This window comes from Punica granatum, chromosome 1, assembly GCF_007655135.1.
Source record: "Punica granatum isolate Tunisia-2019 chromosome 1, ASM765513v2, whole genome shotgun sequence".
NCBI lineage: Eukaryota > Viridiplantae > Streptophyta > Magnoliopsida > Myrtales > Lythraceae > Punica > Punica granatum.
In genome coordinates this window covers 8,860,268-8,931,866 of record NC_045127.1, presented here as the reverse complement: position 1 = coordinate 8,931,866, position 71,599 = coordinate 8,860,268, and the positions used below count along the sequence as shown (strand labels likewise).

At 40.8% G+C, this 71,599-nt stretch overlaps 6 protein-coding genes, 1 long non-coding RNA gene and 4 pseudogenes across 7 annotated transcripts in view; 8 read left to right on the top strand and 3 right to left on the bottom strand.

Annotated features, from left to right (window-relative positions):
* The window catches only part of LOC116196830 (metal transporter Nramp2-like), a 2,251-nt gene extending 560 nt beyond the window's left edge, over positions 1-1,691 (top strand). Inside the window, exons 1-4 of the mRNA XM_031526736.1 lie at positions 1-29; positions 380-516; positions 627-1,279; positions 1,381-1,691. The exon at positions 1-29 is cut by the window's left edge and continues 560 nt beyond it. Of these exons, the coding sequence (XP_031382596.1) occupies positions 1-29; positions 380-516; positions 627-1,279; positions 1,381-1,602 (1,041 nt within the window). The 3' untranslated portion in view covers positions 1,603-1,691. The remainder of the gene's footprint in view (positions 30-379; positions 517-626; positions 1,280-1,380) is intronic.
* Positions 1,692-19,451: 17,760 nt separating this feature from the next.
* On the bottom strand, positions 19,452-22,318 carry LOC116196715 (annotated as a pseudogene).
* A 1,314-nt stretch (positions 22,319-23,632) lies between these two features.
* LOC116202889 (probable inactive leucine-rich repeat receptor kinase XIAO) lies at positions 23,633-25,206 on the top strand. Its single transcript, XM_031534528.1, has 4 exons — positions 23,633-24,032; positions 24,083-24,218; positions 24,431-24,600; positions 25,058-25,206. The coding sequence occupies exons 1-4, from the start codon at positions 23,633-23,635 to the stop codon at positions 25,204-25,206; spliced, it is 855 nt and encodes a 284-aa protein (XP_031390388.1).
* A 1,352-nt stretch (positions 25,207-26,558) lies between these two features.
* Positions 26,559-29,358, top strand: LOC116192342 (annotated as a pseudogene).
* A 28-nt stretch (positions 29,359-29,386) lies between these two features.
* Positions 29,387-30,349, top strand: LOC116202880 (cytochrome P450 81C13-like). The gene is made up of 4 exons (XM_031534518.1): positions 29,387-29,439; positions 29,533-29,791; positions 29,882-29,963; positions 30,093-30,349. Exons 1-4 carry the CDS (start codon positions 29,387-29,389, stop codon positions 30,347-30,349), a joined length of 651 nt encoding a protein of 216 aa, XP_031390378.1.
* A 2,490-nt stretch (positions 30,350-32,839) lies between these two features.
* LOC116202869 lies at positions 32,840-33,238 on the top strand (annotated as a pseudogene).
* An 11-nt stretch (positions 33,239-33,249) lies between these two features.
* On the top strand, positions 33,250-34,718 carry LOC116192343. The gene is made up of 2 exons (XR_004154050.1): positions 33,250-33,382; positions 34,314-34,718. It is a non-coding gene; the product is annotated as an uncharacterized LOC116192343 (long non-coding RNA).
* A 5,514-nt stretch (positions 34,719-40,232) lies between these two features.
* LOC116202862 lies at positions 40,233-42,593 on the bottom strand (annotated as a pseudogene).
* Positions 42,594-48,512: 5,919 nt separating this feature from the next.
* On the top strand, positions 48,513-48,899 carry LOC116202854 (PTI1-like tyrosine-protein kinase 2). The gene has a single exon (XM_031534487.1). The coding sequence runs from the start codon at positions 48,513-48,515 to the stop codon at positions 48,897-48,899; it is 387 nt and encodes a 128-aa protein (XP_031390347.1).
* A 5,427-nt stretch (positions 48,900-54,326) lies between these two features.
* Positions 54,327-56,801, top strand: LOC116202845 (putative receptor protein kinase ZmPK1). The gene is made up of 2 exons (XM_031534476.1): positions 54,327-55,129; positions 55,574-56,801. Exons 1-2 carry the CDS (start codon positions 54,327-54,329, stop codon positions 56,799-56,801), a joined length of 2,031 nt encoding a protein of 676 aa, XP_031390336.1.
* Positions 56,802-68,451: 11,650 nt separating this feature from the next.
* Positions 68,452-69,304, bottom strand: LOC116202836 (F-box protein At1g47056-like; the record flags this gene model as incomplete). Its single annotated transcript, XM_031534465.1, has 1 exon — positions 68,452-69,304. A coding segment is annotated over one exon (852 nt), but the record flags the coding sequence as incomplete, so codon positions are not given.
* Between the last annotated feature and the right edge of the window lie 2,295 nt (positions 69,305-71,599).

The window sequence follows — 71,599 nt, the reverse complement described above, 5'->3', positions numbered from 1 at the left end:
GCCGGGGTGGTGATCACCGCTTTTGATTGGTAAGTGCACGTGGCTATCTCTCTAATGATTCTCCCAGTTTGATCCTTCCATTAGATAAAATCTGGCCCGATTAGATTCGGATCGAACTGCATGGCGTGAATTTCATTTCCAAGTCTTACTTGCGGTGAATCTGGCCAATGCAAACAAACATATCAGAACCATGAGATCAATCGATCTGATTATTCAAGTTAAGGATACTTTCGAGATACTTGTATGTCGAAGAATCTCTAGCATTGTAGATTTTTTCACCTCATAGTGAATGCAGTTCTTGTTTATGATGAAGTCATGCATTTTTTGTGGTTTCATTTGATCCGAAAACTAGCTTATTGGTTCCTCTTTTAGTGAATAGTTTCATGTTTTTATTCCTAGAGAACTATGGAGTGAGAAAGTTGGAAGCCGTGTTCGCCGTCCTCATCTCTACCATGGCATTAACCTTTGCTGGTATGTTCGCGGACACAAAGCCCAGTGGAACAGAGCTGCTAACGGGTACATATAATAATAGCAACTCCGCTTACTCAATCTTCTACTTTCAGAATAGTACATTAAATCTTCAAGGCAATTCTCCTTGATGGAATGGATAAAACTCTATGCCACAGGACTTCTCATCCCTCGACTGAGCTCAAAGACGATTCGTCAAGCCGTGGGAGTTGTGGGCTGCGTCATAACCCCACACAATGTGTTCCTCCACTCGGCTCTTGTACAGTCCCGAGAGGTCGATCACCAGAGCAAGGGCCGTATCCAGGAGGCCTTGAACTACTACAACATTGATTCTTCCATTGCCCTTGTGGTCATGTTCACCATCAATCTCCTTGTCACATCAGTCTTTGCCAAGGGCTTCTATGGTTCCGAGGAGGCCCAGAGCATTGGCCTTGCAAATGCAGGACATTACCTTCAGAAGAAGTATGGGGGAGGATTCTTTCCAATACTCTATATCTGGGGGGTCGGATTATTAGCAGCGGGTCAGAGTAGTACGATCACGGGCACATATGCAGGACAGTTTATAATGGGAGGGTTTCTCAATCTCCGTATCAAGAAGTGGCTCAGGTCGACCATTTCAAGGAGTCTAGCAATCGTGCCAACTATAATCGTTGCAGTCGTTTTCAATACTTCCGAGGCTTCGCTGGATATATTGAATGAGTGGCTTAATTTGCTTCAGTGTATACAGATCCCGTTTGCCCTCATACCTCTTCTTACCATGGTATCCAAGGAACAGCTTATGGGGTCCTTCACGATTGGTCCTCTTCTTCAGGTAAGCGGTTTCCATTCATCGTTGAATGCCTGTCACTCTTAATCTCAAAACATCTTGCATTTTTTCATATTGAAGTTTTCTTCTGGACTACCGTGATGCAGAGGGTGGCATGGACTGTAGCTGCAATACTGATCATGATCAACGGCTATCTACTGCTTGATTTCTTCATCTCCGAAGTGAAGGGGCTGCTTGTTGGGTTTATCGTGTGCGCGTTCACAACTGCCTATGTGGCGTTCATCGTCTATCTGCTCCAATACGGCAATGTCCTCTATTCCAAATGGATAAATTCGGTATCATCCAAGTTCTCTCGCTCTCGATCCTGAGTTCCAATGCAGGAGAGGATAAATATACCCTAGAGCCCGGTTTATGTATTTGGATAATTCATTTTATGGCAATAAAGTTTATTCTATTATTCGTATATTGTCTATGTTTATTAGAATAAAACCCTTAAAATATTTTGAATGCTTCATTCTTAAGAGTTAAGAATATGAGTGATAAACTAATTCGGTAAGAATATCTTTAAACTGTTCACGATCGTAGGAGACTTAACTGGACATTATTTTTCCAGATAGATCGTCACCTCTGTCTGTTTCCATGATTAGTATACAAATACTAATGAAGATAGAGTAATGAGTCTCATGCTATCTGATAACTGTTATCATGACAGATATGTGGATACTTATATGATAAGTAGTCGAACGTGACGTGCAGATAATATTCATACAGTAATTTACTAATGTCAATGAATGTTATCTGGATCGTATTAGTGCATATAGTCCTTAGACCTGAGATGAAACGCTATCTCAATTATAGGTGATTAGGATTTGATACTGCTAATATATTTGTGCTTAGAATGAGTATTCGGCAGATAGTGGTCCTAGTTAGTTATAGTTGGAGTTAGGTGTCCGATCAAGACGGGATTCACTAACCTGAGTAAATAGGAAAAATGTCTTATGGATATGAGTTTTATTCTGGATCGAGAAATCTACGGCCGAGGTATATACACTCGAATAGAAAAGAGTTTTTGTTCGAGTACTACAGATCTAAAAATGAAATTAGAGAGTCCATATAATCGGCTATAGAGTTTGGCATTTACCGTTGCTCTGGCTAAATCGGGATCTTGAAGTGAAGGGATTCAATACATGGCATATACGATCAGAGGTTCATCATAATGTTTCAATTATACATTCCTCATCATTTGGATTGTCATGATATGCTGTTAGATGTCACTCGTAAATTTTGGGAACCAATGGCATTTTGGGAATTATGCTTTTGGTTACATAAAGAGTTTCTGGTAGTGTCAAATGAGTTGATACTATAATCCCATTGCCATTTGATGATGAACATAGTTAGTCACACACATTGAGCGTGTTTAAACAGAGAAAAGATTTAATTATAATTAAGGAAATTAATTAGGAATTAATTATCGAACGAGACTTGCAATGTGGTTGCAAGGGTGCTAGCGCATCATGAAGCCGAGTTCAATATCAATGATAAATCTAATTAAGGAAATACGATAGTTTCCTTATTTGGAGAGTTTCTATAAATATATTGTCTATTGTTGGAAACTCGTGTCAATGACTTGTTTGATCTTTCTTTCTTACAACAAGGGCAAGTCATTGGATGACTTAAGTGTGAGGATTCATTTGTGATTTATTAATTAATATGGATTAATTAATAATTGCATTTTAGTCCCTAGGGTAAAGATATATATAGATATGTTCTTATAGATAACCCTAGAACGCAATCGATCATCAACCGATATTAAAGAGAAAGAGAGAAGGTTTCGACTGAGGCAATAACAGCAACTCAGCCACACAAATCCCCAGGTTGATCGGAGTTCTTTTCGATTATGGTTTGGCATTTCGGTGTTGTCCTTAACGTCCTTGAAGAGATCCTTTCATTCCGTGACGATTCCGTTCGAGATCGATGGCCTCGATCAGAGTGTACGGGTCGAGAGGAGTCTAATCTTGGTGGAGACATGCTCGTGTGGACGAACTAGAGACCGGACACTTAGACGGTTAGTTTAATCGACTCGAATCAACAAGGTTAGTATAAAAGTTTAAAATTTTCTTGTAGATTCGATATGTGATGTTGTCTATTAATTTAGAATGCGATTCTTAGGTCAATATATGATCTTGAAGTTTTCGATTAAACGAGCACGTGATAAAAATTTTATTTTTACTGTAATTAACTTTTCCGCTGTGCACGTGCTCGGTTTTCTAATAGTGGTATCAGAGCCACCCTTCCAATCGATTAGATGCACGTTTTGTACCTAATTTGGTGGTTGATTGTGATTTATTAAAGTGTTTGATAAATCGGTATCGGATCGGGTACCAGAAATCGTTTCTTGTAACCGGTTTTAGATCACCGAACTAGTGATCTCTCTCGGCTGAAAAGTCAGCCGCGAGATGGCCTTTACGTGGCCAGGAACAGCCACAGCAAGTGGCTACTGGACGGCCACAGCAAGTGGCCGCAAACGTTGCAGTAATCGCTGATGTCTTGGCGCGACTAGATGCGACTAGTAGCGACTGTTCGTGACTGGATGCGATTGGTCACAACTGGGGGCCACTGGGCGCGGCTGTGAAGCGCGAGACTGGACGTGGCTATCAAGAACCGGCGCTCGTGGCGTAACGAGTAAATTTCGATATTTTCGGAAATAAGATTTTCAAAACAATTAACTACCAAAATTTCTTTTTGTAAAATTTGATTTTATGAAATTGGATATTTGATATCCTATTCTAATGAGATTAGAGATTTGATATTTGATATCAAAAGAGATTTTGGAAGATACACTAGATATACGATATCTTATATATTTTTCAAAATTGAAAATTTCCTAATATTTGATATTTGGATATTTTGTAAAGAGTTACAAAATTGGCACGATTTATTTTCCTTTTATGCTATTAGTTTCCTTTCATAAATTTCGAGCATGGTGTGTGATTATGGATTTTAGGAAATTTTGCTTAATTCTTGTGGCTCTAGGATTAGGCTAATAGTAAGTTCATGATCATGCTTTTATCGATTCCAAATATATATTTATGCATATGATGCGTGAATACGGATAATGTGCAAAGTGAAACTAAATAGTAATTACGTCACCAATATAGAAAATTTTCCAAATTAAAATATTAAGTCGGGAATGGCACGAGGTTGCGAACCTCTGTCATGGCTCTCCACCAAAGCGTTCTCTAAGAGAGTTTTAGTTCATTTCGTTGTCGGTCGTGGACACACGGGGGCATGAGACACACTAAGAGATCTTTTTGCATGAATGATGAAGCATGTGATGTTTTAGATTGTCGGTTGCCAATAACGGCAGACACCTAAGGTAGCTGACATCTAGGGCTTGGTGGGTCAGACTTAACTATGTATGATGGATCAATAACGGCAGGCACCTGAGGTCTAGAGTACTAGGAGCCGAATTGATTGAGCCGTACATAGAAGATGTACTGAACAAAGAGTTGTTCGCTTGTAGAGTGCTTGTTTCCAATAACGGCAGGTGTCTGAAGGAATTAGCATTTTATGAGAATTCAATCACCCGCTAGGAAGCTTTCCCGATTAAGATTCATGTTTCCTATTTTAGAAGTGTAGGTTTCGAAAGGATAGTGGGAGACTATTTTGATTGAAAGTCCATGGTCATTATGGTGATATATACATAAATTCATTAATTTAATCTTGTTATTTTCTGCAGTCATGATAAATATGAAATTTATGAATCCTCTCTCGTGCATACTAAGTGATAATAGGCTCACTGGGCCTAACTTTTGGGACTAACTCCGTAACCTGAACATTGTCCTGAACATGGAGGCTCTGGGATACATCTTGGAGACTCAGGAGATTGAACTCCCTGGCGGGGATGCTACGAGTGATCAGCATGACGCATATGATCAGTGGTCTGTTGATGACATGAAGGTCCGTTGCTATATGCTTGCTTCCATGAGCAATGAGTTACAAAAGCAGCATGAGAACATGAAGAGTTCTCGTGAGATCTTAAAGAATCTCAGGAAGCTATATGGGAATAATAGCAGGACCGCACAATATGAGATATTGAAGGAATTGTTCCGTGCGAGAATGCAGGAGGGAATTGAAGTCGCAGCTTATATGCAGAAGATGATCAGGCTGATTCAGCAGCTTGACAAACTTGAGTTCCAAATGGATGTGGATTTAGTTCTTTGGTCTCTCCCAGATTCTTTCTCAGGGTTCATTGTGAATTTTCACATGAACAAATTATCCTGTTCGTTGTTTGAGCTGCTGAACATGTTGGTCACTGCACAAAATGCAATGAACAACAAAAGGAAGGATAAGGAATTCATTCTTGTGGCTGGTACTTCTTCCAATAAGACTGGGAAGAAGAAAAAAAAGTCCAAGAAAGGCTCTGTTCCTCAGCAGTTAGTAGGGGTGACCAAGAAAAAGGGCAAGGCAAAGGTTACTGCGGATAAGGGAACTTGTTTCCACTGCGGTAAGGATGGACATTGGAAGAGGAACTGTTCTCAGTACCTCGCCTCGTTGAAGGCAAACAAGGGAAAGAAACCTTCAGAAGGTATGTCTATCTCTTATTATGTTAGTTCTAATGGTTCATATAGTTCATCTACAACTTTGGTTCTTGATACCGGTGCGAGCTCACACGTTTATACCTCTATGCAGGAACTAGCAAATAGTATAGTCCTTGGAAGGAACGAGGTTTGCTTGAGGATCGACAATGGAGCAAGTGTTGCGGCCAAAACTGTGGGGTCGACTTCGTTACATCTAGATGGACATGTTTTATTTCTAGATTGTGTTTTAGTTTTACCAAACGCCTATTGGAATATTATTTCTGTTTCTAGTTTGACTAGGAGTGGATATTTGTTTGATTTCAAGCATGATGTTTGTGACATTTATTGTGGTAATAAACTTACTGGCGTTGGTTATTTACACGATGACCTTTATTATCTCAGAGCTAGAAATGAAACGCTTCCGAATATGATTGAGATTAATACCGTGTCCGAATCTACTCCAAGTCTAAAGCAACTTTGGCACCTAGACTAAGGCATGTTGCAGATGATAAGATAAGTAAGTTGGAGAAGATGGGACTTATAGTTCCATTGGGTTCAGAACCCAATCCGACTTGCAAGTTTTGTCTTCAAGGCAAAATGACTAGGACTCCATTTATAGGACAAATGAAGAAGGCTGAAGAAGTTTTAGAACTCATACATAGTGATGTATGTGGTCCATTTAATGAAGTGGCTCGGGGTGGATATTCCTACTTCATCACCTTTACCGATGATTATTCTCGTTTTGGGTATGTTTATCTTATGAAGTATAAACATGAATCTTTTGAAAAGTTCAAGAAATTCAAAGCTAAAGCAGAAAAGTAGAAAGGGAAAAGCATAAAGACTCTTCGATCAGATCGATGAGGAGAGTACATGAGTACATGAGAACTGAATTTGGTGATTTCCTAAAAGAACACGGTATTGTTTCTCAATTTACTTCACCAGGAACACCACAGTTGAATGGAGTTTCTGAGAGGAGGAACTGTACCCTATTGGACATGGTTCGATTGATGATGTGCTATACGGATCTCCTCATTTCAATGTGGGGATATGTGCTGCAGACCGCATGTAACTTGTTTAATAGGATTCCGAGCAAATCAGTCTCTACCACTCCATATGAGATGGAATGGTAGGACACCTAGTCTTAAGCACGTTAACATTTGGGGTTGTCCTGCATTCATTAAGAAGCAGAAGACCGATAAGCTGGAAATCCGGTCCGAGAAAGGCAGTTTTGTTGGTTATCCAAATGATAGCTTTGGATACTATTTTTATTTCTCTGCTGAGCAAAGGGTTGTTATCAGTAGAGATGCGATCTTTCTGGAGAAACAGTTTGTCTAGGATGGTGGTATAGGAAGACATATAGTACTTGATGAGGAGTTATCAATGCCACAGACCAATCAGGCGCTCATTTCGATGGATACTGATAAACCAGTTGAGACACCCACTCAGGTTGAAAATGTCACAGAACCTTGAAGGTCTGGTAGGGTAACTCGTACACCCGCGAGATACCTTAATTTTTATGAGAACGTACAAGAGTTGTTTGTTCATGGAGATAATGATCATAGGGATGATCCTTCCACTTATGAAGAAGCTATATCAGATATAGATTCTTTTCAATGGCTAGAGGCCATGAAGTCCGAGATAGACTCCATGAGTGAGAACCCAGTATGGGATCTTGTTAACCCTCCTGAAGGTATAGTACCAATAGGGAACAAGTGGGTTTTCAAGAGGAAGATTGGTGCTAATGGGAAGGTAGAAACTTATAAAGCTAGGCTAGTGGCGAAGGGTTATCGCTAGAGGCAGGGAGTAGATTATGAGGAGACTTTCTCGCCTGTAGTTATGCTGAAGTCCATTAGGATAATGCTAGCCATTGCCGCGCACTATGATTATGAGGTTTGGCATATGGAGGTCAAGACCACCTTCCTTAATGGATACATTGAGGAAGGCATATTCATGGACCAACCTAGGGGTTTTGAATCCAAGGATAAGTCCAAGGTGTGCAAACTTAAGAGATCCATTTATGGTCTTAAGCAGGCTTCGAGGAGTTGGAATCGACGTTTTGATGAGGTTGTAAAGTCCTTTAGTTTTATCAAGAATGAAGATGAGCCATGTGTGTAGAAGAAGGCTAGTGGGAGCATGATTGCCTTTCTTGTATTATACGTGGATGACATTCTACTAATAGGTAATGATGTTGGTATGCTCACTTCCGTAAAGGTCTGGTTGTCTAATATTTTCTCCACGAAGGATTTGGGAAAAGCCACATATATTCTGGGTATTCGGATCTATAGAGATAGACATAAAAGATTAATAGGTCTGTCCCAAGCCTTGTATCTCGATAAGGTGTTGAGGAGGTTCAACATGCAAGATTCTAAAAGATGATTGCTCCCTGTGAGACACGGTATCCATCTCTCTAAAGGGATGTCTCCTAAGACTCTTGAGGACATTGAGAAGATGGCACAAGTGCCTTATACTTCGGCCATAGGTAGCCTAATGTGTGCTATCCTGTGTACTAGGCCGGATATCGCGTATGCTGTTAGTGTGACTAGCAGGTATCAATCCAACCCAGGACTTGATCATTGGACTGCTGTCAAAAACATCCTTAAGTACTTAAGAATGACTAAGGATATGGTTCTGGTATATGGAAGAGGTGAGTTGAGACTAGACGGGTTTACAGATTTTGATTTTCAATCAAATGTAGATGATAGAAAGTCTATCTCCGGTTATATATTCACTTGTAATGGGGGTGCAATTAGCTGGAAGAGTTCTAAGCAAGAGACGATTGCAGATTCCACTACAGAGGCAGAATATATTGCTGCATTTGATGCAGCGAAAGAGGCAGTTTGGATTTAGAAGTTTGTGACAAAACTTGGTGTTGTTCCCTCCATATCGTCACCAGTAGAGCTGTACTGTGACAATACTGGAGCGATTGCTCAGGCAAAGGAATCGAGATCACATCAGAAGTCCAAACACATTGAGAAGAGATATCATATTATCAGGGAGATTATTAGGAGAGGCGATGTAACTGTGCAGAAAGTAGCTTCAGCGGACAATATCGCTGATCCACTCACGAAGGCCATGATGCAGCAACAACTAGAGAAACATCTTGAGAAGATGGGTCTTAGATACTGTACTGAGTGGCTCTAGTGTAAGTGGGAGATTGTTAGTGATATGCCATAGAGCCTGATTTATGTATTTAGATAATTCCTTTTATGACAATAAAGTTTATTCTATTATTCGTATATTGTCTATGTTTATTAGAATAAAGTCCTTAAGATATTTTGAAGGCTTCATTCTTAAGAGTTAAGAATATGAGTGACAAAGTAATTCGGTAAGAATATCTTTAAACTATTCACAATCGTAAGAGACTTAACTGGACATTATTCCTCTAGATAGATCGTCATCTCTGTCTGTTTCTATGATTAGTATACATGTACTAATGAAGATGGAGTAGTGAGTCTCATGCTATCTGATAACTGTTATCATGACAGATATGTGGATACTTATATGATAAATAGTCGAACGTGACGTGCAGATAATATTCATACGGTAATTTAATAATGTCAATGAATGTTATCTGGATCGTATTAGTACATATAGTCCTTAGACCTGAGATGAAACGCTATCTCAAGTATAAATGATTAAGATTTACTACTGCTAATATATTTGTGCTTAAGATGAGTATTCGGCAGATAGTGGTCCTAGTTAGTTATAGTTGGAGTTAGGTGTCCGATCAAGACGGGATTCACTAACCTGAGTAAACATGAAAAATGTTCTATGGATATGAGTTTTGTTATGGATCGAGAAATCCTCGGCCAGGATAGATAGACTCGAATAGAAAAGAGTTTATGTTCAAGTACTAAAGATCTAAGAATGAAATTAGAGAGTCCATATAATCAGGTATAGAGTTTGACATTTACCGTAGTTCTGGTTAGATCGAGATCTTGTAGTGAAAGGATTCAATGCATGGCATATACGATCAGAGGTTCATCAGAATGTTTCAATTATACATTCCTCATCATTTGGATTGTCACGATATGCTGTTAGGTGTCACTCGTGAACTTTGGGAACCAAGAACATTTTGGGAATTATGCTTTTGGTTACAGAAAGAGTTTCTGGTAGTGTCAAATGAGTTGATATTATAATCTCATTGCCATTTGATGATGAACCTAGTTAGTCACACACATTGAGCGTGTTTAAATCAAGAAAAGAATTAATTCTAATTAAGGAAGTTAATTAGGAATTAATTATCGAACAAGACTTGCAATGTGGTTGCAAGGGTGCTAGAGCATCCTGAAGCCGAGTTCAATATCAATAATAAATCTAATGAAGGAAATACGATAGTTTCCTTATTTTGAGAGTTTCTATAAATATATTGTCTATTGATGGAAACTCGTGTCAATGACTTGTTTGATCTTTCTTTCTTACAACAAGGGCAAGTCATTGGATGAATTAAGTGTGAGGACTCATTTGTGATTTATTAGTTAATGTGGATTAATTAATAATTACATTTTAATCCATAGGGTAAAGATATATATAGATATGTTCTTACAGATAATCCTAGAACGCAATCGATTATCAACCGATATTAGAGAGAAAGAGAGAAGGTTTCGACTAAGGCAATAACAGCAACTCAGCCGCACAAATCCCAAGGTTGATCGGAGTTCTTTTCGGTTCTGGTTCGGCGTTTCGGTGTTGCCCTTGACGTCCTTGAAGAGATCCTTTCATTCCGTGACGATTCCGTTCGAGATCGGTGACCTAGATCGGAGTGTACGGGTCAGGAGGAGTCTAATCTCGGTGGAGATGTGCTCGTGTGGACGAACTAGAGACCGAACACTTGGATGGTTAGTTTGATAAACTCGAATCAACAATATTAGTATAAAAGTCTAAATTTTTCTTGTAAATTTGATATGTGATGTTGTCTATTCGTTTAGAAGGCGATTCTTATGTTAAGATATGATCTTGAAGTTTTCGATTAAACGAGCACGTGATAAAAATTTGATTTTTACCGTAATTAACTTTTCCGTTACGCACGTGCTCGGTTTTTTAATAAGGAAAACATATCATCTATACCCTCTGGTTTCTCTAGGTTACTAGCTGCTGTCGGGTAAGCAATGGCTTGGTGCTTTGTGTACATAGGAGGCACTAGGAAAAAGAGTCGAGATTAGCGAATAGTTTGTATACGTTTTCATCGGAACTGCTTGCGAGAAGCGAAATTCAATTATGAAGTTATCCAATCAATGATAGTAGCAACGTTCATTGTAAATTCGACTATAATGCGGAATGAGGCATCATCACTGCCCGAGGTTCTCTACACTGAGGCTTGCAATATTTCCAGGAATCCTGAAGGAGTTACGAAAAAGTGATATGCAGTATATTCATAAAGACCTTTTTTTTTTTTGGGTCATCAGCTTATTAGAAAGTTCAGTGAAGAGATTTGAGTTGGGTAAAACTCATTTATTCGTGAATTTTTTTCTATTTATAAGAATCTGGCTAAATCAACTGAACAATACACGTTTGTGAAGTTCATTTATTTAAATTCCTTAATTTATAATGTCAATTATAGAGGTTAAATTGATGAGGCATATAATTCATTGTTAATGAGAAATTCAGCTTGCTATCATGAAATTATGGGCAATCGTCGTGGGCTTGAGATTCCAATCGAGCCGAATTGATTGTAAAATTTGAATTGTTGTGATCATGACTAATCAATTTGGGTTGGGCCCAATTAATTAAAATGGCCTGAGATGTGATGATTAAACATCAAAGTAGATTGACTTAGGCCCGGGATAAAAATGGAAAGTCAGGAAATGTGGGGACCAAATCGCAAATTATTGAAATGATTTGCATTTGGGGAAAGTGTGAGGAATGAAGGAATACATGCATGGAAGGATCAAATAGATGAGTTGGATAATTATCATCTCAGAAGATAATTATTGGGAATTATCCCATGTGATGATTTGCAAGGCTTGAGAGAAAAGTTAAGGACAATTAAAAGAGGATAGAGATCATATCTCAAATTTCTAAGAGGGGAGAAGTTTACTTGAAAATTACTTTTACTTAGAGGTTAATGGTTTGTTTGGTTTACTAATGTGATTTTAACCTAATTCTACCAATAACAAAATAAAATAACTCATACAAAATCAAAAAGTGGATCCCATTTATATCACTTTTTTTCACAATAAAATAAAATAATTCATACAAAGTCAAAGGGTGAACCTCATTTATACCACTCTTTTTCAAAATCAAAATTTAATTTTAAAATATTATTTTGAAACCAAACGCACCAAAAGAATTTGGAGCCTATAAATAGCTCACAAGTTTTTAGCTAGGGGCAGCAACACACACCCCAGCCAAACTACCAGCACAATGCTAGCTTTTCAATCAGTAGTCTTGTAGTTTTTCAATAAATCTAGTCCAATCAATTTTTTCTTTTTCCAGCAATTGTACTCGACTACGGTCGATGTTCAGTCTCATTCAATAAAATTTCCCTTCCCTATTCGAATTCCAATCAAGTAATTTCGAATCCCGAGTTGGTTAAGCCATTTATTATTCATTTCAAGGCATCCAACTTTAGAATTCCCCGATTATAGGAATCGTCTGATTTAGAAGTTAGTAATTTCAAACACACCGTAACTCATTATTTGGGGTGTTGTGAGAAATTTCCTTAGGAGACCGTATCCTTGGCACGCCTGCATTATTTTACACGTGTTTCGGAAATTAACCGCAACACTTGTCCATGCGTTTGTTTTTTTCAATTACAAATGGGCCTAAAACTTAGTATAATGAAAGAGAAATCCTGGTCGTTTTCGTATTCATTGAAACGTTTTTTATTGAAAGAACTGTCGTGTTATGATCATCTTACAATGGCTTTTTTTTTTCTTTTTTCTATATTAACGTTATTGGTATTTCGAAGTTGTCCCTCGCCGGCACCTTGTAAAAAAATATGTCTATGAATTTAATTAATGAACGAAAAGGGGAAAACAAAATCTTTAATGAGTAAGATTTATATAATCCAAGACACAATTACACAGGTTCTTGTTTGATTTTTATTTTCACAAAATTTCAAGAATTGGAAAAAGAAAAAAAAAGATATTGATTAGCTAGCCTAAACACATTGTATCAAACTGTATAGGAAGTGTCAAGTTTGCAACAAGTACGCATGAGAACTATCTGCTATAGGACACTGGCGTTTCTCATTTGAACGATAATTTACACTAATATGAAAGATTTGGAGTAGACAAACTCAACTCAAATTGTATTACGGTAGTGAGCCAAGTAAATAGGTTGTACAATGTGATGCAAAAAGGAAATTCAATAATATTCTAAGGCTAAATCTACGACTTCCTAATATATCGAGTAATTAATGTATATTACAGTTATAATATCGGGAATATCCTTAATACTCCCCCTTAAGTTGGAGCATGAGGGTCACGAATGCCCAACTTGGAGAGAATGAAGCGGAAGCGATCTCTACCAAGTGCTTTCGTGAAGATGTCTGCTAATTGGAGCCTTGTAGGTAAATGCTTGGTAGTCACGATACCCAATTTAAGATAGTCACGAACGAAATGGCAGTCTATCTCAATGTGCTTTGTTCGTTCATGAAAGACGGGATTGGCCGCAATATGTAATGCTGCCTGATTATCGCAAAATAGGCGAGTGGGTGTGGCCATCTGTACTCCAAGGGAGGAAAGAAGATTGCGTAACGAAATGATTTCACTAACAGCTGCCGCCATTGCTCGATATTCTGCTTCAGCAGATGAGCGAGATACTGTGGTCTGCTTCTTCGTCTTCCACGAAACTGGACATCTGCCAAGCGTGATAAAATAACCCGTAATGGAGCGTCGAGTCAATGGACAGCTTGCCTAGTCCGAATCACAAAATGCTTCAAGCTCGAGAGAAGTAGGCCGCAGAAAAATCTCTTGTCGGGGAGATTGTTTCAAGTAACGTAACACTCACATGGCGCGTGGTTCTTGCATAAACTGGGCCAAAACATGAAGAGAGTGGCTAATTTCTGGCCTAGTGATAGTCAGATAAATGAGTTTCCCAACGAGGCGCCTGTACTTGGCCGAATCCGATAATAAGTCACTGGAACTCATGGACAATCGATGATGTTGTTCCATGGGAAAAGGCGACGGTCGCGATGCCAACATGCAACACTCATTTAGGATGTCCATGGCATACTTTCGTTGACAGAGAAACAGTCCAGAGCTCATTTTAGTGACTTCAATACCAAGAAAATACTTCAGTAGTCCCAAGTCCTTTATACGAAAGCACTTATCCAGATAAGCCTTAAAGGTGTCACAGTAGTCAGGGTTTCCAACGACGATCAGATCATCCACATAAACCAATATGCCAAGAAATATTTTCCCCCGATGAAAAGTAAAAAGGGAATGGTCTGCACCTGCTTGAACGAATCCATATTGTCGCAATGCATCAGCGAACTTAGAAAACCAGTTTCTCGACGATTGGCAAAGTCCATACAAGGACTTACGTAATCGGCAACGTTGTCGTTCTTGGAAGTAGAGAAACCCGGAGGTAATTCCATGTAAACCTCTTCGTCTAGATCTCCATGCAAAAAGGCATTATTGACGGCCATCTGGTGTATTTGCCACTCCTTGGCTATTGCTATCGTCAACAGACACCGCACAGTCACCAACTTGGCCACTGGCGCAAAAGTCTCATGGTAGTCGATGCCCTCCACATGAGTGAATCCATTTGCAACTAGTCGAGCTTTATGACGTTCTATGCTCCCATCAGCTTGACATTTGACCTTATATATCCATATGCAGCCGATAGGTTGCTTCCTGGGAGGGAGTTGTTTAACCGTCCATGTCTTATTTAACTCAAGAGCATGAATTTCTTCTTCCATCGCAATTCGCCATCTTCGATCCCGAATGGCTTCTCGATAGGACGTGGTCTCCTTGTCGGAATCAATTGCTGCTAGGAATGCTTTGTAGTGATTTGAAATATTTGAATAATCAACAAATTTCTCTACAGGATAGGACATACCTGAGGAGTTCAAAGAGGTGGGTAAAGCAGAAGAGGGGGTCTCATAACGAGCAGTGTGAACGATAAAATCCTTGAAGCGGTCGGGAATTTTAGAAACTCGACTAGACCTGCACAATGTCGATGGTTGCTCATTCTGCCCAGAACTCTCCCCACTTAATTGAGGCAAGCTGTCATTCAGCCTAGAAACATCCCCTTGATTTGCTGAGTGCTTTGGGCTCCCACTTACTTCGGAATTTCGATCTCGACCCAGGCTCTCCCCTTCTGAATTTCGGTCCAGATTTCCTTGTGCTGCCGAATTTATTCCACCCCCTTTACATTCGTGGGCCTCATCCTAGTTCCTTGTTGCTGCCGACCCACTTTTATTTCTTTCGATCCTGCCGATTGGACTGACTCACATATATTGGGCTCTGTCTCTTCATACTCATCCAATGAAGAAATTGACTTATGCCCTTCCAAAAACAATGGGCTCCCTCTTCGTTCTTGTTTGAATTCTTCATTCCCTGCGACAAAAGGAAATATCGTCTCGCAAAATCGAACGTCCCTTGACACGAATATGTGCTGATCCTTTAGATCATAAAGTCGCTAACCCTTTTTCCCTTGGGGATAACCGATAAAAACACATTTGCGAGACCTTGGTGCAAATTTATCCTTGGTTCGTATGTGTGCATAGCATAACGACCCGAAAACTCGCAAATTCGAGTAATTAGGTGGTTTTCTGAAAAGTACCTCATGTGGACTCTTGTTCCCAAGTAAAGGCGTTGGCGTGACATTTGTTAGATGCACCGCTGTCGAGATGCATTCCCCCCAAAAACGTGTTGGTAATGAAGCCTGGAACATGAGCGCCCGTGCCACATTTAGGATATGTCGATGTTTCCTCTCGACCCTGCCATTTTGCTGTGGCGTATTCGTACACGATGTCTGATGTATAATACCATGTGTAGAGAAGAAATCCAGTAGCTCCCTTGATAAAAACTCCATCCCATTATCACTTCTCAGGGTTTTAATCATGCAATCAAATTGATTCTTGATTAAATTAAAAATCAATGATGAATCGCCGGGCTTCAGATTTTTCTCGCAACAAATATAACCACACACCTCGACTGTAATCGTCCACGATAGTTAAGAAATAAGCCCCACAGGTAGCCTTCACTTTATACGGACCCCACAAGTCACAATATATCAATTGAAATGGATACTCAACTTTATTCATACTCAAATCAAATTGTGAGCGTGTCTGTTTTGATCTAAGACATACGTCACATTCCTTATTACTTCTATATGCAAAATTCAAATTGATACCATTAAATTTTATTGTGCGAGATGGATGACCAAGTCTTCGATGCCAGACGTCAGTAGATTCCTCTATGACGGCTTGACATGTCTGCGGTGCGATCCTTACTCGCCTCAGATAATAGACCCCCCCTCGAAGATCACCCACTCCAAGCATCCTTCTTGAGGTGTGGTCCTGAATCACACACAAATTGGAGCAAAAATTCACAAAGCAATTGATTTCCCTTGATAATTGAGCAATAGAGATTAAATTGCAATTAAAAGTGAGCACATAAAGCACGTTAGTTAATTCGACCGAATTAACAATCTTCACGGATCATATTTGGGTGGCCTGTATTATGCCTCTATTAGGAATATAAACCGGTGTCCTCCCTTCAATTGGACGAGACGTTGAGAAATTCTCAAGACATTCGGTCATATGTCGTGAAGCTCTTGTATCCAAAATCCACTCGCTCTGCAAATTTATAAAATCAGATTCATTACCAATAAGTCGGTTAGAATCCATGTTGTCCTGGGTGAGCATATCAAGCAATTTCTGGAATTGTTCGTCGGGTAGGGCTGGCTCAGCCCGTGAGGCCCTCCCCTGCACGATTTGGGCCACTTCCAGCCGCTCAGCCCGTGAGGCCCTTCCCTGCACGATTTGGGCAAGGGTCGTCTCTGTTCGGGCCCCTGTCCAGGCCCCTTTGCAACATTAGTCTTGGCCTTTGAATGCCAAGATGGGTATCCAATTAAGGCCCAACATGTATTTTTTGAGTGGCCCAATTTGCCACAATTGGCACAGACCGACCTGCCTTCCATGTTCTGCTGGAAGTCCCGAAATTCCCCGAGACTTTGTCTTCCTCCTCCATACCCTGTTTCCCCTTTCGCCATGAACGCCACTTCAGAGGTTCCTTCTCGATTTTGAGTCACGATTCTCTGCCTCTCTTCATTCGCCACCATCTTATACACTTTGTTCAAGTTGGGCATCGGCTCAATACTCAAGATGGTCGATCGAATCATGTTAAAATCCGAGGTGAGTCCCATGAGAAATTGAAAACACTTCTCTGTTTCCCATTGTGTTGCAATCGCGGTCCCTGCCCCACATACGCAACTCGGGTATTCTAGATAGAATTCTAGCTCATCCCAGAGTAGTTTCAGCTTTCCATAATAATCTCGGACACTCAATCCGTCTTGTTTGAGGAGGCAAATTTCGATTTTTATCTGAAAAACCCTAGATTGATTTCCCTCGAAGTATCTCTCCTTGAGATCGTCCCACAAGTTCTTGGCGTCTTCGGCATTCGTAACTGTAGCCTGAAGATTGCCTTTCATGGTGTTGAACATCCACGCCAAAATCGTGGAGTTACACCGTTACCATCTTTCTCTGATGGGGCTGTCCTCTCCCGGTTTCTCGAGAGACCTGTCGATGAAGGGCAATTTGTTCCTTGCCCGAAGTGCAATTACCATAACCCGTGAACACGTCAAATAGTTGTCACCGTTGAGGATGCACCCGATTACTTGGGCTCCCATACTGTCCGATGACGTAAGGCGGTATACCGGTGGGACATCCACACTCCTCCAGGTGCTGTCCCCTGCCCCTTTGCCTTTGGATGGGCTCGAATCCATTCGCAGACCCTTCTCACCGTCACTAACATCCGACATATTGAAAGTGGAATATCGTGACCGGTTCAGGAGCGATATCGCTCTGATACCATGAAAGATTGGGAGTAGACAAACTCAACTCAAATTGTATTACGGTAGTGAGCCAAGTAAATAGGTTGTATAATGTGATGCAAAAAGGAAATTCGATAATATTCTAAGGCTAAATCTACGACTTCCTAATATATCGAGTAATTAATGTATATTACAGTTATAATATCGGGAATATCCTTAATATAATACGTGGAAAGAAACGATAGATTTACAATTTTTTTTAATAAATGATCATTTCTAACTTAAATGTGCCATAAGTTGCTAAAGGTAAACAAATTTGAGACGCGTAAGTTCAATCACATACGGGTCTAACCATAGGCTTAACATAAATTCACAAGACAATGCCTCGTCATTCATTCACAATTTATCATTCCGTTTCCACCTCAAATCAAATTAGTATGGTAATTACTAATAAATAATAAATAATACGATAAATTACATGCTCTACACGGATACCTATTATGTGGTATAATTTTGCCTTAGACAAGGTGGGACAGCATTTTGCTGTGGCATAAATGGGCAGGCTCTATCTAGATCATTAACCAAGCTAATGGGTCGTATCAAGCCGAACAATCTCTACACCGACAAGGCATATCGATCAATTCTGCCAAATGTTAACCTTAGGCGCTTCTATAATTCGACACAACACGACTACATCCAGCCCAAATGCGGTAAATTTATCAACTCTACGATAAATAAGGTGTACGTTCACCATACCAACCCCGATCTCAGTGCACTTGCATCAAATCTATATATATATATATATATATATATATATATGATAACAAAGTTCCGAGCTCACGCTGCTACGACATTAAATATATAATTGAAATTCTCTCGCGATACCACGTCATCATCATTTATACAGTAAGAAAAATTTTATATCCTTCTATAAAGAAATGTTTATCCACTGAGAAAATATATTTATAATATTTTTTATTTAATACATGTATAGTAGAATATATGGATTATATCCACATATAACTCAACATAATATATAACTTGGCACGTCAAAATCAGGTCGTCACTTCAATTATGTAAATATTATATTGTGAAATATTCGATATACAATGAAATATATAGTAAAATATTGATATACAATTACAAGATAACATACAAATCTTATATTATAGGAATATAAATATTTTTATATATATCTTTTGATACAAGTGTAATATATTTACATTAGAGTAATCTATATAATAAAGTTGTAACCAATGCATTAAATAAGGTAAAGTGATAAAATCCTTACTAATTTATATGTTAATATACTGTACATTATAAAGAAAATATTCATAAATAGATGAAAATTTATTTCAATCACTTATTATCATTTCGTTAACAAATAAACTTTCTTGTGAATTAGACATATGATGTTATCTATTTGTCAGAATGTGATTCTTATGTCAAGATTTGATCTTGCAGTTTTTATTAAATAAACATTCGGTAAAAATTTTAGTTTTATCTAAACTCGAATCTCTTCACTGGACTTTCTAATACCAGCCGATGACCAAAAGAAAAAAAAGGGGTCTTTATGAATATATTGCACTTTTTCGTAACTCCTTCAGGATTCCTGGAAATATCGCAAGCCTCAGAGTGGAGAACCTCTGGCAGTGATGATGCCTCGTTCTGCATTATAGTCGAATTTACGATGAACGTTGCTACTATCATTGATTGGATAACTTCATAATTGAATTTCGCTTCTCGCAAGCAGTTCCGATGAAAATGTATACAAACTATTCGCTAATCTCGACTCTTCTTCCTAGTGCCTCCTATGTACATAAAGCACCAAGCCACTGGTTACCCGACAGCAGCTAGTAACCTGGAGAAACCAGAGGGTCTAGATGATCTGTTTTCCTCTCCTGCATTGGAACTCAGGATCGAGAGCGAGAGAACTTGGATGATACCGAATTTATCCATTTGGAAGAGAGGACACTGCCGTATTGGAGCAGATAGACGATGAACGCCACATAGGCAGTTGTGAACGCGCACACGATAAACCCAACAAGCAGCCCCTTCACTTCGGAGATGAAGAAATCAAGCAGTAGATATCCGTTGATCATGATCAGTATTGCAGCTACAGTCCATGCCACCCTCTGCATCACGGTAGTCCAGAAGAAAACTTCAATAATGAAAAAATGCAAGATGTTTTGAGATTAAGAGTGACAGGCATTCAACGATGAATGGAAACCGCTTACCTGAAGAAGAGGACCAATCGTGAAGGACCCCATAAGCTGTTCCTTGGATACCATGGTAAGAAGAGGTATGAGGGCAAACGGGATCTGTATACACTGAAGCACATTAAGCCACTCATTCAATATATCCAGCGAAGCCTCAGAAGTATTGAAAACGACTGCAACGATTATAGTTGGCACGATTGCTAGACTCCTTGAAATGGTCGACCTGAGCCACTTCTTGATACGGAGATTGAGAAACCCTCCCATTATAAACTGTCCTGCATATGTGCCCGTGATCGTACTACTCTGACCTGCAGCTAATAATCCGACACCCCAGATATAGAGTATTGGAAAGAATCCTCCCCCATACTTCTTCTGAAGGTAATGTCCTGCATTCGCAAGGCCAATGCTCTGGGCCTCCTCGGAACCATAGAAGCCCTTGGCAAAGACTGATGTGACAAGGAGATTGATGGTGAACATGACCACAAGGGCAATGGAAGACTCAATGCTGTAGTAGTTCAAGGCCTCCTGGATACGGCCCTTGCTCTGGTGATCGACCTCTCGGGACTGTACAAGAGCCGAGTGGAGGAACACATTGTGTGGGGTTATGACGCAGCCCACAACTCCCACGGCTTGACGAATCGTCTTTGAGCTCAGTCGAGGGATGAGAAGTCCTGTGGCATAGAGTTTTATCCATTCCATCATGGAGAATTGCCTTGAAGATTTAATGTACTATTCTGAAAGTAGAGGATTGATTAAGCGGAGTTGCTATTATTATATGTACCCGTTAGCAGCTCTGTTCCACTGGGCTTTGTGTCCGCGAACATACCAGCAAAGGTTAATGCCATGGTAGAGATGAGGACTGCGAACACGGCTTCCAACTTTCTCACTCCATAGTTCTCTAGGAATAAAAACATGAAACTATTCACGAAAAGAGGAACCAATAAGCTAGTTTTCGGATCAAAAGAAACCACAAAAAATGCATATGACTTCATCACAAACAAGAACTGCATTCACTATGAGGTGAACAAATCTACAATGCTAGAGATTCTTCAACATACAAGTATCTCGAAAGTATCCTTAACTTGAATAATCAGATCGATTGATCTCATGGTTCTGATATGTTTGTTTGCATTGGCCAGATTCACCGCAAGTAAGACTTGGAATGAAATTCACGCCATGCAGTTCGATCCGAATCTAATCGGGCCAGATTTTATCTAATGGAAGGATCAAACTGGGAGAATCATTAGAGAGATAGCCACGTGCACTTACCAATCAGAGCGGTGATCACCACCCGGCCCAGAGCGGGACCGCCCCATGGCTGAGGACCCAGATGCCGATTGCGCTCCCGATCACCTCCTGTATGTCGGCGGCAATGAGGGTCACCTCCGCCATTGCCCACAGCACGAGGCGGGCCCAGTTGGGATACTCCTCCCTGCACAGCTCGGCAAGGTGGTGGCCCGTCACGACCCCGAGCCTCGCCGAAAGCATCTGCAGCAGCAGCCCCATGAGGGTAGCCCACATAAGGAGCCACAGCAGCGAGAGTAGCCCGCGATGGCGCCCGCCTGCAGGTCCCCTTCCAGGTTCCCCGGGTCGAGGAACGCGATGCTCATGAGGAAACCGGGGCCAGTGAACAGCCACAGCTTCTTCCACGAGAAGGGCGGGGCGACGTCGGGGTCAATGGGCCCGACGGACTCCATGTCGAAGATCAAAATCTTCTCCCGGGACTCGAATGCAGGCTCAGGGTCGAGGTCCGGGTCCCGCCTTGGGGAAGAGGAAGCTGGCGATGAGGGGAGGAGCTGGTTGGCTTCATCTTCCTCATTCCTCTTGCGGGGTTTCTTGATATCGTCGCCCTCTGCGATCGGTAAAGGAACAGAACTCATTGCGGAATTTGAGAAAGGCACGAGTTTTTCTTGTTTGATGCAAGGCAATGTGGCTGCTTTCGAGGATTCCGATCAGACAAATGGAGGGATGATAGCGGACGCTCTGCGAAACCCGCAACCCATTTCCTTCATTGTCTCCAATTAGCTGAAATCACAGGGCAGCTCCGTGACAGAGATTCACGAGGGGACGGTGGGGGACGACGAGGCGGCAGAGCAATGCGAGTCGATTGAATGTCGATACGTACAATGACGTCCGCGTGGGATCAGAGAAGAAGGGGACGCTTTCATTGGTAGAGCGGGTTTTGCCGGATGTGTGGCTTCAGACATGGATCTTTTAGTAGGGAATTGCGAACGCGATCGGCAATGAGAATGGGGAGGCCGAGATATCAGAGCTCTGCTGCATGTCGGATTCCGATTTTATGAGGTCAACGGACAAATGAATTGGCGCCTGTTTGAATGTCGTTCATTACAATTTATGTCTCATTCATCTATATATATGATCAGTTATTCAGTATTGATGAGCTTCCTTTCGAAGTCATGTCAGTCTCATCGACAACTTTGATATTCCGTCGCAATAATTTATTGTTCTTAGTAGTTTAGAAATAGAATTGTTATGCCAAAAAAAAAGAGTCGCGTAATTCGCTCATCTTAAACTTTCTTTGTAACCGAAAAAAAATAATTGTTATGCCGAAAATGGATCCTTTGGTCATGCCTAGAGACAAAAATAGTCCCATGATTTTGGCTCGAATTACAAGTGCTGCCCCGTTTTCTTTTTAGAGTGAAGTTTATGGTTGCGTTTGGTTTCATAGTAGGATTTTAAAATCAGATTTTGATTTTGATTTTGAGTGGTATAAATGGGGTCCACCCTTTGACTTTGTATGAGTTATGTTGTTTTGTTGTGGAAAAAAGTGGTATAAATGGGGTCCACTCTTTAACTTTGTATGAGTTATTTTTGTTTTGTAGTGGGTAGTAGAGTTAAGTTAGAATTGTGATTCTAAAATAATATTGGGAAACCAAACAGGCCCTATACATTTGTGGAAATATTTAATTAAGTATACCTTAATCGCCTTTGACTAGAAAAAGGAGGGAATCACGTGTTTCGGAGTTTTTTTTAACGGAAGCCGAGAGCGTAATGAAGAATAGTCTCCTCATCAACGTGTGTTGGTTCAAGCAGTTAGGTGCTTATTTTTCTTAATCAAGATTCTTGATTTGAGTTTTCCGAATGAAAAAACTTCATGATTGTGAAAGTTTTACCCCGACCAAAGAACAAGCTACTGACCGTTTTAATCTTCTATTGTATTATTATTGAATTTCGACTTCATTAGACTTAATAAAACATGCTATTCACTAAACGAATCAAGGCAGGTAAAGAATTTTGATTGCAGTTTCGTCATTCTTAGTTACTGATTTGATTTCTATACATCGTAAGTCTCCCATTACAGCTTACTAACTCAAAGTCCTCAACTAATGACTCATAGTTATATATCATCTGCATATATATCAAATTTCCGATTCATCAAAGCGGAGGATTGAAGAACCTCCATTGATTCTCTCAGTCTTGATGGCGTCTTCAAAGATGTTTCTCATTTACAGCTGCATCAACTTGCAGTCCTCTTTCTTTCGGTTTCTTGTTCAAGTGTTCCCACGGACAAGGAGGCTCTGCTTTCTTTCAAGTCCCGAATCACCACCGATGCTTTGGATGCCCTTTCTTCATGGATAGGGGCTTGAGAGCCATGTAACTGGACTGGTGTTTCTTGTGACAAATCTGTGAGTATGGTCACGGTTCTGCATCTCTCCGGGCTCAAGCTAGCCGGCACCATCAGCCGGATCTTGGGAACGTTTCCTTCCTTCAGTTTCTTTACATCGACAAGAACAAGTTTGTTGGACCACTTCCTGACCAAATCAGTAGTCTCCTATAACTTCAGTGCCCTCAACACGAGCTTTATTGGCATCAATGTTGTGATCCCTGTAAATTTGTCAATGTGTTCGGGACTAGAATATATTGACTCAATGGGGAATGACATAACAGGTCAGATTCCTGAGGATCTCAGCATCTTGTCCAGATTGGAAATCCTCAATTTGGGACGAAACCGACTTATCGGCTCGATCCCCATCTCCATGGCAAGCATTTCCTCCCTCAGGATTGTAAACCTGGCCAGGAACTCACTTTCCGGTGTGATACCAGCCAACGTCTTGGCTTCTTAAAACGGCTTGATCTATCAGGTAATAGTGTTAGAGGTGATGTTCCTTCATCTCCATATAACATCTCTTTGACTCATTTCATGATCGAGGCAAACATTTTGTCCGGTCCTATTCCAGTGGAAATTGGGAACACTCCTCCAAATCTCGAAGTTTCTACGTCTGTTTCAGTGAGATATTGGGCAAAATTCCCCGATCTTTGCCTTACCTCTCGAACTTACAGATCATCTGCAGGGCCAATAACCTTCTGACCGGCCCAATCCCACTCGGACTAAGAAATCTTCGAAACCTAGAGGTGTACAATATCGGATTTTACCACATTACAAGCTCGGTCAATTTTATTTCATCTTTAATAAATTGCATCCGTCTAAGATTTCTTCAAGTTGATGCAAATCATCTAGAGGGCGAAATTCCTGAATCAATCGGAAACCTCTCAGTTGGTTTAGAAACTTTATACATGGGAGGGAATCTGTATTTCCGGCGGTATACCAGTCTCTTTGTGCAGTCTCAGCAACTCGAGTTTGCTCAGTCTGAGCAACAATGTAATTTCCGGTGTAATACCTCTGGAATTCGGTAAGCTCCAGAGGATTCAAGCGTTGGATTTGGCTGGAAATTTTATCTCGGGCACGATCCAGGACTCTCTCAGGAACCTACAACAGTTGGAGGAAAATCGACTTGTCAAATGACCACTTAAGTGGGAGCATCCAAAGCGCTTCCACCTTCCACAAACTTCTCTCAGTGGATTTATCAAACGACTTGCTTAGCGGAAGCATACCGGGAGAAGTTTTAAGTCTCTCAAGCCTGATTACTCGACTGAACCTCTCGCCGAACACTCTCAGCTGTCCCTTACCTCAAGAAATTGGGGAGCTCCATCGTGCATTCATAATTGGTTTATCCCACAATCATCTCTCCGGTAGCATTTCCATTTCGATTGGGAACTGTGCGAGAGCTTACAAATATTGTCCATGGCCAATAATGGCTTCACTGGCATATTGCCAGATTCTATTGCAGAACTCAATGGGATCGAAGAGCTTGTCCTCTCTTCAAATCATTTGGCTAGTGGTCACGACAAATCGAAGGTCCTCCGATTTTTGAACCTCTCTTTCAACAATTCGGAACGAGAGGTCCCCAGAGATGGGAGTCTTTAAGAACTTCTCGCAGGTCGTCTTAGGAGGCAGCCCAAAGCTTTGCTTGCCGGGTGGGCTATGTACAAGAAGTCATCGACAGAAGAGAGCAAATAAGGCATTTGTTTTCATACTAGGGATAGGCGCAATAGTGTCATGTTTACCGATCTCCTTCTCCTTCTTCTTCTGCGCAAGAAAAGGCGATATTAGTATATTGTGAAAATTTGAAAAATAATAAGTTTATTACTAACGGGGAGACTCGAAAAGACGGTTAACCATGAGCTGAGGAGCAGGAACTGAAAAATGTCGTGAGTCTAATATGCTTACGTGGAAAACTCTGATCGCATGCATGGAAGTATTTCATGAGAGTAGATTAAATTTATATATAGATATGTTCGTAAATTCATGGAAGTGATAACCAAATTGCATAGATTACACATTCATTAGGTGTCTCAAAAGAATCAATTATTCGTAACCGGAAAATTGTAACAAAAAAAAAAAAAGAAATCTATTATTCGAGCTCTTAGTCTCGGTCAGACAACAGGTGCTCCACCTCTTCGAACCGTTCTCCAGGACATAAGAGCATTTATTACGAGGGATTGGGAGATCATGGTGCTCACACGTACAAGGAAGGTAACTTGCGTGCGGAGATCGCATCTTCTTTTTCTGTTTGTAATGGGTATTTCTTCCAGTGCAGGGATCGGCCATATTTTGTTAGGCAATATTTTTGACATCTCCATACCTCATCTTTGTACCTTTTAATTTCTCTGTGGACGAGGCTAGCCCCCTTAATCCACTGAAAAAAAAAGGCGATGAATTATAACATTTTTTCCTTAGTTATAAGGTAACTTACTACCGAACTAAATAAACAGACACGAAATTTCCACCAACGAAGATCGAATCTAGAAGCTCTTAGCTTCAAATTCGCAACTACTGTCGCTGTGCTAAATTGCTTTCCTCCAATTATAATTTTCTTTTTCACCATAAGTTGATCATAAGTAATGAGTCAGGAATTTCTTGAACCGATTGATTGTTATTTTATTTATTTTTTCGGTTGAAGAACCGATTGATTTTCTTTGATGCAGGAACACGTTCATAATCGGAACAAAGTATTGGAAATTTGGAAGTGATTTTAAATTTTCCTTCTTCGACTTTTTGCTAAATAGCCCTCTTCATTAGGTTTAATATAAAAAAGAAAATTAAAAAGAAATTGAAAATGAATGCCAGACCAGACATGGAGGAGGCGGAAAAGTGCCCGCCCAATCGAAAACATCTGAAGATTTTCACATGTTTTTCTAATTAATTTTGATTTATTTCATTTTTTTTTCACTACAACCTTAAAATTTTCGACTGCGCACCAAATGAAATGAAATGAACCCTCCGCCGCCCGCCGGGCTCCAATCCAACGCGCAAATTAATCCCGAGAAGAAGCGGCAAAATCTTTCCTTTTTGCATTTCAAAACGCCCTGACAATGGCGCTTCTCTCTTCCCTTTCCCCCACTTTCCCTCCCCTTCATATCCCACCCTCCATTTGACCTCTCTCACCAGTCTCTCAACTCTCAACCTCCCTCCCTCCCTCTCTCTCTCACATCGGAGAACACCCACCTCGAGTTGTTTTCCGACGGTTGACGATGGCGGAGCACAGGATCACCCGAGCTGCTGCGAAGAAGAGGGCTGCGCCTGAGATGTCCAATGAACAGGTTCCGGTGACGAAGAAGCGGGTCGTGCTCGGGGAACTCCCCAATCTGTCGAACATTATGCGGGGGAACGAGCCGCCGCCGCAAAAGCAGAAGGTTGTTGACAGGGGCAAAGTTAAGGTCAAGAAGGCCTCGGCGGCTGCTGTTCCAGAGGCTGCGCCTGAGAAGAAGGAGGAAGCGCAGAAGAGAGATCCGGGCATAGATATCGTCGGTGGGTCTGATGACCCGCAGATGTGCGCGGCTTATGCTACCAATATCTTCGGGTACCTTCGCAGAATGGAGGTGAGTGATTTGATTATGGTTCGTCGCGTTACTTCCTTCGTGCATAGTTCGAGGGCACTAGACTATGCATCTTAGATTTGTATTATGAAGCCGGGGTTAAAACGTTACTGTTTAAGGACATGTGAATTGATGATGTCGATAGGCCAAACACGCGACATCCTGTGCTGATTTGTGGTGATGGGTTTTGTGCAGAGGGAAACGAAGAGGCGACCGTTGCCTGATTACATCGAGAAGGTTCAAATTGATGTAACTCCTAATATGAGAGCGGTATTAGTGGATTGGTTGGTAGAAGTGGCAGCGGAATACAAACTTCTACCAGACACTCTATCTGTCCATCTCTCATATTGACCGGTTTCTGTCCTTGAATGCCCTTCCGAGGCACAAACTCCAGCTACTGGGTGTTTCTTCCATGCTCATCTCATCGTAAGCACCAATACGCATTACATCTGAAAATATTGCTACTGGTTGGTGATGATGGTGGATATTGATCTGGGCCGGGTTTTGTTTTGACAAGTAGGAAGTATGAAGAAATCAGCGGTCCCCATGTGGAAGACTTTTGTTACATTACCGACAACACTTACACCAGAGAAGAGGTATATACAATTCGGGCTATGCCTTGGTTCCCAATGGTGTAAGATCGATAGTGCATAGCTTGATAAGCATTGCTCTTTGATTCTTTTGTGCAGTGGTTAAAATGGAGGCAGATATTCTGAAGGCCTTGAAATTTGAAGTGGAAATCCCACCATAAAAACATTCCTAAGGTAAAGCCAACGCTTGCATGGATTCTTCCTTTTTCTCTGGATTACGTGCTTCTGATTGAATCTTAATTGAACTAACAGTTGCAATTCCTTTCATCCTTTGTATGTTCTATATATGCAGAAGATTCAATGGATTTGCTCAAGAAGGTTATAAAGTGAGCACCTTCACTTTTATACCAAAGTAGGAGTTTAGATTGATGGAACTGTTCATTAAATCGATTACTGAAAATGCTTGATGTTTGCAGACGAATAATCTTCAACTGGAGTTCCTGGGATATTACCTTGCCGAGCTAAGCCTGCTAGACTATAGCTGTGTGAAATTCTTGCCTTCTCTGGTGGCTGCATCCGCAATATTTCTTGCAAGATTCATCCTCAGACCGATGGTGCATCCTTGGGTAAGGGCACAGTCTTGAGTAATGCCCGGTCTTGTCTCTAAACTGCATCACTTTGATGCCTTACATGTAGTTATGATGGTTTCTACAGACCCTAAGCCTGCAGCGATGCTTGGGATATAATGGAAAAGACTTGAAGGATTGTGTTGAAATCATTCATGACCTATATCTCGGTAGAAGAGCTAGCGCTCAACGAGCTATACGGGAAAAATACAATATGCACAAGGTACTCATGTTTCCATTCTCAAGGTTTAGAAAGAAGTCATCACCATCAGGGCCTGATCAATATGTTGATTCTTTGTAACAGTTCAAATGTGTAGCGACAATGCCTTGTTGTCCAGAGATCCCGCTCCTATATTTCAGAGAGGTCAAGGAATAATCAATTATCAGAGGCATCTCCACCCATTATCTGCAACAAATCGATTTTTGGTTGATATCCATAATCTCACTGCTATTATTGGACCGGCCAGCAGTCAAATAATGCCGACTTGAAGCAGGGCCAATGAAAACCAAATAACTATGCTGAAGCTTTGTAGACGAGCTCTACCAGTGACCTTTGGTACATTCTTCTCTTTGGCAGGAAAGTTTGCCGCATTTTATTTGTCATCATTGCTTCACCTGATGAAGCATCGGCTTAGACAAGAAATACCCGACTTGTAAATTCTGTTAGTGTTTCTTAGGGAATTAACAGATCATTTTTGTTAGTTCAGAAAAGATGTGAAGATTACCTAGGTAATCGTCATTTGGATCGATACCCATTTTGGTGTATGGGTAATCGTCATTTAAACTTTATAATGATCAAACTGGAATCTTCTTCCCTCGGATGTTCCGTTTTGATATCTTTACGCCGCTGACTCGTTTCCGGCGATGAATAGAGTTATTGTTAAAATTATGTATTTAATGAGACTTTGTCAACGACAACGACCCAACAAGTCAAAAGAGTAACTTATCAAATAAAAAGTCAAAGGGTGCAAATCAGAAGCTGTCTTCATTGATCGTGGAAGCTCTTCGATACCTTCTTGTGTTCTTCCTACATTTATTGCTCATACTCCCCAAGAGAATCACTTCCAAGACTATGCTGAGCCGGAAACTGCCATCAAGTCCCTGGCTCTGCCCCTACTTGGTCATGTCCGCATCTTCATGAGGCCTTCCGCAGCTTGTCCCACAAGTATGGTCGGATCATTCGCTGACTGATCTCGAGGAAGGTCCTGGTGGTTTCAGATGGTCCTCTAGTCGAGGACTGCTTCACAAAAAACGACATAGTGTTCTCGATTCACCAGCAGCTCTCTCCGGGAAGCCTCTGGAGTGTGGCTTCTCCGGGTTGGGGTCTGTCCCCTATGGCCAATGCTGGCAGAACCTCCGCCGCTTTTCTGCCATCGAGATATTCTCGGCTGCCCGAATTGCTGCTTTGGCTAGCATCCGGACAGAGGAGATTCGGCTAATAGTGAAAGAACTGATGGAGGAGGGTGGCTCCAAGAAAGTGGAAGTCAAATCTTTTTCTATGTGTTGACTTTCAATATAATGATCAGGATGGTTGACGGAAGCAGATATTTCCGTTATTTCCGTCTAGGTGAACTTGGCTCGGAGACAATCAAAGTTACGGACTATCGGGTTCATGGTCTCTCTAGTCGATCCGGAAAAACTTGGAGAAGGTTTTCGATTTTTCCGAGACACTGCACTCTAACATGAGTTAAAAAAGAAAAAAGGAAATCTAAGAGCATCAAAATCATTTTTGCTTGTGATTAACCGTCCTGTGATGTGTTTTTCGGGCAATGATTCAGGTGAATTGGAGAATATAAGAGGGATTTTCAGTCCGACGCTTGAGGCAACTGTCTGCGACTACTTTCCATGGCTAAGGTGGTTAAGTTTTCATGGACTGGAAAAGAGGTTCTTGAGAATTCACAAGAGAAGGGATGAGTTCATGCAGAGGATGACAGAAAATCACAGGAAGAAATTCCCTTCCTCTCCTTCTAGACGTGACGAGGATGAATGCCAGAGTGATAAGGGAGGATTTGTCCATAAAATGGGTACAACTTAGACTTGGTTTTATGTTATTTTCATGGTATCTCATCCTTGGATGACGGTTTCTAGGAAAACTTGTGTGAGAAAAGAGTTGGAGGCAATTTGATGTATATTCGGGATGAATTGGAGACCACTGAAGTATCAAGATGGAACTTGCAAGTATGCACAACCGATCCGAGAGAAAGTTCATAATCAATCCCCGATTTATTTGCAAATCTAAGGATTCCCCTTCAGTTACAGTGGGAGTTTTTAGGAAATCTTTAGGGATAGGTTCATTATTGTTTCCTATTTTTGAGGGAGATATATAAACCTAAGGATCATCTAGGTTTAGGGTTTTTTAGTTTTGGAGAAAAAAAAACTGGGAAAGGAGGCAGGCGGCTGCGGAGTGTTCTTCCGACGATCATCAATTTTCATGGATTCATGCATAGCCATGTGTGGCTAATTCGTTTCGTTTGACTTGAAAACGGAAACCTCACAGTTTGATTGTGAGGAGCATGTTTTAATATTTTGATTTCAGCACTTATTCATTTTTGAATGTTATTGTTACAAGTATTCTCTCACGGTCGTGAATAGGACATTTGTAAGTTAGCTTATCGACGACTACTACGGTGTTTGTAGAAATCGATTCGAAGCAAGACTAATTAGGAACGAACGTAGGTAGTTGCTGCCCTAATTGGTTAGAGAATGATAGGATGAGTCAATTAATTGACGAATCGATTAATTGCTCGAGTTAAGGCATCCTTGTGCTTTAAAGCCGTTGCTTAGTTAATTAGGGAATCGGTCGATACCTTGTTAACTACTTGATGAACTTGCTAGTTAGACAGTGTTTTGACTAGTTAGAATTTAGATGCTAGTTGATTTCTTGCGGTCGTGGGAACTTGATTCTCAGTTGCTGAAATTTACATTTTGATGCTTCTATGATCAATCAAACGCTAGGTGGTTTCTGAACTCAAGTCATACGTCTCCCGATTATTGATTACTCACTCTCCCTTACACTTTTAAATTGTTTTTGCTATAATTTAATTTTTTGATTATCAAAATTCCCATTTCGTTACTTTTGCTAGCTCATTGGTTTAGAGAATCCCTTAGCCTCCTTTGGGATTTCGACTCGGTTCTCACCCATTTTCTTACTACAAGTTTTAGGGAAACCGATTTTATTTTGGGGGCTTCGACAGGCCTTGCCATAGTTATCGATGTTATGATGAAGTTTGCAGGAATCTGAGCCCGAGTTCTATACGGATGACTCTTGAAAGTTCAATGTTCCTTGAACTTTACCCATTCTGATTCGAGCATGCTGTTAATTAATGTTATATCACTTTTTGACGAAAATTAGATTAGGAAAATCATGTTCATCTCTAGGTGTTACTGCACAGGTTATGCTCATAGCAGGGACAGACACATCAGACATGACACCGGAATTCGCAGTCTCGCAACTAATTTCACACCCAGAAATCTTATCTAAAGCAAGGAACTAGATCGATGAAAGAGTTGGGAGTTCCCGACTAGTAGACGATTCCGACATTCTGGGACTTCCCTACCTCAACTGCATCATCAAGGAATCGCTCCGTCTTGGCTGCACGGCTCCCATCAAACCCCCACGCGAGTCCTTGGAAGAGTGCACAGTCGGATGGATACTGTGTTCCACGCGGTATCCCGGAATATGTGAAGACCCCAATGAATTCAAGCTGGAGAGGTTCTAGGACTGCACTAATCGGGGGAGTGAAGGGCTTAAGTTCGGGTTCATTCCATTTGGATGTGGAAGGAGGCAGTGCCCTGGATCTGGGTTTGCCCTCAGGTTGATGGCTTTCTCGGGCCCTTTCTTTACTCTGATTAGTACTGCCCTTGAAGTCCTAGATTGTTCCAAGCAAATGTGTCTTAACAAGGATTGGAAACGTTCCAAACTACTTTGTGTTACATACTCTTTCAACTTCCACATGCTTATCTCATTTCATCCGTTTAATTTCACCGTTTTATTGCGTTACTTCAATCTTAATTTCAATCGTGACTTGTCATAATAATTATTAGAGTCATGATGACTGACTGTACGTGATTGGTCTGCTTTTAACTATCCAAGTGAGGTGAACTAATCGCTGAATGGACGACCATATGAGATATGACCACAAATCCAATAAAAATGGAAACTTCATATGTTTAAATGCAAAAAAGTTTGTATCTCACACAAGGAAGGGAAGAGTGCCTTCAAAGTTACAAAGACAAAAGGCACGTCTTGGCCAAAGAAAAGAAGAAAAGAAGAAGAAAAGAGAGAAAAGAGGAAAAGAGGGAAGAAAATGAAAAGAGAGGCAAATCTTTTTTTTTTTTTGATAGTGTGAAACGGAGAGAGGCAGGCAAATATTTCGACACTAATGAGCAAAAAGGTAAAACGTCAACCGTCGGATCTAAGTAAAGAGGTGAAGCGTCAGCATCATCAGGCGACACGAATTGCTCACCTTCACTACGTGTCCCGCACCTGATCGCTGCACGGCCCTTCATATCCCATATTCTAATCCCAAATCACTCCGAAGTTCGAAGAGTTTTCGCCCTGACTTGCCCTAACCATGTCCGACGTTGAGTCCCCCACTCCCAACTCGTCCGATCAGACTCAGCCCCAGCCACCGCCAGAGATGGAGGAGACGCCGCAGGAGCAGAAGAAGCCCGCTCCGGTCACACCCAACGTGACATTCAGTATCTGGCCCCCCTCCCAGCGCACGCGCGACGCCGTCATCACGCGCCTCATCGAGACGCTGTCCACCCCCTCCGTCCTCTCGAAGCGGTACGGCACGATCCCCCAGGAGGAGGCCGCATCCACCGCCCGCCAAATCGAGGAGGAGGCGTTCGCGGCGCCGGCGGTGCCGCTGCCGCCGACGACGACGGAATCGAGATCCTCAGATCTACTCCAAGGAGGTGAGCAAGCGGATGCAAGTCGCGCTCCCCCTCGGCCGCCCCTCCCGCCACGCCGGCCGAGAGCGCCGAGCTGAATCAGAGCTCGGAGATGGGCCCTGCCGCCACTGCATCCGAGGAAGTCGCTTCTACGGTTGAGTCAGAGGCCTAGGTTAGGGTTTCCGTTTTCTGTTGTTGTGGTTATGCTAGCTCTACATGGATTCTGAATGGTACATTTGAGGCTCCATTGGCGAGTTTTGAGATCCTTTGCCATTATCATGACGATTATGTTCATTATGTTAAATATGGATTACTATCATCGTTCTGAGATCGGGAAATATCCGAACTCGAAGCTCATTTCACCTTCGTGTTGACTCTAATCAGAATGTTCTGAGTATGAAGTAATAGTATGCGAACTTAATTAAGGCAGCTGGGCTTTGTACATTTTCTGGAATATTTTCCTTTAATGGATGATGTTCTCTTTTAGGGTATGAGTTTCGAGTCGATGGTTTATAGGTAGAAACTGCACACCACCGTATTCCCCTACTTATGGGCACCAGTCGATTCAGTTTACGAGCAATGCATCAGTTGCTGGTGCTTGCTGTGCTTACGGGGTCAGTGATCTAGTTGCGTTTTCTTTGTTGATTGAGTCGAGATGTTGGTGAGAGAGTATGGTGTAGGGTGCTTTCCGTTGATTTAGCTGATGATGGAAGGATGGTTTCTGTCTACTGATTATCTGCTTCTTCCGGTAGACGATGGCCTTAAGCATAGGGGAGAAGGGGCTGCCCTGAAGATGCTTAGGACAACGGAAATGATGCTCTCTTAGATAGGACATTGTGTTTTCTTAGGTTATACTGCTTCTCGTGCTCTTATTCATTGGGCATCATGATGCTTAGTGGAGAGGAACGGAAAAATCACAGAGTACGATTGCCATACGTAATTAGGTTTTCATTGGACTGCTTGACTTCCATTTCTGTTTTTGATTCCCCTGTTTTGATTGCATTCATTCAAGAGGAGCTGGTTCATGACATCCAGTTGTAGTCAGCATTGATCAGATAATTTTCTGTGCCTTGTGTAATTTGTGCGCGAAACATTTGTTCTAGGAAATGGGATTGCTTTCTCTTATATCTCCTCTCAAGATTTCGATTGGAGCTTGTCATTCTGCATCACGTTACCAGCCAGGATGAGAAAGAAAAGTTTCCCTCTGAAGCTGCTGAAGTTAAGGACAGTGATAATTCTTGATCTTGTCATTAGCAAGGGGCCCTAGTGGTAACATTTTAATATTCCATAGATGATCGATGTGTAAGAGTAAGCCATACAACTTGATGGTCAAATCAATGTTTTCCTCCTTTGGTGTTCTTAGTGTCTCCTGCTTGGGAGTTGAGTGAGGCACATTTGGTATATTTTTATTGCCAGCAGCTCATTTTCTTTGACCAAACACCTCTTGTTGCATCGCAGTCGATAAACCTGAAGTGACATTCACACTAAACAGAATAAGCTTGTTTTCATCGTGTTGTTTGTGCGTATGTCTTTGTGATTGCTAATAAGTGATGCAAAGAGAAAAAACATTTGTGGAGTTATCCTTTTCCTTAAGGTGCAGTAGCTATGCTCTGCTGAATGAGTGTATTTTGTTAGTATACGGTAGCTATACAGTAGCAATTACTAACATGACGGAAAATTCTATGGTTCCAAGGAAGGCATCAGCCCGAACCCAGAAGGAACCGTCTGGTCGGAACGACCTTTCTCCTCAAACGTGGGAGAGCAATCCGCTATTCATGAACCTAATTTTAGGGGGAAACGGAAAACACACAAACCATTAGCGAGCATTTGACTGATGATCTACCTCTCGTAGGGGAAGAGTTTGACCGATAATCCTCGCGGTTCATGAAATGATTTGAATGTTTGATTAGTGTTTAATAATTAATTACATGATGATTTATGTTTTAATAATTAATTAACGCGATAATTGCACACGTAATTGTCAATGTTGGTCAGGAGAAAACCAGTCCCCTGGGCCTGAATCCATCCTCATAATCTAAATCTTCCTTTTTTGACTCCAGAGGCAGGCGTTAGGTCATCACACCTCGTCTCTTTCTCCATGGCACACTTAAGTAGTAGGAATATGTTGACCCCGCCCACCTAATTATACCAGTGACCAGTGACCTTTGCATCTCAACTGTGAGAACTCTGGAGGTCATTCAGAAGAGGCCGTGCATGTGCGGGCGGAATTTCCGAGAAGCTGGGAAGGTTCGCAGGAGAATATTATCATAAACTCGAGAGGTTCCAGTCCCAGTGCGATGTCAAGTTCGTTCGAATTCAAGACTCGAGATTTCACTTATTTTTATTAGATGACATGGACTAGCAAGGAGTCGAAACGAAATGGAAGTCTTGAATTCTCGTACAATTGACTCGTCTGCTGTCCCGGTTTATATGGCCATACCGCTCTGCTGACGATAGAATGAGAGTTGTGAAAATCTCGAACATACCATAGCCTAAGCTAATGAATTAAGAAAAGAATTGAATCCAAGTGTGCAACTGTCTAACTTTGTATATTAGAGATAATGAAGTTACATCTTGCATGTATGAGAATCGCTTCGGACTATCGTAATCCTATATGTTCAAACCTATCCAAATCAGTCTCCATATCATCTCCATAATCTGTTAGAAAGAATCGAACAGAAAAAAAAAAAAGAAACTAAATAAGGAACAGAAGCTCAAGATGGAAATTAATCGAAAACCGGGGGAAGCAAACATTCTGCAGGAACTAGCAGCAAATCAGTGGCCGGGACCCCTTACTACCTGGGTCACTGATGCCATGCACCAAGCTCCTGAACACCGAGAACGGCCGCTTGTCGTTGTTAGAAGAAACAACAAAGGAAGCCATCCCGATAATGGAGCTCGACCCACTTGCATCTCCATCTTCTTGTCCACAGCCCCTGATATCATCACCAATCGTCGAACTTGGCCTGGTCGTCTCTAATTGTCTGAGCGCTCGCCCGTTTACGAGGCAAGACTGTAGCGAGACCAAGATAAGCACTACGCTCAACACTGACCAGAGGCACAAGCACCCGTTCTTCGCCATCAATCAACTCTCTATATGCGAAAATAGCTCGCTAGAACTAGATATCTGCTGGCACTGATGATCTCTCTTAGCAGATCTCTTGATTATGGCTGTGTTGGTATCTTGAAATGATACATATGAGAGGGACTCCATGTCTATATATACATGCGAGGATTGGCCTTTTGAGTGGTGGGGTCCCACTTTTGAACTTCTGCACAGGAAATTTTTTGCATCTTTGGCCTTTGACTTAGCCCTTTCTTCCCTTCTTCCCTTCCACATCCTCTCATGTGAAGCTGAGAGAGACAGACAGAGCGATTGAAATTCTTTAGTGCTGTTGGATTTGACATTATGACATTGGGATTTTGAGGAAGTCAAGGAAGGGGGAGTATGGGACAATTTTCGTAGGTCCGCGCGGTCTGGTGTACGGTCTCCCTATCCCGCCATCCCTTTACATGTTCACAAATGTTCAGTCGGTACATGCCACGTGGAAATTCTACCTCCCGAGTAACATGTGTAGTGTCGGTGTCTAAATAGATTTACTTTAACTACATTTTAGTGCACAATTGACATGAAAAACACCACAAACGGGTGATTTATATAAAAGATTTAGATGATTTTAGTGTAGTTTCTTTTATAAATTGACACGATATGCGAAACAAGTTCATTAACACGGTAAACACGTATATGTAAAGGGGTCTAATAGTGTCTTAAACAGTTTACAATGGTTGAATCTATTTGAACACGATTATTTATCGTGTTTAAAAATAAGTTGCTTAACTCCGTGTTGTATGCATGCTGTATTATCGTGTCGGGTCAAATATAAAAATGTTAGATTTGGCAGGAGCTATTAGAGAGTTATGAATTCTCGAAATTCTTCGAAATATATTGTTAGATTGGGTCGATTGAGATGAAATATGTTTATTTTCGGTGTCACACGGTTTGGTGTGGCCCAGAAGAACGTGGTTATTGCATAAGCAAACGCGGCCGGATGTATTTTTTTCCCAACGACTTTTTCTCGTTGTACGCCTGAAATTAAGAAGAGGGGTGACGGGGGGGAAGCATGCAGCAGACAATGGGAGAAAGGAGACAAACAGCTAAGCTTACACGAGTCCTGAGGATGAGAGAATGACAATAGCATTGGTCGGAACACGATTTCAGGAAAAAAAGGCTATACTTTGTATTTTATATATTTTATCAACCGAAAGAAAAGGCTAGTATAATGAGAAAGTTAACCCCTTCGGATTGGGGTTTAAACTCTAAGGAGTTTAGCCTAATGATAAGGAGCAATTTAAGTATCTATCTAATCCTGGGTTCGAAACACTTTAGAGTCACCAGAACGGCTTTTGGCCTGATTATCCATTCGTGCGCCGCCGGGGGTTATGAAAATTTGAAAATTAGTAGGACGAAGTCCAAATACCCCAAGTTAGCCAAAAAAAAACCACTTCGGGTTTGGCTCAATGTCAGAGGGAGGTTTAAGTATTCCCTTGTCTTGTGTTTACAACTCCTTGAGACTATGCCGCACGGCTTTGGTCGGTACTGATTTGCAAAGATTAGTCGGGTGTAAAATTTGGATACTCCAATGCCATAAACGAGAAGAGAAAAATAAGTATTTAGCTGATGAACTCACTTATAATATAGGAATAGATAATATAGCGATCGTCGACATCGGAATATATATCGTGGTCAAAACCAAACAGGTGCTTTTCGAAAGAATTAAGTTTCGGTCTATAAGATAAAATAAGGACACTGTGTTTAAATTGACAAAAAAAAAGTATTATTTGTATTGTATATTATTATAGATTTGTATTGTATAATATATTGTCATGGTCTCCTTTAATTTCTGTAAAGTAGAAGATCATTTGATTTGTTGAATTGTCTTGCTTTCTGCCTTTCTGTCCCCGTGGGCCCCCTCCAAGAAGACGTGCTTTCTTCAGCAGGTGGGACATTGCAATTTACATGGGGCTCGAGATCCATGAGCTAGCTTGACTCATTGTGACATTACCCAACACTTTTTTTTTCTTTTAACAATAAATGATTGTCCATCATAACAAAAATGAATCTCAAAATAAAATGTTCAAGAGAAGATTATAAGGATAGAAAAATATAATAGATCACCGAAATCACTGCAAAGAAAAAAGTAAACTGATGAAGCACAAACAGTGAGTACAAATACAATTGCAGAGATCATTCTAGTTGCAGAAAAAAAGGCTAGTAATTCGATTGGCAGTCCCAAACCTCCATTATTGTTGGGGAAGGAAAAAATGGGGGGTGGAAGAGGAGAAGGGAGACAAGCCACCGGGGATTGAAGACTAGCGGGAGGTAGAGGATGGCCAAGGCTTCTTGATTCCTGGTGGTGTGGCGCCAAACACGCCAGTAAGAGGAGCTGCTTTAAGGGTTTCTGAAGTTTTCGTTGGGAGAAGAAGGAAGAGGAGAGAGAGATTGAAAACTAACGTTTGAAACTGACATCACTCAATACTTGAGCACTCGTTCCATTTCGGATTGACATTAATCATAATGATCGATTGAGAAGCGTAATAGACCACGACACCATGGAATGCCTAGTGTATGTCCGCCCTAGCACAATTAGCGTTTGGTTTTTTCTTTTCAATAATCGACTTAGAAATGGGAGTTACAATTGGTGCATCGGGTGGATGTTTCTGACAAATTATTTCATAATCACCCATGGACGCCAATAATTGATGTAAGGGCTATTGTTCGAGTCATTTGCCATCCCTGCGTACTATTATTACACCGTCCATCCAATCTTAAGGAAGTGGGACACGAGACGCATTGCCGGAAAAGGAGCTTAACTCATCATATGCTTTGAACGAAGCTATGTCTGAGTGTGTCCGCGATCTAATATTGAAATAAGTTGGTGTAAGTAGCTGGGAGCTTTGAACGGGCGTGGGCCATATTTTTCCAAATGATAACATGATAATTGTACTGTGGGATGATCATCTTCTTCTATCACTTGAATTCCTGCTGCCTGCCAGTTAAAAATGTTTGACCAGTTATGTGAAATATATTATATATACAAATAAATTGTTCATCTTGCAATATAATTTTGACTTGGAAATTCTCATGGGAACGATTTGAAAGTGAAATTAATATGTGCACGAGCGAAGCATTTATATGGACATGCATGTGCAACAGTTCGAACCCCGAATTCCTCGTGAGAAACGCCGACAATTTTATTTTTACTCACAAGAAGAATGTATCTGACGTTTAAATAATGAAATTCGAACTGGTGTCTTTAACATAACAAAGCCCGGTTATGGAAGACCCAGTGACCTGAAGTACCTTGGCTTACTGATCGATGTCATCGATGCCATTGTTTAGATATGATCCTATACGAACTGCGGAGCGCCTTATGAGGAAATTCACATTTGAAGATGGGAAAGCCACTTGATGGAGATCTCTGTTTGCTTTTGAACTCCTGGGTTTAGATCATCGACGACGCCACTCCATAATCAAGTCTGGCTTTTTGCAAATTTGACTTAGAAAATTTTCCATGGAACGGAAGCAGATTAAGCTGGTGACCTGCTGCTGCCATCCATGAGAAGTTCCAAATGTCCATATCGCACGAGCCGAGCACCTCTGGTCAATACACAAACACGACATTCATTAATGTGAACAGGCTACGGGGTTTTACTGATGCCGCAGTTTATTTTCCATGAGAAATGAAATGTGGGAGTACATCATCTATTGTGCTCAACGTATAATCTGTGTATTAGTTGGAATATGTCGATTAACATGTGTTGTACATTTTTTTTGGGCCTCGAATTGGCCCTCACCGTGATTGAAGCTGCGATCGTGGCAAGGGCATTATGCACACCTCCTGTCATATTATGGCTTGGAAATTTAAGTTTTGGAGAAAAAAACACTGTACATAAGTTCCAAACGGACAATAAACTAAGATAACAATCAAACCTCATCGTCCATTAGTGATGTGATTGATCTTATGAAAGATAATTATAAACTATCCTACACCGAAGCAGAACAAGCATGAATCTTACAGGGAAATAATGGCTCTTTTAGTTTTTTGGAAATGTCTGAAGAAATCCTTGAACAGACAAGGTTTCCTAATTGTCATCCTCACCCTCGCAGCGTCGCAGCATTTCAACTACTTGGCGCATTGTCGGTCTTTCATATCTGTCTTCAGCAACGCACTGAAGAGCCACTGCAACAAGAGCTTCCACCTTGTTCCAAACATATTCCCCTTCTAAGGAGTGATCCTTGATCTCTTCTATCCGATTCGCCACTGGAACTCCTTCGTTATTCATCTTCTCTCTCACCCATGAAGTCAGTCTTCTGTTCTCTTGCTCACTTGCCCCAAAATTTGGGTGCAATACGCCTCCCGTCGGATTGCGTCCCGTGACCATCTCCAGTAGTACTTCCCGTAGCTGTAGACATCAACTTTGGATGTGATTGGCAAGTTGTAAACCCACTCCGGTGCCATGTAACCCCTAGTCCCTCTGATCCTAGAGAAACTCAAATTTTTACTCTCATCCCTGTTCAAAAGCTTGGAGAGTCCGAAGTCCGCCACGTTGGGCTGATACTTCGAGTCTAAGAGTATGTTTTGAGGCTTCACGTCGCAGTGCAGGACCCACTCCAGGCATTCTTCGTGTAGGTAAGCCAGGCCCCTCGCTGCCCCGATGGCAATATCAAACCTTCTTCTCCAGTCTAGCTTGCCATTGGAAAGATTGTCAGCCAAGGAACCATGCTCCATGTAATCATACACCAGAAGCCGGTGCTTTCCCTCGGCACAGTAGCCCCACGTCTCGATCAAGTTCATGTGATTGAGTTTCCCAATGGTGCTCACCTCCGCTAGGAACTCGGCTTCTCCTTGGTTTGATTCCATGAGCCGCTTTACAGCCCCGACGCGCTCCCCGGGAGGACCGCTTTGTACACGCTCCCCAGGCGCCTCTCCCGATCTCTTCCCTGAAATTCCGGGTTGCCTTCTTAAGCTCAGCATATGTGTATCTTCTAAATCCGGTTGCTGCAAGATGATACGCTTTAGAATCGTCACCATTGTCCCGACGTGATCTGATCACGAAAAGCCACACAAGGAGTACGGCCATTGTCTCTATTCCTCCAATTACCAGAGCAAAAATTAGCAAAAATTTCAGCAACCTGTCCCCATTGCTCCTCGTGTAAATCCGCTGCAGCTCATAATTGTTGGCAGCAGGGCACTGCAATCTTGATCTCTCCGGCCTAATGCTGGAGAACTGACTGTCTTGGGGAAATTTCAGGTGTATGTCTCCAGCAGCACGGTACCCGTTCACTAGCCGTAATTTGGGGGTAACAGTTGAAGTACCCCTTGTCTCTATAAACCTGAACTGGAACCCTTTACAACTGCAAATCTCTAAGCATTTCCTTTGACACCTCTCAAAGTGTAATTCTCGAACTCCAAATTGTAGTACCCATAGAAATTCGCTCGGGCCAACTTCTGGAACCGAACTCTCGTATTGTGCTGCAGAAATCGGGATTGAATATGGGTTTACAGCCTCGAGACCAATCGCTACGATCCACCCTTTCATGGCCAGGGGCACAGGTGCACCTTCTTCCAGTGTGGTTGACGCGGCAGAGACTGTTGGGCCCGCATATCCCGTGAATCCTACATGGCCTCGACATGGCCTGCCATGAGACAGTCCACTCACCTTTCTTCCCGGATAAGCTGTACAATCGGATGTTTCCATCAAAGTCTGTCCTCAACCGCCTTGGTATTTCCTGCCCATAGTCGGCCGACATGAACTTAAATCCATCGGAGAAGAAAAATTTCCAAATGAGTCTAAGCATGCGATCCGGGAATCATTGTAGGTTAACCGTCCGGATCTCCAGTTAGCCCTCCCAGGGGAGGGCCAGTAGACACTGGACACCTCGGGTCCATTGAAGAGAAGGCGAAGAACGTTATCGTTGTCAAAATAAAGCTTGTAGAACCCTAAGGAGCAGTTGCGACGGCTCCGAGATGAGAGGAGGGAAGCTGCTCTTGTCAACTTTTGATTTGGAAGCAAAGTATCAGTTGGGTGATCGAAGCTCTGCCATCGAACAATGTTTGTGATCTGACCGGAAAGATCCACTTCATAAAGGACTAAGTTTCCAGTGTCTAGGAGTTGTAGTTGGGACGAGGTTTTGACGGAGATGTTACCAGTGTTGGTAGACCAAACCACTGAGTGCCCAGCATCATTTAAGATGAGGTCGCCGTTGTTTGTGAGTGAAAGCTTTGAGTGACGGCCATTCACAGGCTGGTCACGGTTTGCCATCCAAACCACGCAAGCATGTGCGCACAACTGCTCGCTGAACCGAAGCGAAGGGAGGAGTGTGTTGTTGCCAACCTGGTGAAAGCCGGCCGAGAACAGGCCGTTTGGGAAGAGAGGAAGTCGTTCGGATTCTCAACGGAGAGGGAGGAGCCTTGGCTCAAGTAGTCATGGGATAAGGATGACGATTGGCAACACAAGAAGCCTAGTAGAAATGAAATTGAGAGTGCCGATGAGAAGTAGTGTCGGGTGGGATATCTCATGGCTCTGCAAGTATGGTGATAGGAGTAAGAGGCTCAATTCTGCCGAGCTTTAGTATTAGACACATATATATAGATTCCACTTCCAGCATGTATGCACTATTGAGAGTAGCAAAGCAGTCCCCACACCATGATTTTTTGAGAATCCAATGCAACCAAGTATCAACAGTGAAGTACAAATATATGCTGTTGTAGGTCCTAGAAACGTGGCAGGTGGTCATAATTCGTACTACACTTACCACGAAAGCAAGCATATGGTTCAGGGAAAGCCTTTCGCTCCCGAGAAAGTGCCCGTAGGATTGTGGGGATGGACCCCTATCCGTATAGTGAAGCTGTACGGTGGATACTGAGCTTGACGGTCCGTTTCACTTAATCAAAAACAAGAAAAAAAAAATGTCCCTTTGTGCTCTTCCTCCTCCATAGTCAATTGTTGTATTTTACACGGCTGATTCTCTCGACCCCTCAATTCACTTCCTTTTTGTGTTGATATAGTTGACTAGGTTCACCCCCCCATCAAAAAAATTCAGAGAAGATAATACCTTGCAGCGCTGAGAAACATCCCGTGCAGCAAGCATGGCTGCATATGGTGAAGATTCATCCCTATCAGCCTTCACCTTCATCCCTCCTGAAAATGGAAATTTCAATCAAATAAGAGATGCAGAAAATGAAACGACCATTACTAATCGTTAGAGCCCGTTACAAGCTAAGCCTAGAACAACAACTGATCACGAATCCTTGATTTATCATCAGAATAATTACTATCAAAAGAACTCACTGAAACAACAGGGCAAAAGCTAAAGCACATCCGTAACAGGAAATCCCTTGCGCAGCCTACTTGAAAGGGCAGCAAGATTTTACAGGGCATCTGAACTTCAATAATAGAAAAGGGACAACAAGCCAAGTCTTAACGTACATTCCAATATCCTTAACATTATATTACCTATACATATATAAATCCAATAAATCCAAAACAATGCAGGGCATAGAGACGGAAACTAGACATCTTTATCGTACCAGTGATGCGAACCATTGTTTCCCTGCCGGACAAATCAGTAACATGTTGCAATATGAAAGCACGCAGTATGTCATTATCAATAGGAATAGGAAAGGCAATAATACAATGACAACGATACAATGCCGAAGCCGAGGGATATCAATGATGCTTACGATGAATGTGTCATTGAAAGAGGCAAAAATGTGAGCGACCCCAAATACATGCTCCCCCTCACGCACCGCCGGTCCAAGGGTGACGTTCTCCTCCTTGGGCTCCCTAACCTTTCTCTTCGACTGTAAATCCCTCGCACAAATGGCAGAGCACAAAACGTCAGACGCCAAAGGGAACAACTCAAGCTTCCTGCCGACTACTTACCGCTATTTACATCGGAAAATCTGAACAGAAACATCGAAATTAAGCATTAAAACAGCTCCAAAACCAGAATCGCCCGTCTAAAGTGCACAACTTTTTATCCTCTCACATTACAAATTGCTAGACTCCAATAAACCGATAAATCGAACCATGTTCAGATTTAACTTAATTCTACTCACAACAAAATAAAATAATTTATACAAAGTTAAAGGGTGGACCCCATTTATATCACTCTTTTTTCCACAACAAAATAAAATAACTCATACAAAATCAAAGGGTGAGCCTCATTTATACAATTCTTTTTTAAAATCAAAATCTAATTTTAAAATTATATTTTAAAACCAAACGCAACATTAAAATTAAGTCCAAACAAACACAATTTAATAGATTTTTTGATAAATCTATTAGTCTCTATTTTTTAGTATAATAGGCAAAAGTGACATTTATTTTTTCTATCGACAGAAAAGGTTGTGGTGCGTAGGATGCTATAAAGTTGTTCTCGACCCCACTCATCTGTCACAATAAAGGACCTTTCTTCATCACAACAGCCGACTCCATGAAGAAAAAAGTAAAGTGAAGGCAACAATGAAAAAGAGAAAATAAAATCAAACTTAATGCAAGTACCATAATCATATAGTATTGCAGAGGTGCTATCCAGTGTTAGATATCGAAGCCAAAAGATCAATTAGCGACAGTACGTACCTTAATTTCAAGCTCCGTTTCGTCATGGTTAATTTTTTCTTTTTGAGAGTGATATTTTGACACTGACCTTTCCCTCATGTCAAGTTTATTTCGCTTTATTGAATCGGATATAATTCACAAAATGTGTAGATTCGATTATTCAATCGAAAACTAACCCGTTTTAATCAAAATCTACATTGAATCACCTAATATGTATTATTTGTTCCACGGGAAAGTTTTCAGTGGACGGTTCCTTAGCTTCCTTCGCCCTGGGATTTAAGGGGCGTGGAACTGCCCGATTAGCGAAGAAATGGTAAGATTTCCCTTGTGCCAAGAACTCCCAAGTCGGGGTATTATAGCGTCAGCGACATTGTGCAAGCATGCATTGGTTGATGCGGACAACATTGTAAGTAGCTGCAAATTGGGCATCAAGCTATACACCCGATTGGTCATGTAGTCACCATCTATTGGATGCAGTTAATCAGCTGACACTGGTCGAGCTATCCGGGCTCCTAGAAAACAACCAAAATCCGATTGCTGCATGATTGACTTCGGCATTCATGAAAGGAGCACCCAACTACACAGACTTAATGTGAATTCCATGCAGATTTATGTAAGGAAAGGCATGACGGAGAGTACACCAATTGACGTGTAAACGACGAAACTAAGCCAGCCACATGGCATACATTATGTCGATAATTATACACGACCTCACACAAAAAGGAAAGACATTGACCCTACGCTTTGACTGACGGTATATTTATTAACTGCACCCCCAAAATGACCTTTGTAATGCAATGTCGATTTCTAGTTGAGTTGGCAATTCACAACCTGCAAGTACCAATAATTCCAAGGCCAAGATTGAAACAAATGACAGTAACGATACGTACACATATTATTACTAGACAGACGCTACATTGGCAAAATATATTTGCCATTTTTACTAGAAATAAGATCTTTACGATTACGGGCGATAATTTGACCTGCCCTCTATATGCCATCAAGCTTCAGTGGTCAGGCTGTATCCTAAGCTCATCCTCCAGTTTCTTGGAAAGATCATCATCAACTATATTTGCTGCACACAAGAGAAGAAAGGAAAAAGAGAGAAGATATTTACTAATCAATATCGATATATGAGATGATAACCTATTGGTGGTTGACGACGGAGGCTCTGCTTTTAGATAGGGTACGTAAAAGAACGCTAGGAAGGTCCTGTAACTGTACTTGTAATTGCGGATTATTAGTAATACTGAAGTCTACAAGGAAATGGAAATGGTAAATACTGAGGATGGAATTGGCAGGGCCTCGAACTCCTGACCATCATTAATTAGTCAGGAATTACTGCGGTCGTTCTATTTGCCACCGCCTTTGAACTTTTCAGCTGCATTTGTCCCAATTTGCAGCGCAAATTCAGCCGGCAAACATCATCACATAAACACCCATTGATGAGAAAGTAAATTCTCTGAGTAGTGACCAACTCTTTTGTTTTTTTTTAATAGAAATAATAAATTAATCATTATTGTATATACAGGTGTCTTAATTAAATTAAAAAAAAAACCCTCATCGATCCATAATTGAATATTAGAAGTTGAAAAATAATGTGTTTTCTTGACATTAAAACTTTTTCGGCAAATCAGGTTTTTCGTCCGTGCACCTGCATAATTCACGGATCTGCACCCACTAGAAGGACTTAGGACTGATCAGTTTCTATACCATCAATAGTCTAAAAGGTGAATACGACGGGCTTAGAGCAATAATTTGGGTGCAACCTCTCTTCACAGGTCCGAGCATTGCTGAAACTGCATGCGCATTAGGTTGAAGTTTCCACGAGTACCACATATATAGTTTCTTCGATATAAATGCAGAACATATTTATTTCAAAGACCGGGTTTAACCGTGCTAGATAGACCACATAATAAAGAGTAGCGTGTAGCAAAACCTTCAAGCCCCACTTCTAGCTTCCATGACATATCATGTTGCTTGCTACAATAGCAGATATTAGTATACAAGCCCAAGGTCAAACTATGAAATTTATTCTTCTTATTTGACAATAATAAAGGTTATGGCATGATGCAGTTAATGTAACGAAATGAGATGGAATGGGATGAAATTGGAAACAAATGATAAATTTTCCTTTTTCTTTGGTTTGATAAGGAATTGGAATTCCATGACATTTGTTTCTATTTGGCTCACCTCATATGGAATCGAAATCAATTTTCAATATCTGATAAATATTTTTAATATTTCAAGTGATCAACTGATAAGTATTCATGCGGCTCACTAATTATTCATATTATAAAAAATTTAAGAAATCTAGCACGTATCAATACGGTTAGATAAATATTCATATAGCATATATAAAGAATTCAATAAATTCTTTTATCCTTTTTAAAAAAATATATATATGAAATTTATCTAATAACATGATGTTGCGTTTGCTGATTCATGAAACAATTAACCTTCTTCACATTGGCAACACCTGCCAGAAGGAAACTAAGAGAAAGAAGGCAACAATCGGTTTATATAGTATTTCAAGGTAATCCAGTGTTAGTCCGAAGCGAAAAGATCGATCACGTGACACGATGATGTGCCTTAATTTCAATTTCCTATTCGTCATCCTACAAGCCATTGTAGTGGGATGAAGCTTGCATCACAAAAAGTTGATTTATCGACATATACTAAGTCAAAGTAACAGTTCTTAATACAGATCGAGTAATTTCCGCTATCGGACAGAGAAAAAATGGTGCAATATCAAGTTTGAGAGGGATCCAAAGAAAAGTCTTCCAATCTGGTGAACTTACACACTAGTTTGGTCTATTGATTTTGACAGTGCCCTTTCCTACACATCTGATATCATCTTTCTTTATTTACATGAATGCGAAATGTCAAGAACATGGAGATTTGATAATTCATCAGAAAACGTCAACCCTTTCGGATCAAAATCTACTGTTAATTAGCTACTCAGAAAAATCTACACTGAACTGATCCCTCACATGATGCTATGATTTTTTTTTTTGCTCTGTTCGATGTTATGATTCTTATCTATAATATAAGATCACTTAATGTATTATTTGTTCCCGGGGAAGTTTCTATGGTTCCTTTGGTGAAGAGTTCCTCAGCTCCTTTTTCCTCGGATTTGGGGGGCATGGAGCCGTCGTCCCCATAAGGAATGGTAGAAATTTCCTAGTGCCAGTTACTCGCCATCAAGTCGTGGTTATAGCATCACCTGCAATACGCAAGCATGCGTGCAATGATTGATGTGGACAACCTTGCAAGTGATATGCAAGTTGGGTGCATCAAAATATACACGATTGGTCATGTAGTCGCTGTTTATTGGACACACCTGAGCTGAGACTAGCCCGGATAAACGGGCTCCTAGGAAACAACCGAAATCTGATGCTACAGGATTGTCTTCGACATGATGAAATGAGCACCAACTAAATAGACACAATGTGAATTTCTAATAGATTTATCTCTTAATTAGCGTGTAAATGACATAACTCAGCCAATAACATTAGCGTGCTCGCAGGGGTGAAATGGAGATATAAAAGCGGAGAAGTTCCAACGGCGACAAGGATCGAAGAGATCGTTGATCACTCCATAGAAGGTGGATATGATGTGAAGAAGGTCGAGGTTCTGGTCGCAGTGGCCCTTCAACTAGGCCTTATTGGGGCTACATGGCACCGGAGTGGGTTTACAACCTATCAATCACGTCCAAGGTTGATGTGTACAGCTATGGGATTGTACTGCTAGAGATGGTCACAGGGCGGAGCCCTGGGGGAGGTGTGCTAGATACCAGCGCTGGAGGCGAGACAGAGAACCGAGGGCTGACTTCTTGGGTGAAACAAAAGATGAGCGGAGAAGTTCCAACGGCGACAAGGATCGAAGAGATCGTTGATCACTCCATAGAAGGTGGATATGATGTGAAGAAGGTCGAGGTTCTGGTCGCAGTGGCCCTTCAACCAGGCCTTATTGGTCGCAGAATTAATCTTTGCACCCGGTGTCCTTATTGGAGCATATTGAGTCCGGAATTCCTTATCAACCAAGCAGCACCTGCTGGTTGATTAATATGAACATGTGAAGCAAGAGAACCTGTTTTTCACCTCTCAAGCGTATAGATGTATATATAAGTGAGTTTGATGAATAAATATATTAAATGATCCGAAAAGAAAGAAAGGTACGGTGTGATGGCATAAATCCTTATATGAAATTAAGAGGTTAGAGAGATTACGAGGTGCGATGGAATAAATATTTAGAGACATTACGAAGTGGATGTTTTCTAGTGAAATTTTCTCCTTTTATAAAAATTTTTCAAAAACTAAAAATTAAATTGGGACCCCTTGAACAAGCTAGTTTATTGGATGTCTATGATCATGTGGGCTCGAAGGAGCCCCACCAGATGGTCAATCCAACGGAAATATGTGAGAGGATATATGACGAATTGACAATGAGGATCACAAAACTTGATTCAATGGAAGCATGATTAACGGAAGGATCTCAAGTAAAATTAGTGTAAGTAATTGTAATTGGTTTAACGAGTCTATTGTCCCAAGCAAAATTAGATCCCGAGCTAAGCTTGCTTGGACCCCTTCGCGTAGTTTATTATTATGCAGCGGACAATGTGGTAGTATTTACTTAAAATAACGATGATCAAATATTATGGAATTACTCTGACTCCATCTAATTTATTTTACTAGCTAGCTAGTTAGTTGCGGAATCGATTGTTTGATTATCATCGTTTGGTGGCTTTCTATCGCAATCTTGCATTAACGATAACGGCCACCTTCCTGACATAATTAGACGCTAATATATTAGCACAACTATGTATGTACTTTTTGTTGAAGGATATCCGGGCCCTCCTAGGCAGATAATCCGGCTAAACCAGTACTTCATGATGAGCTGGGCATGAAGTTTTCAGAGTCCCAGTAATAATTTCGTATTTGTGACCGACTATAATCCAATATGGCTGTTCCATGAGTTATTTAAAGATGTGGTTGATATAAGTTCTTGATGTCCCTTTGTTTTTCCCACATTGGTCCGATATCTAGGAATACTAGCGGAATTACGGTTCTCTCTGCAAAGCCTAAGTTTGCCAACAATATGCGGGGAACAGTGTCGAGATTTGACTCTTATTAATCACATCGTCATCGGATCCCCATATACCACCTGTGTCGGGTATGGATCTGTTTCAGATTTAAAGGGCTTGCTTTGGGCCCTCCCTCTTCTGGAACATGTTATTTGGACAGGTTTGTATATACCACCTGTGTCGACCCTTATGAATCACATTAGTTTGTTGCTGTCTGACTATGAAATACTAATAATTTCTGACATAAATCTATCATATAAAAAAAAAGATATAATTTCTTACATATAAATTGAATCGGAGAAGAAAATTTAGTCGCAGGATTACAGAGCATGGAAAATTTGCTTAAAGTAAAATGCAATAATATGAGGCAGTAAGTTTGATAATATATCCAGTCGAGTGATTGGTCAAGAAAAGTTTCTTACATCTTCATGCATAAACTATACGGTGTGACTCCTATATCGGGTTTCAGGGCATTCGACGGATCTCAAACATCAATGGCAACTAAATTGTGGAAATCAATATAGTATCGCGACTATTAAAACCCATTCTTGGCATCAAAAGTAGTGTAAGCTCTGGAATGAAACCGATTGAATTATCTCAAGGAGAATGATTAGAGCATGATATCGAATGGACACACCAAAATGTTTGTGTCTGAATGAGATCAAGATCAAAATGAAGAATAACAATTTGCAGCTGCATCTTTCGACAGTATATGATTGTAACGCAGAAACCTGAAGAATCGTGATCCCCAGAAATGGACCTTCAAATTGAGTATCATACATCGAATCTCATCCATACCAGAAGTCAGCATCCCTAAACTCGACTCAAATGCATTTCCGATGCATATGCAGTTGCCCAATTACATCTTCTCGCATTGCATCGTCACCAGTCACCACCACCAGTCAGATCCCCCAGTTCTTGATCACCGATTGTATCCAGATCCAAAGTGACTGATTCTCGCCAAGCTCTCAACCAACCTATAGCCCTTAATTGAGTTAAACTTGCTTGACAATACAATAAAAAAAAATTGATTTAATTTAACGAGTAAAGAAAAAAAAAAGTGTTGAATCATCAATAGCTACTTATTCATTCAGCTCTAGTTTTGCTGACACGCTCAGTCGGGGCGACTCTTGGCTTATTTGCAGTGGTGCCCTTGAACTTTTTTGATTTTACAATTTGGTCTCATTTCCCAAATCTTGGGCAGAATGTTAGAGAGAGAGAGAGAGAGAGAGGCACGGAGGGGTTTGAAACTCAATTGAAGGAAGGGGCAGTGGTGAACCCAATCCCAGCCGGAATCGCCCTATTTGATGTGGCCGGTGACCTCGTATGGGCATTTTTTTCCTTTCTGAACTTCTTCGATAGTCGGCCCCTACCGTCACAGACAAGGTTGTTAATGACCTCCATGCTAGCCGGCGACCTCCTCTGTGGGAGTGGGGCCCGGCGTCAGAGCCCTCACTGATCCGACCACTTCTGGCTTAAACTTTTTTAATTTTCAGAAATTGTAAAAGAATTAAAAGTAGAGGCAAAAGTGAAGGGGGAAGAATATATAAGGCTGACATGTTAATTCAATCCTCAAATTTTCAGAATTTGCTTTCCCAAACAATTTTGACCCAATCCATTAAGCACTCATTTCATTGAATGCTTAAAAATTTAAACATTTAAATTTTCAACACTTCATATTAAGTTCAAACAAACAAACAACTTAATAGATTTTTTTGATAAGTCTATTAGTCTCTATTTTTTAGTATAACAGGCACTAATGGATGACCAAGGTCAAAAGGTGACATTTATTTTTTCTATCAATAGAAAAGGCTGTGGTGTGTAGGATGCTATAAAGTTCTTCTCCAACCTACTCATCTGTCACAATAAAGGACCTAATAGATTTTTTTGATAAGTCTATTAGTCTCTATTTTTTAGTATAATAGGCACTAATAGACGATCAAGGTCAAAAAGTGACATTTATTTTTTCTATCAATAGAAAAGGTTGAGGTGCGTACGATACTATAAAGTTCTTCTCCAACCCACTCATGTGTCACAATAAAGGGCCTAATAGATTTCTTTGATGAGTCTATTAGTCTCTATTTTTAGTATAAGAGGCACAAATGGACGAACCAAGGTCAAAAGGTGACATTTATTTTTTCCCACCGCCTATGAACTTTTCAGCTGCATTTGTTCCAGTGGGTCGACTAATTGACCGGTCCTTTTAGAAGAGCTTCCGCTACTAAATAATTTGCAGTGCGCAAATTCAGCCGCCAAATTCCGCTACTAAATAATCATTGATGAGTAAGTAAATTCTCTGAGTAGTGATCAACTCTTTTGTTTTTTTTTTTAAGAGAAATAATAAATTAATCATTATTGCATATACAGGTGTCTTAATTAAAAAAAAAACCCTCATCGATCCATGATTGAATTTTAGAAGTTGAAAAATAATGTGTTTTCTTGACATTAAAACTTTTCCGGCAAATAAGGTTTTCCGTACGAGCACCAGCATAATTCACGGATTTGCGCCCACAAGAAGGACTTAGGATTGATCAGTTTCACACCATCGATAGTCTAAAAGGTTAATATGACGGGCTTAGAAAAATTATTTGGGTGCAACCTCTCTTCAAAGGTCCGAGCATTGCTGAAACTGCATGCGCATTAGGTTGAAGTTTCCACAAGGACCACATATACAGTTTCTTCGATATAAATGCGAAACATACTTATTTCGAAGACCAGGTTTAACCGTACTAGATAGACCCACGTAATAAAGAGTAGTGTAGCAAAACCTTCAAGCCCCACTTCTAGCTTCCATGTCATATCATGTTGCTTGCTACAATAACAGATATTAGTATACGAGCCCAAGGTCAAACTATGAAATTTATTCTTCCTATTTATCAATAGTAAAAGTTTTGCCATGATGCAGTTAATGTAACTAAATGAGATGGAATTGGATGAAATTGGAAATAGAATGACAAATTTTCCTTTTGCTTTGGTTTGATATGGAATCGGAATCAATTTTCAATATTTGATAATTATTTTTAATATTTCAAGTGAACAACAGATAAGTATCCATGCGGCTCACTAATTATTCATATTATAAAGAATTTCAGAAATCTAGCACGTATCTATATGGCTAGATAAATATTCATATAGCATATACAAAGAATTTAATAAATTCTTTTATCTTTTTTTAAAATATATATGAAATTTATTTAATAACATGATGTTGTATTTGCTTATTCATGGAACAACTAACCTTCTTCACATTGGCAACACCTGGCAGAAGAAAACTAAGAGAAAGAAGGCAACAATCGGTTTATATAGTGTTTCAAGGTAATGCAGTGTTAGCCCGAAGCGAAAAGATCGATCACGTGACATGATGATGTACCTCAATTTCAATTTCCTATTCGTCATCCTACAAGCCGTTGTAGTGGGATGAAGCTTGCATCACAAAAAGTTGATTTATCGACATATACTAAGTCAAAGTAACAGTTCTTAATACAGATCGAGTAATTTCCGCTATCGGACTGAGAAAAAATGGTGCAATATCAAGTTTGAGAGGGATCCAAAGAAAAGTCTTCCAATCTGGTGAACTTACACAGTAGTTTGGTCTATTGATTTTGACAGTGCCCTTTCCTACACATCTGATCTCATCTTTCTTTATTTACATGAATGCGAAATGTCAAGAAGATGGAGATTTGACAATTCATCAGAAAACGTTAACCCTTCGGATCAAAATCTACAGTTAATTAGCTACTTCTCAGAAAAATCTACACTGAACTGATCCATCACATGATGCTATGATTTTTTTTATTTTTTTTTTGCTCTGTTCGATGTTATGATTCTTATCTATAATATAAGATCACTTAATGTATTATTTGTTCCCGGGGAAGTTTCTATGGTTCCTTTGGTGAAGAGTTCCTCAGCTCCTTTTTCCACGGATTTGGGGGGCACGGAGCCGTCGTCCCCATAAGGAATGGTAGAAATTTCCTAGTGCCAGTTACTCGACGTCAAGTCGTGGTTATAGCATCACCTGCAATGCGCAAGCATGCGTGCAATGATTGATGTGGACAACCTTGCAAGTGATATGCAAGTTGGGTGCATCAAAATATACACGACTGGTCATGTAGCCGCTGTTTATTGGACACACCTGAGCTGAGACTAGCCCGGATAAACGGGCTCCTAGGAAACAACCGAAATCTGATGCTACAGGATTGTCTTCGACATGATGAAATGAGCACCAACTAAATAGACACAATGTGAATTTCTAATAGATTTATCTCTTAATTAGCGTGTAAATGACGTAACTCAGCCAATAACATTAGCGTGCTCGCAGGGGTGAAATGGAGATATAAAAGCATCAAGGCTTTCTAGGCTGTAGCATTTCAATTCACAGCCTGCAAGCCCCAATAATTCAAAGGCAATGAGCAACCCAATATTTTCCTTCTTCTCATCTTCATTGTTCATGCCAGTTCTCCTCTTCCTCGCGATCTCTTTTACGTTAACCTCATCATCTTCAGTTCACGGGGACCGCTTTCTCAGGAGAGGCTCCGCCCTCTCTGTTGATGATCCGGATGACGTCCTGAGTTCCCCAAATGGTACCTTCTTCGCTGGGTTTCACCCAGTTGGCCGTAATGCATACTCATTTGCTGTATGGTTCACTAACCGATCCTGCATGCTTGACTGCATCGTTTGGATGGCAAATCGAGACGAACCAGTCAACGGCAAACACTCAAAGATCATCCTCGACAAGCATGGAAATCTTTTCTTGACTGATGCCAGCCACAGGGTTGTCTGGTCCACGGACATAGCCTCATCTTCATCAGCCACCTATGTTGGGTTGCACCTTCTCGACTCTGGAAACCTCATACTTCGTAGCTCTGGCCCTAGGCCAAGAGATGATACAGTCATGTGGCAGAGCTTTGATCACCCAACTAATACGCTTCTCCCTGAACAGAAGTTCACCCGATTTACCGAGCTTGTCTCGTCCAGATCCAGTGGAAATATCTCCTCAGGCTACTACAAATTCTATTTTGACAATGATAACGTCCTCCGGCTCCTCTACAGTGGCCCTGAGATCTCAAGCGTATACTGGCCCGATCCTGCCCTACTCCCTTGGGAAAGCGGGAGGACCACATACAATGATAGTCGGGTTGCGTTGCTAGACTCTCTTGGCAACTTCACCTCATCCGACGATTGGAAATTTTTGGCTTCTGATTATGGGGAGAAAATTCCAAAAAGGCTGACGTTGGACGTCGATGGAAATGTCCGCCTGTACAGCCTGTTGAGGAGTGGTGAGTGGGCTGTCTCATGGCAGGCAATCGACACACCCTGCCAGGTACATGGGATTTGTGGGCCCAATGCCATATGCCGGTATAACGCAAGTTCTGGGAGGAGCTGCTATTGTGCCCCAGGATATGAGAGGAAGAACCTTAGCGATTGGTCTCAGGGATGCAAGCCAAAGTTCGAGAGCTTTTGCAAGTTACCTGATCCTAAGACAGGTGAATTCATCCGTTTTCCACACCTGGATTTCTATGGCTACGATGAGGACTTCTACCCGAATTACACCTTGAATCAATGCAAAAATAAATGCTTGGAGTTGTGCAACTGTAAAGGGTTTCAGCACAAATTTCTAGAGGACAGTAGCCAGCATAATTGTTACCCCAAGGTGTTGCTATTGAACGGACGTGCCTCGGCCGCTGATCCTGGGAGCATCTATTTCAGGTTGCCCAAAGCCATACTGTCCTCTGACCAACTCCAGCAGGAATCTTCCACCTTAAATTGCTCACACAGTCCGAAGGATGTTGAGCTACAGAGAGTATATTCCAGAAGCCATAAGAGTGAGTTGCTGTTGAAGATTCTGCTGATTTTGGCAGTGGTGATTGCAGGATTTGAGGCCCTAGGGGTACTCCTTGTGCTATGTTTTGTAACCGGGACACGGAAAACGAAAGATGAAGCCAGGCAGGGGTATCATCTTGCTGCTCTGGGATTCAAAAGGTACACATACGCCGAGCTCAGAAAGGCTACTCGGAATTTCACAGAAGAAATTGGAAGAGGGGCCGTAGGGAGCGTTTACAGGGCAATCCTGTCGGGTGATCGGGTTGTAGCGGTGAAGCGGCTTAATGAGATGAGCCTTCACGGAGAGGAGGAGTTCCTCGCGGAGGTGAGCATGATTGGGAAGCTCAATCACATGAACCTGATTGAGCTATGGGGCTACTGTGCTGAGGGGAAGCACCGCCTTCTAGTCTATGAGTACATGGAGCACGGCTCATTGGCTGAGAACCTATCCAAAGGCACACTAGACTGGGGAAAGAGGTTTGCTATTGCAGTCGGGGCGGCGAGGGGACTTGCCTATTTACATGAGGAGTGCTTGGAGTGGGTCTTGCACTGTGACGTGAAACCTCAGAACATACTTTTGGACTTGAATTACCAACCCAAAGTGGCAGACTTTGGGCTCTCCAAGCTTCTAAACCGCGGGGACGTAAAACATTCAAGTTTCTCTAAGATTAGAGGGACTCGGGGCTACATGGCATCGGAGTGGGTTTACAACCTATCAATCACGTCCAAGGTTGATGTGTACAGCTATGGGATTGTACTGCTAGAGATGGTCACAGGGCGGAGCCCGGGGGGAGGTGTGCCGGATACCAGCGCTGGAGGCGAGACAGAAAACCGAGGGCTGACTTCTTGGGTGAAACAAAAGATGAACGGAGAAGTTCCAACAGCGACAAGGATCGAAGAGATTGTTGATCACTCCATAGAAGGTGGATATGATGTGAAGAAGGTCGAGGTTCTGGTCGCAGTGGCCCTTCATTGCGTTGCAGACGACAAAGATGACAGACCCACAATGAGCCAAGTTGTCGAGATGCTCCATCGCTGTACAAATGAGGCTGAAATCTAGTCCCAAGTCTATATTTGTGGACTGTGCCTCATTATATGCGCAAAGTCTTTAATCACCTCCGACTGGAATCCCAATATTTGCAATAAGCGGAAAGCATGGCTCATTAGATGTGTATTTTGTAGCTAATTTCGTCTGACTAAAATTCCTACATCTGCAGTAAGCTTTTAGAATTTCATTTGGGAATTGGTACTACAGAGGCTTTTGATTGATCGGTTTCGTATATTTAAGGTGAATACTTTGTGTGTGCATCAGCAGAAACCTTAATGCGTGTCGCAATGGATGTTTACTCGTTAGTTTCTGTTCTTTTGATCGATCAGGTCTATTGGGGTTCTATTCTTCTTTGCAACAGAAACATCTCGGAATGATCTATATATTTCTATGCTCGTAGTTAAAGATTTTGGTTGAATAAACAAAACAAAGAAATTAGTACTGCAACATCCAGAAAGGAATTCAACATAGCATCAAAAACAAAAGACTAATTTAATCCAATAATCTGCATGAATTATTCCAACATTGGAACACATCACAGCTACATTCCATACGCATCACTAGCGATGATTAACTAGACAAAATCCTTGCGGGCACGATAATTTGACATACCTCACCACCTCTATGCCATCAAGGGAGGTTTATAGGTCAGGATGTCATCCTCTAGCTTTTTGGCAAGATCACCATAAACTATATTTGGCGGAGGATTTGCAGACTGCTGCACAAAAGAGGAGAGGGGAAAAAGAGAGGATATTAACCAATTGGAATAACAATATGTTTAGAATTTACAGAGACCAGTCGATATACGAGATGATAACCATCTACGGAGGCTTTTACTATTTACTTAAGCAATGCTTTTCGATAGGGTACTTGGAAAAAAAAAAAAAAAACTCTAGGAACCCGTTGTTACTGTAATAAGATTGGGGGCCCTTCGAACTCCTGCGAATTTTCAGCGCTGCGTCCGCTCCAATGGGCTGACTAATTGGCCGGTCAAAACAAGAGCTCCCGCTACTGAATATTTTAGCACAAATTCAGCCTGCAAAACAACGTCATATACAGCCATTAATCATCTCCCTCTCTTTCCCTTGCGGAAATTATTACCATTGGAGCCTCGACTCTTCTCCATAAGCCCAATTTGGCCCTCCTCACAACCAACCACTTCATCTGCTCTGCGCTTATGCTAGACGCGGCATGCAAGTAGAAGATGATGTGACTCTCGGTTCCACCCTTGCTACGAGGTAATCGGGCTCTGCTGGGAATATTAAGAGGATAGTGTGCTTCGAGATCGAGCTCCATTGGATGTCATGGGAATCTTTGATGGTGGAAATCGAGTGGAGGAGCATGATTCTTACCATGGACGCCTTTTGGACGAATTTCCCAGCCACAGTAGTGAGGTCTTACTAGGTACACAAGAATAGAATGGAATGAAAATTCATCATTTTACTTCAATTCCTCGTATATAATTACTTGTATGAGTTAGAAAGAATATTCCATTTGGAGGAAAATTTCTTTACAGCATGATGGAATTGTCATTCCTTCAAAAAACTTAAAGAATACTTATTCCATAATTCCTACTAAATTTTATATATATCCTACATTATCTTTTAGTTTTATATATCTAAACATATAATATATAGAACGATATCATGAAAAATATGTTCATCTAATTAAATTTAATTCATTTTCTCTAATTCAATATAAAAATAACTATTTTTCTCTCAATATAATTACATTCACTATATAAAAATCCATTACATTCCATTCTGATGTACCAAACGTTTTAAGGAAGGCCAAGTGAATGGCACGTGCCAGTTCAAGCTTAAGCTCGTTTGACTTTGGGATGCGTGCCACACTCATTGGAGTCGATCCTGACTTCGATTCATGTGTGTTTTCAACTGAACTGAAGTGCAATTCCAATTGTCAAATCCAAACTTTAGTTCGGTGAGTACTCGTGGCGAAATAGCTCGAGAAAATGTGTCTTATGCGATTTTATACAAAATTTACAAGATCGTGCGTCAAAGCTGTCCAAAATTTCATTGTTTGCGCCTAGTCTGAAGAGCAACTTGTATCTCACTCCTCGAGTGCAACCTTTGGGCAAACCATACGCTGTTTCAAAGGTAACTCGATCCCGGACGCCAAAGACATGGAAAGCTTGCTTCTTTGTTTCTGATTAACAGTGGCATTGTCCTCTGAAATTGTCAAAATGCTGCTCTGTCGCGCTGTTCAGGTGACTAACTTGCAAAAATCACAACTTCTCAACCGTATGGACTTTGTGATTGAAAATCTATCAAATCGAAGTTGATTCGATGAACCTTGACGCAGTGTAACTAATTGCGATTTGTTGATTTGCGCACGAATACCAGACAACAACCTTTTATCACCTGTTGATTATATGAATACTAGGAAATAGGCATCAAATTCGAATCAAATCCGAGATTGAAAGAAAGAGCACGGTAGCTCTACAACTTTATTGGTAATCCGAATTAACTGTCTCCAACTGTGCAAAACTTAAATAGGTCTTCAAAACACTTAAATTGCATGAAAAACATAAACTTTCCTAAAAGTGCAAAAACGCCCTAAATAACATAAAATTGCCTATTTGAGGCCCTAAACGATGGAATTTGCCTTAATATCGAAAAATCATGGCAAAGCCGTGTGTTTTGCTCCGGAGGCCGTTTCCCTTGACATAGGGTCGTCAGAACCTGTTTTTCTCCAGTTACCGACTTGCCGCTTCTTCTACCGCATCAAACCTCCTCAGGAAAATGTTAATTCGCCAATTGAAGTCCATCAAGGCCACTTTATTGCAGAAACAGTGTGTCAATCACTGTCATGATTTTCGTTCCTTTACCGTTCTTGGTCAAGTCTGTCAAGATTGCACCTTTCTTTGCCAAATAGGGTCATGGTTTTTTCATGAGCATGGAATGGCCTTCCTAGTCCACCTCCAATGTCGGTCTTACTTGGGCTCGGGCTAAAATAGGGTGTATATGCATCCCTGTTTATGGTTTTACTTGTCATTGGTCTTGCGAATAGCTACTTACTGAGCATGTCCAACCACATATTAGTTAAGGGAAGCCCCCGGAACTTCCTTCCGGTGCTGTTGGATGCTCCGGCTCTCATCACCAGCCTCAAGGAAAGGTAGCTTGGAGTTTACCCGTTTTGGCGTTGTCTGTTGCATGGGGAACTAGTCCGATTGTCCCATAGTCCAGTTTCAATTCAAAGATTCTTCGAGCGAACGGCATTCCTGGGCAATGCCAAAGAACTTGTTTCTCTTCGAGCTGATTCCTTAGTGGATCGGCTTCCTTGCCACAACCTAATGAAGGTTAGCAGTGAGATGCCTGATTCGGGTTGTGGACTTACACTGATAGGAATGTAACCGTCCCTGTCACGACCCAAAATTTCGGCAGAATTTCCCCTATATTTCATCGATATCCATTATCACATAAACTACTCATATAAAACCTGCTTTCCATAACGCCCAAAACATATAATCAATCCAATAAGCTCTCACATATATAGATACATTCCAAGAGAGCCACATCACTTAACCAACTAAACAAAAATATTAGGTCGTAATATTTATCAAATTCATTCTATACAAAAAGGATACCTATTAAATAACTAAAGTCTCTACATAGTCCTCCGAGCTGATCCCCGATATCCAAAAAGTTTCCCTATGCTGTTAGGTTGGCTCCTAACTCATCTGAAAAATATATGCAGGGTGTGAACTGCATCTCAGTGAGTACAAAACTCCATAGTGAAATGAACTATTATTAATTAAAAATGTATTTTTAAATGAACAAAGATAATATTAGCATACCTAAGTCTATCATTTAATTCACCAACGCAGTGTGACATACATTATACACAAATAATTACTAAATTGACTCTTAAACAATCAATCATCTTTATAACTATATAATAATAGTCGAATTAACCATTAACTCAGTACCATTTAACATTCATACACTGACTATATTCAACTCTAGCAAGCAACACAGTTTTCACGTAATAACTTCAGACAACCTCTACAATCATCACATCTATAGCAATTAGATCAGATAAACAATATACAAGACAATCAATCAATATAGCCATAGGGTTGCATTTCCCTTGCGACAAGTTAGGACGGTATTATAACTCCGCACTTCTCACCCATATCATCCTCAACTCCCCAATAGTCATATCTCATAATCGGGGGCCGCCTATTAACCTTTGGAGGTAAGAGTTGACCTCAATTTATATTACGCCAGGTCTAGCGGCCGATCATGCCCCTTTTTCTATTCTGCCGGGTCCAGCTGTCCCATGGCTATAGTCAACCAAGTCACGTTAACATACACAATCACAATTAGTCCATGAAAACAATATATAACACAACCAAGCAGCAAAGCCATAAAGAAACAAGCAAATATAAGAACACCGCCACCTAATGAATTGCAACCATGCCATCTCACCTCATATATTCATACCAAATTCTTATTCCCTAATTATCATAATATTTCTTTTAATTACACTATGTATAATTTTTGTATTCATATAATATATATATATATATGTATAAATATCATTTTACAAGAGAATATAGTACTCACAGAATAACCATAAGAGCATTTCCCTTGTTTCGTAGCTTTCCACAAAAAAATCTTGACTCAACTACTACTTCTAACTCCAGCCAATTAACCAACCAAAAGCAAGCCACTTCTCTACCTGCAATTTAAGCATTGCTTAAAAACAAAAAAAAAATACTAGTTCAAGAAATTCCCCAGATTGCTGGAACCTATGCATGAGCAAAGCTAGTGCATCCTTCAACTTCCATTGATTATGCTTCAAAAGGATTTTGTCCATGATAGAAGAATTCATAGAACTTCGACAGAACCAGATAAATCCAATGTCATCACTTCAACTGTGATATCTTTCAAGATCACATGCAAAACACAAAGTCCAAGAAAACACCTACAGTAAAATTTCGGCACTAATCAGGCCACTCTCTGAAGTGTTGAGTCCTTATATCACTTTCCTACGCCACAACCAACCAAAAATGCAAGATTAAACTCTTCCTCCACCCTCACTTCACTTAACCCGAACTCAAATTTAGAAATTCAACAAACGTTATCAAGAAAGCACAATCAAGAAGAATCAATAACATACTGAACATGCATGTCCATAAGCTAACCGATTGCAATCGAAACTCATCCCCCTGAATGACTTCCCCCTCCCAGTCTACTACCCTTACCTTTGGTCAACCTTGTTCCATTCGTCCATCTTGTTCACTTCCCTAACCTCTATTTCGAGCTCTCAGCCTCTCTCTTACTCGCTGCTCCTCTCGATCTATCAACCTCTCTCTCTCTCTCTCTCTCTCTCTCTCTCTCTCTCTCTCTCTCTCTCTCTCTCTCACCCTCTGTTTTTCGTCTCAAAGAAACAAATGAAATGAGAAGAATGGCGGTCGAAAAGGGGTGCTCAGTGGAAAATTTTGGGCCATGTGGGGTCCATGCCACCACTTTTTTTTTTTGGTCACCAGCAACTACGTATGTAATATATATATATATATATATAAAGCATATGTATGTATATGTGTATGTATGCATGTTTGGAAAATAAATATTGGTCCAACTGCTTGGAATTCTTCCGTATAAATCCACCATGGCCAACCATGAGGAATATGTTCTTAGGGGGGTTGTCCAGGGTAGAGGAAGTAGGGTGGAGTGGATGATATCAAAATGAAGGAGAAGGTGATTATGAGCTTTAACTCATAAGCAAATCTATTCCTGCTCTTGGTCTACTCCAAGTAGGCCATCTACATAAGCTTACCGCATTGCCAACAAGGTTCAAACATGAGGCATCACCCCTCAGGTCTACGCCCTCTTTGTTTTAGCATCGGTGATTGAAAGATAGCAGGAGCGCATTTTCTCCATATCTGTTGCCGAGTCTCCTCCCATCTCAGAAGGAAAGGCTTTCCTAGTGTAACCGTCAAGCCAGAAAAGAATGGAATCGGGTAATCCCTGCTAGGAAAGATGGTTGCAGAAGAGGCCGGGTGATTTCATGCGTCTGCTTCTTCTTGTGGATTCCCTACCCAAAGGTCAGGGGTACGGAAAGCAAGGTAAGCAGGCTATAGACTATGAGTAGGATTTGCTGCTTTCTTAGTTGAAAGAAAGCTAGTCCTTCCTATAGTTCTAGCAGCTGAGTTAATTCGTTGGATAGCTCTCAGATTCAACTGAAGTTGTCATTATAAGATGACTAATTACCTCGAACTAAAACAAGGCTATGCTGCTTACTCATGAATTCTTTTTGTAATCTTACCTTTTTATGTGGTGTTATGTGCTACGAGGATGTCCAAATGATTTGCAGCAGATGAGAGTATGACCCCTTAAGTATGTCTATTATAAAATCGAAATACTTGACAAATGATGAGGACCTTCCAAAAAAATGGTCATAATAGTTTCCTCCACACCAGATAATGGTTTTCACACACACAGTGATGTAGCAGAAGACGTGGCAAATCAGTACCTCGAGAAAAACAAGTTCTGATAACCCTGTCTCAAGAGAAACGGTATCTGGAGCAAAACTCACAGCCTTTGTCTGTGAAAAGAGGAGATTTTGGTCGAACTCCATCATTTAGGGTCTCAAATGGGCATTTTACTGTTATTTAGGTGTTTTTACAATTTTAGGAAAGTTTATTTCTTTTTATGCAATTTAGGTTTTTTATTAAACCCTATTTAAGATCTGTGTAAGCCCTAGTGCTGCGGGAGTTGTTTTTGATCAATTAATAAAAATTGGAGCTTTTCGTGCTCTTTGCCCATTCTTGGATTCGATCCGAGCTGGATGCCAATTACCTAGGTATTCGAAAAATCAATAGGGAGTTGAAGGTTGTAGTCTCGGTATTCTGCGAAATCAATTACCTAGGTTACTCGCGTGTACGTTGCGTCAGTTGGTATTAGAGCCTATGGTTTGATCTGGAACAACCATGCCACCCAGGAGAAGGGATCGTGTGGACGGTGTTCTTCACCGTGACAACCTGCAACATCTGGAATAGATGATGGAGCAAATCGTGAATCAGAGGATGAATCGTATGATGGAGCAGCTAACACAGATGATGGCTGTACTTATAGGGAACTAGAATCGGGAAAACCCTAATCCGAAGCCTAACCCTAATCCTGATCAAGAGGAATCTCGCGAGGAGTCGGAGGGAGAGAATTATTTTGCGAATATATTTATTGAAGATGATCCATTTGATAATGCATTTTTTTTAGCGGGAGGCGATGGAGAGCCCGAGTTCGACAAGGATGATTATGATGAAGATGATAAAGAGGCTGATGCGGTCTGGGAGGCCATCGACAAGAGGATGGATTCACAAAGAAAAGATAAGAGGGAGGCGAGGGTGAAGCAGGAAATTGAGAAGTACCGTGCCTCGAATCAACAGATGAGAACGAGGATGTTAGATGTCTCTATCGAACCAATCACTACGGCAGAGTATTTTGAGTCCGAATTTTTTTCCAATCATCCGTTCTGGAGCATGGGCTAACATCGGTTTTCGGTCAAGTATGGAAGATATGTATGTTTGTGTGGATAATTTTGCGCATTATTATGGATTCGAGAATCTAAGCGGTGGGCCTAATGCCTTCTATGGGGTTTTCAATGGGCAACTGAGCGCAATTTTATCTCTTTGGACACAATTTTATCTATGGAATCCTAGGGCGAATTCTCTCCACCCAGGGAAGAATGATGCAGCAAAAGACGTGAGAAATCGTTATCATGAGAAAAATAGGTTTTGAAAACCCTGTCTTGAGAAAAACGGCATCTGAAGCAAAACTCACAGTCTTTGGCTGTGAAAATGCGAGATTTTGGTCGAATTCCATCGTTTAGGGTTTCAAACGGGTATTTTATTGTTATTTTATTGTTATTTGAGTGTTTTTATAATTTTAGGAATGTTTATTTCTTTTTATGAAATTTAGGTTTTTTATTAAACCCTATTTAAGTTTTGTGTAAGCCCTAGGACTGCAGGAGTTGTTTTTGATCAATTAATAAAAATTGGAGCTTTTCGTGCTCTTTGCCCATTCTTGGATTCGATCCGAGTTGGATGTCAATTACCTAGGTATTCGAATAATCAATAGGGAGTTGAAGGTTGTAGTTCTGGTATTCTGCGGAATTAACGGATTTGTGACAAGTTACTCGCGTGTACGCTGCATGACACAATAACTAACAAATGATTTGCAGCGAATGAGAGTACGACCCTTTAAGTATGTCCATTGTGGGCCACAATGTTGCCTAATGGCAAAAACTCTTGATGGTTCTTCAACAGTGTGGCATCGGGAACAAATGATCACGGATGATTCGGTCTAAGTTATGGTTTAATTAATTGGTTGATCCATCGACGTGTTTCTTTAGGAGTCAACTAAATGAAGATACTTGTGACTAGTTGGCATTTGATGCACGTCAGTTTGTAATTGTAAAATACCTTAAAAATTGTGGAACCCATTGTTAAGATGAAAAAGAAAATAAAGAGTTAAGTAGATGGGGTTCGGAAAGATCGATTCCATCATCCCCTTCCAATGTGCTATTGTAGCTCTAACAATGCTAACCTCTAGATCATCAGGGGCCTAGGAAGAGCCTCCATACATTACCCCTCCCGAGCGATTACACGAGTTTCATCAATGCCTTGTGTAGCCGCCCAGTCATCCTCACTAAGACACTTTGCTACGACACCCTCAGTCAAATCCGATCCAGTGAATCTGAGCACAGTATTGCTCAAGTTGCCATTGATGACACCTATGAGATTATTCGATTGATGGAGGAGAAGCTCTCATGGTGGCCGAGGATTTGTGCAGCCAAAGCCAGTGTAATTGGGCACTGCACGGAGTCGGTCGGTCATGTAGGCCTTAGCCTTGAGAAGGTCACAGAGGCAAGACGTTAGATGATAGGTGCCAATTCGACAGTAGAAAGTATTGAGGACCTCAGGTCCAACATAGGAGTTTGGCCGAATTACGGGTAGAATGAAGAGCCCATCGATTGTACCGGTTTTTGATGATATGTTGCTTAGTAGGACATACAAGCTTCCGAAGCTCAATGACAATGCCGGAACTCTTTTTTAACTTTCCTGACTAACCAATTAATCTCTTTAAGACCAATGTGCAATTTGCACCCGGTGTCCCTATTGGAGCATATTAATCCAGGAATTTCTTATCAACCAGGCAGCACCTGCTGGTTGATTAATATGAACAAGTGAAGCAAGAGAACTTGTTTTTCAGCTCTCAAGCGTATAGATGTATATATAAGTTAGTTTTGATGAATAAATATATTAAATGATCCGAAAAGAAAGAAAGGTATGGTGCGGTGGCATAAATCCTCATATGAAATTAAGAGGTTAGGGAGATTACGAGGTGCGATGGAATAAATATTTAGAGACATTACGAAGTGGATGTTTTCTAGTGAAATTTTCTCCTTTTATAAAATTTTTTCAAAAACTAAAATTTAAATTGGGACCCCTCGAACAAGCTAGTTTATTGGATGTCTATGATCATGTGGGCTCGAAGGAGCCCCACCAGATGGTCAATCCAACGGAAATATGTGAGAGGATATATGACGAATTGACAATGAAGATCACAAAACTTGATTCAATGGAAGCATGATTAACGGAAGGATCTCAAGCAAAATTAGTGTAAGTAATTGTAATTGGTTTGATGAGTCTATTGTCCCAAGCAAAATTAGATCCCGAGCTAAGCTTGCTTGGACCCCTTCGCGTAGTTTATTATTATGCAGCGGACAATGTGGTAGTATTTACTTAAAATAACGATGATCAAATATTATGGAATTGCTCTGACTCCATCTAATTTATTTTACTAGCTAGCTAGTTAGTTGCGGAATCAATTGTTTGATTATTATCGTTTGGTGGCTTTCTATTGCAATCTTGCATTAACGATAACGGCCACCTTCCTGACATAATTAGCTGCTAATATATTAGCACAACTATGTATGTACTCTTTGTTGAAGGATATCCGGACCCTCCTTGGCAGATAATCCGGCTAAGCCAGTACTTCATGATGAGCTGGGCATGAAGTTTTCAGAGTCCCAGTAATAATTTCGTTTTTATGACCGACTATAATCCAATATGGCTGTTCCATGAGTTATTTAAAGATGTGGTTGATATAAGTTCTTGATGCCCCTTTGATTATCCCACATTGGTCATATATCTAGGAATACTAGCGGAGTTACGGTTCTTTCTCCGAAGCCTAAGTTAGCCAACAATAAGCGGTGAACAGTCTTGAGATTCGACTCTTATTAATCACATCATCATCGGATCCTCGTATACCACCTGTGTCGGGTATGGATTTGGTTCAGATTTAAAGGGCTTGCTTTGGGCCCTCCCTCTTCTGGAACATGTTACCACCTGTGTCGACTCTTATTAATCACATTAGGTTGTTGCTGTCTGACTATGAAATACTAATAATTTCTGACATAAATTTATCATAAAAAAAAAAGATATCATTTCTTACATATGAATTGAATCGGAGAAGAAAATTTATTTGCAGGATTACAGAGCATGGAAAATTTGTTTAAAGTAAAATGCAATAATATGATGCAGTAAGTTTGATAATATATCCAGTCGGGTGATTGGCCAAGAAAAGTTTCTTACATCTTCATGCATAAACTATGCGGTGCGGCGTGACTCCTAAATCGGGTTTCAGGGCATTCGACGGATCTCAGACATCAATGGCAACTAAATTGTGGAAATCAATAAAGTATCGCGACTATTAAAACCCATTCTTGGCATCAAAAGTAGTGTAAGCTCTGGAATGAAACCGATTGAATTTCCTCAAGGAGAATGATTAGATCATGATACCGAATGGACACACCAAAATGTTTGTGTCTGAATGAGATCAAGATCGAAATGAAGAACACCAATTTGCAGCTGCATCTTTCGACAATATATGATTGTAAAGCAGAAACCTGAAGAATCATGATCGCCAGAAATGGACCTTCAAATTGAGTATCATACATCAAATCTCATCCATACCAGAAGTCAGCATCCCTAAACTCGACTCAAATGCATTATTGATGCAAATGCAGTTGCCGAATTACATCTTCTCGCATTGCATCGTCACCAGTCACCAACACCAGTCAGATCCCCTAGTTCTTGATCACCGACTGTATCCATATCCAAAGTGAGTGATTCCTGCCGGGCTCTCAACCAGCTCTCAACCAACCTACTGCCCTGCGAGTCACTGATTTACACCTCTTTATCTTCACTTTCACCAAACAAGGTGATGCGGCAGAAGAAGTGGCAAATCGGTATCTCGAGAAAAACAGGTTCCGACAACCCTGTTTCTAGGGAAACGGCCTCGAGAGCACAACTCACGGCCTATAGCCGTGAAAATACGAGATTTAGACCGAATTTCATTGTTTAGAGCTTCAAACTGGCATTTTTATGTTATTTGAGCGGTTTTGCAATTTTAGAAAAAGTTTATGTTTTTCGTGTAATTTAGGCGTTTTAATTCCTATTTAAGCGTTGTAAACCCTAGGGTTAAGACAATTGATGTTTTTTTTAATAAAGTTTTGGAATTACCGTGCTCTTTCGCCCAATTCTCGGATCTGATTTGAGTTGAATGTCTATTTTCTGGTATTCGTAGAATCAATAGGTTATACAAGATTATTTTATGATATTCGTGCGCGAATCAACATATTGCAATTAATTTTGCTGCGTTACAAGGGCACCCACTAGCTACTGCTTCTACTCCCTGATCCGTGATCAGGCAGCTCCTAATGCAGAGCTTCTTTAAGGCAGTACATTTTGCAGCAATGCACGCAATCTCAGCATCGCCCGCTGTCTTGGCACCACAGAGCGCTAATCGCATTAAATTTGGGCAATTCGAAGCTATTGAACCTAAACTCAAGCTTGTAGCATTCACTCTGACAAGAACAAGTTCTTGCAAGTTATGGCAGTAAGTAGCTACAGAGAGTAAGCCTTTATCACCAGTGCTGTTTGCCCTGCATCCATCAATACTAAGTTTCCTCAGTAGCCTGCAATGTTCGGCAACTGAAGCAAGCCCTAGATTTGTGCAGTACGGCATCTTCACGAGGAATATCTCTAAACTCGGACAACTGAAAATGGCATTTAGGCCGAGATTGCTCACCCGAATCCTCTCCAGATGGATCCCAACCATGCCGGGCACCCGCTCTGTTATCGTCTGCAGCATCCTGTCCCAGTCGCCCGAGCACTTCATGAGCCTCAGAGTCCTCAGGTTCTTTGAGCTGATGATCAAAGGGGAGTAGCTTGGTCCGTTGTAAAGCTCCTTCAAGAATATTGTCCTCAGTGAATCACCCACCACGCCGGGACCTATCAGATCGAAAATGGTCTCATCAGTGAGGCCACGAAGCCTCTTAACTGATAGTTCTTCTAGTGATCCGCAGTTATTGAGGATGGCATTAACCCCTTTGGCTGTGAAAGTACATTGGCTGCAGGAGAACTTCTTGAGGCCCCAGCAGTTTTTTGCGAAGGCTTCCATGCCTCGATGGGTGAGGTGGCGCGGTAGTTTAGTTGGCAAATATATTCAAACCTTCGGCCCACAAAAAGCAAATCTAGTCGTTGATGACCCATTGTTTCACTCTCTCTCTCTCTTCCTGGAGCCTTTTTTTTTTTCTCTCTCTTTTCCCTTCTTTTATTATTAATTACCGGCCGCAACTTGTAACTTTTTAATTCCTGAATTGTGATTGTGTAACATCCCGAAAATTTTCTTCAATATACATATTTATAGATTTCATCTTTTATTTGTAAAATCCAAAAATTTTACTACGATAAAAATCGATAATTACACATGAATTTTCATACAAATTAGAAATATTTAGAGAATTACAAATTCGATTGGACGAGTAAAATTCCCGATAAAAGTTCACGATCCACCGCCATTTTTAACCTGTAAAACACTGAGAATATATTTGGGGGGTGAGCTTGACGCTCAGTGAATAACCACAATCTAAACTAGCCGGATCATAGTACGAGTTCAACAATATCATAAAAATATCGTCAAGACTTTCAGAACTCAGATCGTTCATGTGCCCCTTTCCAGCTTCCGACCACAGTGGCGGCTCCACACTGGCAGCCTCTCTGCTCCAAGCAATCCTTTTCTACTGCTCGGCTTATGACTGGCTCAGGGCGCCACAAGACTCACCGACTCCCATCAATCTCATATACACAACTCAATACCTCACTTCTCATTTCCAAATATCATAATCGATTATATAAAAATACATGTATGATCCGCAACATTGACATAGCCATGACAGTGCAGTTTTAAAAATACCGACATAATGATAATAAAAGTACTAGTTTAAGAATATGTTACTCACCTTGACAAGTTCCCCGAACATCAAAATACAGAAACCGATTGTTCAGTATTTTTCTAAAATTTCTCACTTGCTCTCGGATTTTCTCTCAAACCATTCAACTTAAAATTGAATGAAATGGCCGAGAATTGAATAAGCACCAAATTTATATTGAAGAAGAATGGCGGTGAAAGGATGAAATTGATTTTGATTTGGCTGTGTGGTATTGAAGAAGAATGGCGGTGGAATGTATGGAATTGAGATGGACTTGTGGAAAGGCAAGGGTGAAGGAGAATTTAACACATGGAAAGCTAAATTAAAGCTTATCTTGCAAATAAGTACACATTAATAAATTATTAATTGCATTAAAATTGATAATGATAAGGGATATTAGGATGTGACAAAATCAAATTAAACGGTACATATATACGTGTGTACATGTATGTAAAATTTTCAATTTAATAAATAATAAATGAAATCTATAAATATGTATATTGAAGAAAATTCTGGAGATGTTAGAGATTGACTCTCCTGTATTGCATGGATTAAACACGTCGTTCGTATAGTACAAACTCCCAATATTGGTTTGTATAAAATGCATGCAGTCGTTTATCCTTTGTCCGCTTTCTCCTCCATTATTATATATGTTTTATATGGGTAGTTGGTAAAATCGTGATGTTGATATGATCCTACCGAAAAAAGGATCATATCAACATAGATTGCAATAAATAACTTTTCGTGATCGAGGGGAAACATGTAAAATCAATCGGACATTTGAAGATCATCCAGTACGTACACAATATAGGCAATCCTCTCAATGGTTGGCCCCCCTGTTATATAGAAAAGAAAACAAAAATTGACAAACGGTCAAGAATTTACAATATACATTTAAGCTCTTCTCTCTAACTCTCCCTCTCGGCTCTTCCAAAGAGAAGCGTGCCCACTCACTAGGGACTGTTGGATTACCCTTGAGGAGGACCACAATGTTTCCTTTCTATGAATGAGGAAGATACTTGGAAGATGATGCGGCAGAAGACGTGACAATTTTATGTAATTTGGGCTTTTTTGCAATTGGTATGAACAAGTTATAGAAGATTGTTTTCTGGTATTCGTGCGCGAATCAATAGATTATAATTGTTCTTTAGTTTCGTTGTGTCAGAAGACTAGGGGTTGACCATGCTAGATCCACGTCAATAGAGTCATGTGAAACAGCAAATACCGACCTACGTCACGTCTTGACATGTTATTTACTATAAAGGAAAGATAAAGGTTGTGTTTGATAACTCAAATGAAGTGTTCGATTTAATCATTCAACACTTAATTGAGTTAAACTTGCTTGATAATACAATATGAAAATTGATTTAATTTAATGAGTAAAGGAAAAAAAAAGTGTTGAATCACCAATAGCTACTTTTGCCTTATTTGCAGTGGTGCCCCTGAACTTTTTTGATTTTACAATTTGGTCTCATTTCCCAAATTTTGGGCATAATGTTAGAGAG

Bases quoted from the DNA above. Each gene is read 5' to 3' on its own strand.
- LOC116202889 (XM_031534528.1), top strand. From the start codon at position 23,633: ATGGTCACGGTTCTGCATCTCTCCGGGCTCAAGCTAGCCGGCACCATC. The intron at 24,219-24,430 runs GTCTGTTTCAGT...CATCCGTCTAAG, and splicing joins CCAAATCTCGAAGTTTCTAC to ATTTCTTCAAGTTGATGCAA. The intron at 24,601-25,057 runs GTAATTTCCGGT...GCATATTGCCAG, and splicing joins TGCTCAGTCTGAGCAACAAT to ATTCTATTGCAGAACTCAAT.
- LOC116202880 (XM_031534518.1), top strand. From the start codon at position 29,387: ATGCTGAGCCGGAAACTGCCATCAAGTCCCTGGCTCTGCCCCTACTTG. The intron at 29,440-29,532 runs GTCCGCATCTTC...TGGTGGTTTCAG, and splicing joins CTCTGCCCCTACTTGGTCAT to ATGGTCCTCTAGTCGAGGAC. The intron at 29,792-29,881 runs GTGGAAGTCAAA...ATTTCCGTCTAG, and splicing joins AGGAGGGTGGCTCCAAGAAA to GTGAACTTGGCTCGGAGACA.
- LOC116202854 (XM_031534487.1), top strand. From the start codon at position 48,513: ATGGCACCGGAGTGGGTTTACAACCTATCAATCACGTCCAAGGTTGAT.
- LOC116202845 (XM_031534476.1), top strand. From the start codon at position 54,327: ATGAGCAACCCAATATTTTCCTTCTTCTCATCTTCATTGTTCATGCCA. The intron at 55,130-55,573 runs GAAAATTCCAAA...TTACCCCAAGGT, and splicing joins TTGGCTTCTGATTATGGGGA to GTTGCTATTGAACGGACGTG.